We start from the raw sequence: 67575 nt of genomic DNA, 5'->3' as shown, positions 1-67575 counted from the left end.
GAGAGACTTTGACACGTGATGACTCAAATGATAATGAATGTATGTCACTTCCTGTATATTCAGAAACTACTCTGCAGTCATAAACCTGACCTATATTTCTGGTCTATCCACGTGTTTGTAAAACATGTCACAAAAGCATTCTGTTTACTAGTGGAATACTAATATATTCATAATGAAAGCTTATAAATGCTCACCATTCATCCTGCGCCTGTCCTCACGGATGCACTTGTGGATTTTCCTCTGTCAAACTGTTCTGATGAAAACTCTGGTCCATTAGGGACTTGGACAAGCATTTTGAATTATACTCAACAGCTGGACAAAACATATAGACTCTATGCAAACGTACACGTGGAATTCAAATTCTCAGTCTTTCTCAGTCAACTGAATGGGAATATAATTCTCTTTTTACATTTGTATAGTCTGTCTGTGTGTGCTTTAAGAAAAAGAGGTTGTTCAAACTATGAACTTTTCTCTTGTCTATGCCAGCATGGTACTCTGATGCTCTGTTGGTTTAAAAGGGCTTTGGCTTAACTCTGACTGACAGCCTGTTTTTATATCGTGCCCAGTTGCAGGGAAAAGCTGGAGTGGCAGATGCTTAATTGGACATAATGAAAGCTGGAGGGGATGGTCCATGACTAGGTTCAGTGGTCGCACACTATTTCCTCATCAGTTTTGCTTATTCAGTTTTATTTGAATCATTAAAAATGTACAGTGGGCCCAAAAAGATTATCTTCCTTTTGAACAGTACACTACCATTCAAAAGTTTGAAGTTGGTAAGAAATCTTTTATGCTCACAAATGCTGCATGAACTGTATGTGATCAAAAATATTTTTTATTATTATCAAAGTTGAAAATAGTTGTGCTGCTTAATATTTTTGTGTAAACCATGATACTTTTGTACAAGATTCTTTGATGAATATAAAGAACAGCATTTATTTGAAATATAATTATTTGATAACATTATAAAGGTTTTTACTGTCATTTTTGATAATGCATCCTTGCCAAATAAAAGTATTAATTTCTTTCCAAAGAAAAAAAAAGAAAAGAAATGTGTTGACCCCAAACCTTCAAATGGTAGTGTATATCTACTGTTCTGTCGTTTAAAGACAAACTTCTTGTTTTGAAATGTTTGAAAGGTGTGCTTGTGCTGTCTCTTTAAAATAAATACCTTTTGATTTGATATTTTATTATGTAATATAATGACTTTCATAATTTTTTCAGTGTGGCACATGTGTCCAAATTCCTCTAAAAAGCAATATGCATATATTCTTCAGTGTAATGTAGGCATGTTGACAGAGTGTTATACCACATTTCATGGTATTGAATTTGTGTCTAGCATTAATTAACCATTAAATAAAGGACTAACTGTAGGAACTGATTGACAAGTTAGTAAGTATAAGCATAGACAATGATTAGCGCAGCTTGAGATTATATATATATTTTTTTTTAAAGGCATAGTTCACCAAAAAAAAAAAAAAAAAAATGATCCCATGATTTACTTTAAGCCATCTTAGGTGTATATGACTATCTTCTTTCAGACAAACACAATCGGAGTTATATTGAAAAATATCCTGGCTCTTCCAAGCTTTATAATGGTAGTGAATGATGTGATTTTTTATGATTTTAAAGCCCAAAAAAGTACATCCATCCATCATAAAAGTAATCCATATGGCTCTAAGGGGTTACTAAAGGCCCCTCTGAAGCAAAGCGATGGGTTTTTGTAAGAAAAATATCCATATTTACAACTTTATAAACTATAATAACCAGCTTCCGACAAACATCCGTATGCAAGTCGACTTACAGCGGAAGCGTAACCTCTAACGTGACGTAGGAATAAGTGAGAGTAGACGCCTCTCGCGGTTCAAACAAATAGGGCAACAAACTCAAGCTCCTCTACTCCTATATCGAAATCCTTTGACATTTCTATTCAAAAACTCTCATTTTAGATTTGTTTCTTGACCTTTGTTTTGTTTTGCTTTATCATTTCATTCGTCAATACATTGTGCATCACATCAGAGGTTATGCTTCCGCCGTAAGTCGACTTGCGTACAGATGTTTGCAGGAAGCTGGTTATTATAGTTTATTAAGTTGTAAATATGGATATTTTTCTTACAAAAACCCATCAATTCGCTTCAGAAGGCCTTTATTAACCTTGTGGATATCTTTTATGATGGATGGATGTACTTTTTTGGGCTTTAAAATCGTGAAAAATCACACCATTCACTACCATTATAAAGCTTGGAAGAGCCAGGATATTTTTTAATATAACTCCAGTTGTGTTTGTCTGAGAGAAGATAGTCATATGCACCTAGGATGGCTTGAGGGTGAGTAAATCATTGGATAATTTAAAACAAAAATGTATTTAATTTTTTTATTATTTATTTTAACTTTTTTGCATGCTTTAGTTATTAGTTGGAATTTAGATTCATCCTTTTTTAAAGTTAATTTGTGTGTGACACTGTTAAGTGCCTATATATCCTCACCTGTCTGCAGTCAGACGCTATAAAAACTATTCACAATTGCATCAGCCAATAGAAAACGCTGTAACCAGGGCTACGTTTTCAGGAGGGCGGCATCTACCTACTTAATGTCAGGTAGGATGGATCTCTTTAGCGGCCCAGCCAAGAAAGAGTTACGACTTTCGGTATCCCACCCTTACCACTCATTATCTTTTTATTGTTTAACAGGAAATCCACAGAGAACCTGATGATGCTCCATGGAGATGAAGCTTGAACGATAAAGACTTGTATTACAGAATCCTTTGCTTTCAAGTTGGAGCCAAGAAAAATGGCACATTACCCAAACAAAATGGCTGCTTGTAGCACAGGAACCCTGGGAAGATCTATAAAAGGGTTGCATGTTTACAATAGGCCTCTATATTTCTGGCTGTCCCCTTTCCAACGGCCTTATTAATTACTGTGAGATTAACCTGTTGCCTGTAAACCCCTCTCAATCAATCAAAGTGGGCCCCCAGTTCTCAAGGGATTGAAAGTCACTGGATTACCAGACTGCACATGAATATTTGTGAATAAGAATCTATGAAATTGAGGGTTTACAAAGATCCCTGCTGAAGAAGCTCTTTGTGACACAACAACAGTAGCAATCCATGTGTGAATGTAAGTACACTTATCACAGCCGAGCTCCTTAGATAAAATTACCTTATTAATTAACATTATTAGACACAAAATCCAGTAGTGATACTCCAAGCAGTTGATATAGTAACCCATGGTCACCTTTCAAGCTTTTTTCTTCCAGTCACCCTGGATTATCATGAACAATTCAGGCCCTATTTGCTCCAGACATGTATCAATTGAGTAGTTCCTCCAAATGTTTTGTTGCTAGGCTGCTGTAAATTTTGTAATGTAAGAGCTAACAAGCATACATTCAAAGACACAATTTAATAATTTTTAATTCTTAAAAGATTGTTATATATAAGCGTAAGGCAACCAGCCACAGCTTTCTGTGACATTTTGGGAGTAAAATAGATGGTAGCACAGTAATGAAAGTGGTAGCTCATTTCAAAAATTGTACAACGTTCTCAATGAAAGGAAGATATGAATCACCAAGTGGCGATTATAATATCTTTGATATACTGTAATTCTCAGCCTGTGGACAAAATAAAACAATATATAGTTTGAGGATATCTTGTTTACATAACTCCTTTGACTGTCTTTCAAATATTTGATTAAATAAAAGTTGCAGACTTCATTGACTCTTCCTCAGAAGTGTTTACGGCAAACAGGTAACTTGTAAACAAAACTTTGCTCCACGGCAGACTGATAAAAACCTGTGCATCATTCTGGCGTACCATTTGAGGCTGACACTGGTCGTCCTATGACATTATCACACCAAAGTGGAATGAGTAAATAGGGGATGTAGTAACTTAAAGTTCAGAGGTCATAGCATTAGATTTCACAGCTGTAAAGCTACATAGACATGCTAATACTGGATCAGCCAGACATTCCCTGATAATACAGAAGGCGAGTCATTGTTACCTAAAGCCCGCTTCATGTGTTATCTTGCGCGTCTTTAATTTCATCAAGGAAATGCTTTGGCAGGAAAGCAGTCAGACAACTTTTTATTGATATCAAGCAATCCTGAGTCTATGTTGTGACTCAGAACAGACACGAATAAGACTTTATGTTGACCGGTAGTTATGTACGACCACGTCTAAAAGTACTCCACCTTGTTTGACTCAATTCAGAGAAGAGCTGCCAACTGTGTGAGAAGGATTTCACTAAACCAGTAAAATGCCTTTGAATGCAGAGCAAAGCACTTTTACTCTTATGTCATTGTTTAGTATTTGCACAATATTGACCTAATAAATAGAATTTGTGGTCAATTGTGTGTTTACAAAATGAAAAACTCGTGTCCTGTTTTTAAAGAAATAAACCCCAAAAATCCTAATACTAATAGGCTATACAGAAATTACTAGACAACATACTGATATGTTTATCAGATTAAAATCTCAGTGTTTATTTTGCAGTCAGTTTGTGATTGGTTGAAATTGGAGGCATGCTGGCATTAGGTAACTTAACAATGGATAATGGCAAAAATCCAGCAGAACCATTTCAGGAGTCTTATGCCGGTTCCCGTAATGGCTTAATGGATGTTGACAGCAATTGTCAATGTGAGCATGTAACAAATACCCTTTCAGATTTATATTCTGATTTTTTTAACTCTTCGTATTGAACTTTGCTGTTTAAAGGGGGGGTATCACACACAGTTTCTGCCAATCTCATGTTAATCTTGAGTACCTATAGAGTAGTAGTGCATCCTTCATATTGCCGAAAAGTCTTTAGTTTTAGTTTTTATAAAAGATATATACACTGTACCGAGTCTTTCCGAAAACAGCCGAGTGCCCGGAGGCGTGTCGTGTGAGCAGAGATAGAGTGACGAGCTGTCACGAGCAAGTGCAGCTTTTGTGTAGAGATTGGTTGCTAGCTATCAATGGTCAGCTAAACAAATGTATTTAAACACACACAATACACCATTATCCATGGATAGCTTTTGAATCACTATAATGAATATAGCGTATAGTGAATGATGAATAATGAATTTATAAATTCACTACGTTCGTGTTGTTTACATTATATGCACTTAGGCGCCTATTGCCAACAAAACAGACATTTGAAGCAGTTTTACTCACCACCTGCGGTTCCGACTCATGACCGGGATCATTACCGCTGTGACCGCTCCATCTTTCAGTTTCAAACGATCTGTAAATCCAGCGTAGAACTGGGCCTTGTTTATGAAACCATAAGCGCAGATCCTGAGGGCTCGAACAGCCATGGAAAAACACAAGATATTCTCCATTCATTTTAACCAATAAAAAAGTGATTGTAACTATCAGTTTCTATGGTTATTTTAATAACAAATATCGAGAGCGCATCAATGTAATGCGTGAGCACAAATCTCTCAGCTCCACTTAACACTGGGTTCTTTAGGAAGCAAGGTTATCTTTCCCTCACAACCAAAAACACACTTCTTTGGTGACATTGTTGATTTTGTGAAATCCTGTGACCTGTGCAGCACTGCCGACGACTTCCGTAAAGCCGAACGCGCGTTGATGGCCGTGCTCTTGCTCTCTCACTCTGGTCAACTTGTGCATGCGCGCTCTTCCGGGGGAAATGCCCGTACAAGGAATTCTGCCCCCGTTTACGTAACACAGGCCCATACTCAAAAAAAAGACCCCGAAGTTCATGAGGATTTGGAAGAGTATTTTTGGCACAGTCATACGTCCAACTCGTGTTTTTGAAACTTTGGCCATGTTCAGCATGAGAATCCAAAAAAAAATTTTGGTCAAAAAAAAAGAATGACCAAAATTAGACACAAATACCACTTTGTTAAAATGATTTCTCTTCAAATTCCACCAGGCTTATCTGATTATGTAATGTACCACTTTGCACATTTTAAGTACATACTTCTTAAATCCTCTATTCATCCTGTAAAACAAGTGCAATAGGCTTAGAGGTGTAACATCGACCTTTGTGACCCGATATGAAAATTAGATTCTGTAGCTCAGCTACAAAAAATCTTTAGGTATGCATGTTTTTTTATGTATTCATGATGCATTTAAAAATAATTTTTTCATGGCATGAAAATGATTGATGTCAATTTGTTTGGAGCTCAAAAACATTATAGTTATTATAGTTAACTAAAACTAATACCATAAAAAAAAAACATTTTCATTACCTGAAATAAATAAACATTAACTGAAATAAAATAAAATATAAACAACTTAAATTTATTTTGTTTCAGCTACTTGCCAAGGCAACATTTCTCATTTTCATTAAGCTTAACTTGATATATATAAAAAAAAAAAAAAAAAAAAAAAATTAAAAATGTTGAACAACAAAATTACTAAAAACTTAAACTACAATTAAAATTAAAAAAGAAAATATAAAAACTGATTCAAAACATTTATATAAAATATAATAGTATCTCAATGATACTAAAACAATGCTGACAGAAAGACTGGTGGGAACTATGTGAAAATTTAAATATTACAAAAATATGCTAATTCCTTTGACAGATGATGTCAGCAGTTAACCTTCTGATGCATAATGATGATGGAAAATTCATCTGTATGAACAAAATGAATAAATAAATTAGAAAATGTATTTATTACAACTTAAATAAACAGACATTAAGAATTTTTATGGTTTAATAACATGTACATTTAGAGGGTAAAATATTGCTACTACTTCACTTTTTGGTAAAACATTGCATGCATATATGTAGCATGCATATTGGTGTAGTCTAATATCTAATTTAGGGCCAGATTTACTAAATGGGGCGAATTAACTCGAGAGCGCAATTCCACAAATGCGCCGATGGCAGTGGCAAGTTCTGCGCGTGATCTACTGCTGACGCTCAAATTAAAGAACACAGACGCAGTCAAATCATTTACATAATGACCAACGCAATCTACCAAGAACAGTGCAAATTAACGTTGGGACGCAAATAAGCAGAGCTGATGCTCATCGGGTGTGGGTCGACACAGGCGCAGCTTGTTACATGTAGGCCTAATCTGACAAACACATACACAAATATATATATATATATATATATATATATATATATATAGGCCTATATATATGCAGATTTTACGCATATGCTTTTCTCAGGAAACTAAATAATAAGTAAAGTAAAAATAACATGGCTTGGCAAACAATATTTTCGGCTAACCTCTTCCTCTGGCATTCCAAAGAAATTAATAGGAGTGGAAAATATTTTCTCCCTTCTACCACGCGCTCTCTGTTCTCTGCAGTGTCTCCTCCAGCAGCAACAATTGCAGCCATGTCGCACAATGGGTTAAGACATGCTTTTTTGGGCATTAAATAATGGCGCAAATACCAGTAAATTGACTAGCGCAAACATCACGTTTGATCTTACATTGCGAGATTCATTTAAATACTCTCGTCCCATAAATTTTGTGTCTGAAAGGGAAACTCTTACAAATGCACATGGAATAAGGTCAGCCGCAAAAACAACTCAGTCCACGCCTTTTCAGCGCTAATTTTGCACTGCGTGTCCTTAGTAAATCCCGACAGTAGTTTTTTTAACGCCAAAAGAGGGTTTGCGCTGGCGCAAGCTGTTAGTAAATCTAGCCCTTAATGTAAAAAGAAAAAAAAAGCATTTGTTAGGTTTTTAGCTGTTCTTTCATTGTCTTTTTAAAAGTCTGTATAAATATGCTGAGTTAAATTAAACAATGCCCCGCAGTGGCCTTATTAACAAACCCATAAGACATGGCATGCCTTCTCCAATTGGCCTAAATAGGGGCAGTGACTCAGCGGGGTGAAACTGGCAGACAGGGCACTGGGTGTTTCAGTGCTGTTGTAGCAGGCTTGTCAGTTCTGTAACCAGTGTATCAGATTTCACTGCTATGAAAGCCCTTGCCTCAACTGCCCAGTGTTAAAATGTCATAGGTAGAGTGAAGTTTAGATTACCGGTAAGAACATGCATATGCAAGGCCAAAGCATGAGCTGGCCAGGGCTGTGGCTGGATTCACTCCCAGTGATTCAAATGACACACAGACTTACTGACCAGGCTATACATCTACTCTGTGCATAGCGGTCAAGGATGCCAGCTAACTGGGTATCAGTTTGGACAGCTCAGATACACTCTTAAAAACAAAGGTTCTTTTTTGGCATCAATGAAGAACTTTTAACATCCAACCTTTACATTCCACAAAAGGTTCTTTATAGTGGAAAAGGGTTCTTTAGATTATTAAAATGTTCTTCACACTATAAGAAAAAAGGTGCTTTAAAAACTATTTATTCAAAGGTTCTTTGGGGAGCCAAAAATGGTTCTATGGCATCCCTTTTGCAACCTTTATTTTTAAGAGTGTATATAGATGAAAGGTCAGTTTGTTGCCTTGAGTGCCCAGATTTTCTGGCATGATGCTATGCTAATTCAGCTATGCGACCTTTTGGCCTCGGCTATGCTTTGTTTTTGGTTCTAAATAAGGCTGCTTCTCAAATCAAAATGGATGTGTACTATATGCCCATATCAAATCCATCTCCACCTCTGAAGTGTTTTTTTTTTTTTTTTTTTGCAATGAAATCCTACTGCTAGAAGTGACTGAAAATGGGAGTAAAGGTTCCCAGACTTGCTAAACTTGGAAAATGCATTTAATCCACCTGTAATGATTATTCTTGAAAGAACTTGTCTTTAGGGAAGGGCATTCCTACTTATTTTCTGATCTCATACCAACTAATATCCTTCAACAATTATAAAACATCAGTCCATTTAGCAAATTCAAAATCAGACATTAAACATTAAATCAAACACCACATAAAAAAAAAAGTTCTATAAATACAATTGTTGCATTTATTTTAGTCACTATTTTAGGTTTACCAGTTAACAGCCCAATAGAGTTGTTTTTCCACACAAATCTTGTAGTTTCTAAAGACATGGAATACAGTGCGTAACTAGTATGAACTACTTTTTTATTTTTAACAGCCATGGTCTTTATTTACTTTGATTATATTAAAAAAAATGGGCAGTAATTTTTTTTTTTTTTTTAAGAAAGTTGACATTAGGGTGAGTAAATAATATAATCCTTTCTGATTTTAAAGTGACTTTAGCACTTTGTTTCTAACACTTACCAGAACCATTTCTTGGATGGTAACACCAGATTGCTAACTAAACTGCGTATTTGCTTTTCTGGGCCTCTTAACAATGATTGGGGTAAAAGGTCGGGCGAGGAGCACCCTTTCACACAGTTATACATGGATCATCCTGTTTTAACATTTGAGTTTCTGCATAGCAATTCTTGCATAGCCATGATAACGTTCATATAGGTTCAGCATTAAAATATTATATATTTTTTTCAAAAGTAATGACTCATACACAGATTAGCTATCGAATAAATATTACTTTGGCTGATGTGTGCACTTTTTCATCTTAATTCATCTAATTTTATCGTAAATTACTAAATGCCCTCTCATGGATAAGTGAATAAGGCCTTTTGACATTGTTTTATAATAAAACATCCTGAACTTAGGCCAGACTGAGGCAGTCCCAAGACTCGTGTTCTAGCACAGTTGAAGGAAAACCACCCGCTTAGATGCAAGGTGTGATTATTTGTCTGTTGTATCTCAATGTTGTTAGATACATACTGTACTATTGTCCAGTTTCCGTATTCAGAATTCAGTTTTCATAAGTCAGTCAATAAAACTCAGTTGTCAACTGCGACTTACTGAAAACATAACACTGTAGTCATCATTGTGATCCTACCAAGGTAATGGTTTGTCTGCTGCAAAAACATTTAACTTTTATTTTAAATTTATCCTTTGCAAATATGGACGAGTTAACAAAACATAAAAACAACTCCTAGCTTATTTATATTAAACACATGGCCTAGAGAAGTGTGTGTATCCATACTGAGCTTTCTCTTTCCTGGCCTGCATATCTGTAATGAAACATTTAGTTGTCAGCTGATCCACAGGTCATGTTTATTATCTAACATATGAAGTTATATCATCCTCACGAGCAGCTTATGTGTTTTGAAAACAGTCTTTGAGAACAGATTTCTGTGCCTGTTGTTTGACAAGGAGAATGAAATGTGAGGTGAGGACGAGGCTGACGTAGAATTAAATACTATTATTTACTGTAGAAGGTAAACATATAGTATTAAAATTCCCAGTAATTCACTGCTCACTCTAAACCTCCAGTTCCTCGTAGTGAATGAAGTAAAGCACATGGTTGCTGGTTAGTGCGGTTGATACGCACTATGGAATGAGTGGATAGCCGGATAAGTAGATTAGCGGAACAAAAGCGAACATTAGTTAGACCCTTACGTGCAGGAGTCCACAAAACCTGTCAAGAGAGTGTATGGCTACTTGTTTTACCTTTGACAGATTGATTAGGCTGTATGAATGAGGCCAACACACCACTGAATGCTGCCTATTAAGAGAATAACAAGCAGGAACAGATTTAAGAAGAAAAAAATATATATAAATATATATATTATATAAATTATATATTATATAAAATAAAATTTATATAATATCATATAATATTTATTTATTTATTTATATAATATTTATATATATATTTTCAATATTCTTCACACAGCCAAAGTGTCGTCATGTTATTCAAACTGCATTATTTATAATTAATTATGATAAATATTTTATAATATTTTTTAACATATTTCTTTTTACATAAAAGACAAGGGGTTCATCCTGGTGAATAACCTGGTTATTATATATATATATATATATATATAGTCAAACCAAAATTTATTCAGACACCTTGAACATTTCATTCATTAATACAGTTTCACTATAGTTTAAAAAAATGGTTATAAAATATGACAAGATCTCAGACTTAAACTGTGTCAGAAAATGTTTTATCTTAATTATGTCAGATAACAATTAAGCAAAACATGGTCAGGTCAAAGTGTCTGAATAATTTTTGGTTCCAAATTTTACTGGTAGTCCACTGTATGAAGAATTTTTGGGTATAATATTTCACAAATTATTTTATTTTGCTATCCTAACTTACATAAATGTACTATAGTGCCCTGCACCCACTAGTAAAAATATATCAAAAATATCAAAAATGTCTGAATAATTTTTGGTTTGACTGTATATATATATATATATATATATATATATATATATAATATATAATATATATATAATATATTCCACAACAGTGTACAGAATCTTATATAATACAGTTATAAATTCTCATTTGGACTGGAATTTTAGCATCTTCCTGCATTGTATTGTTTCAGTGCATGATTCACTTTTACGCTCTTATGAAGGCTTGAGGTGACGAACATCCTGGAACTGTCATGCTTATTTTATTATTTTCTTTTCTGTCTTCCAGGTTTAGAACATCCATGATTGATTGTTCAGAAATGTCTGTTTTTGTTTTCCTTAGAATATCAAACAAATTTAACAATGAGACAAAAGGTACACACTTTTAACTTATGTCAGTTTTTTCTTATTTGTGTGTAGTTTTGATTATTGTGCCAATGCAACGTTGTTTCCTGCTCTTGTAGGTTGATTATTTTGCTTTTGCGATAAGCAGATACTTCCCCACCAACTCAAACAAAACCTCTGTGTTGTAATGAATCGTTACGTATTACCCCCCTCTCATCTCTAGTTTTCCCACGAACCAAAGGGAATTGTCTGTAGGAGTGAGACACAATCGCTCTTTGAGCTTCTCTCCAAATACTTGTAAAGAGTCCTGAATGGGCATTGGTACATGCAGTTTGAGCTAACTCATGCAGCACAGTTACCTGGGCACCCGTTTCCGATCTTGGCACGATATGATGTCTTTGCATAAGTGATTCTGCCACACAAGCCTGATATTTCTGTAAGACTTTTTAAATATAATGGTTTTAAATGAAGGTGTCCAGCTCAGGAAAAACAAGTCCATATTTGTTCGTCTCCCAACGTCTTTAACTTATGATAGTGGAGTGAATCTGGTGATTAGTATTTATTTACTAACCTTTTTTTAGAATCTAATATGTAAATAAATTAAGTAAGTTTGAATAAGAGTTAAAGGGTTAGTTCATTCCAAAACGAAAATTCCTGTCATTAATTACTCACCCTCATGTCGTTCCAAACCCATAAGACTTTCGTTCATCTTCAGAACACAAATGAAGATCTTTTTGATGAATGCTGTCAGATTTCCTTCCATTGACTGCATTTGTAACTACCATTTTGATGCTTCAAAAACTTCATAAAGAGATCGGAAAAGTAAATCTGAAAGCATTCTGTCACCAAAAAGATCTTCATTTTTGTTCCGATGAGTCTTACCGGTGTGGAACAACATGAGGGTGAGTAATTAATGACAGGATTTTCATTTTGGGGTGAACTAACCCTTTAAGAAATAAAGTGTAAACTATTAAAAAAGTAATAATAGCATTTCACGAGTGTCTTTTTGCTCTCTGATTACCCAGACTTTTCTGTCGCCAGATACTTACTATTGTTTACATTAGATTTCAAAGGAATAAGACATGAAAGGTTTCTTTCTATTTTGATCATGCAAACAGTCTTTGGAAAGATTGTTTTCTCCTTACACACTTCCTTAAACACCCCTTCAAGAATTTTTTTTTTTTTTTTTTAAGGATCAGAAATTCACTGTCATGCACTTTCCAGTATATTTCTATGCACCTCTCACAAATAAACTGTTCAAGAACGTTTATTTTGCTGTGTATTTGCGAAATATTCTTATTATGCCACATAATTATTTTGTTATTAAGAAAAGAAACACAACCATAATGAAAGAATCTTTTGAAACTGTGCGCTTTAGTGAATATTGATGGAGTTTGTATTAAGAGTTTTGAAAATGTGATACTTGTTTGTAAAAATAGTATAAAAAATTTAATATTATTTTAGCAGAATCATTTGACTACATTTCTCCAAACACATGCTAACTCATCACCGTCTAGCCACAGAAGTGTACCATGGATAGTCTTATCAAATAATACTTTGACTCAGTCTTTCAAGATTGATTCATGTGATGTGAGGTTTTGCACGCTCTTTTGCGCTTTCATTACACTCTGTGTATCGTCATTCGGATTAGCCAATCAGAGAGCACATTCCCAGTCCAGCCCTGGTCCTGCCCATCTCACTCCCTACAGTGTTGCGTCATACATATTAACCCGGCGAACCCGGACAGCATCTCACACTTACCGGGTCGAGCCGATAACTTGAGAAGAAATAGACCAGATAAGAAAAAAGAGAAGAAACAAATTTATTGTCAGGAATTTGTCAGAATTCAGCAAGAAGTTCGTGAGAGGCATCTGAAGGCATTTACTCGGTCTCCATCTGAAGTTACATCATACTTGTAGAAGCTGTATTTATTTATTTATTTATACTTTTTATTGTTCAATTTATTTAACTTACAAATCGACTTCTTTGGAAAACCGAGGGAAAAGAGGCGAAGTTTCAGCTGAGTTAACTTACGTCGAAACGTCATCGAACATTTGACAAGACGTTATGGAGGGCGAAAAGGTAACTAAAAAACTCATTTTTTTCCCAGACAAATTACAAAAATAATCGAAAATAAGAGATAAAAATTAACTTAACAGTATGTGGAAAATGTTATTGGTCTGTATTGGTATTTCTGTATGCCTGGTTTGGCTAAATAGTTTTCTGAATGTCAGTCAGTTATTAGCCACATAGCCTCGCGAGCCTTCATCTCGAGCTCTAAAAAGTTGACAAACTAGTTTAGTGACATAAAACAACATAAACCCGTACCACATGTTGAGAGATGTCACATGGGTGGACGAGCTGTGATGATCTAACATCAGTGTGTTACAGTTTCCTAAAAACTGGTAGGTGTTGACCGTAGTCAAGTCAATGCCGGGAACTCGTTTGTTTAAAGAGAGGCTGTGTTTCAATACAAAAAACCGAGTATGCTGCCTACATAGACAAAATATTTGGATATCATTGGCGCGTTCGCTGGCCATGACTTTAGAGCACAGTAAGCTGCCTGTGTAGACAGCGTCTTTAATGGCGCCTGTGATGCCCAAAAATGCTGTCGTTGTAGGAAGCACACTAGGTTTTCAGACACAGCCAGAGAATCGTGGTGTACGTGCCCACTTTAATCCATCGGTGGCCACCTTTTCTTTTCTTTTCTTTTCTTTTCTTTTCTCTTTTCTTTTTTCTTTTCTTTTCTCTTTTCTTTTCTTTTCTTTTCTTTTCTGTTCTGTTCTGTTCTTTTTCTTTTCTTTTCTTTTCCAATTTAAAGTACTTTATTGGCGTGATGTGTTTAAATACAATATCGCCAAAGCATTATTACACAGAACAAATAATAACAAGAAAAGAAATATACAATATACTATTCTTTATGTATTCTTTCTTTCTTGATTGAAAAGAAAGATTTTGTTATAATGATTGTAATTATGAAAGTGTTTTGGTAATTATTAAGAGAAATTAATTACATGTCATTCATATATTTCATTCATACATTCATATATATGAACCATAACCTTGTAAATCTATAAATACAAAAGATAAAAGTGGTCATTGTGAAAATAGATAAGTACATATGACTGCGTCTTATTGACTGAATTTACCTTAAAATACCATTAAAAATCGTCAGTATGTTTTAATGGGAAAACTCCATCTCTAGGTTTTATATTTTTATTTATTTAATTTATTTTTGGCACTATTCAAATTAGTGACTAATACTTAGCTAGAGACTTGTACGTGACTAGTAGGCTGTTGTACATGGCTAACCTAACCACAGATGCATGATGCCCATGATAGATCAAGTGTCTCTGAGATTTCCTGAAATTAAGGACTTTACAAGATCTTGTTGGTTGATTTTCTTTTTTATCACAATAGACAGGTTTTTTTTTTTTAGAGCTTAAGATGAATGCTTAAGTGAAATCCAGCGGCTTTGTACTAGAAGTATTGTGGTTGATATAAGATTTGATGTCTGCAGGGGATATTTTTTTTTTATGACACTACAAGTTAAATGATCAAAATATGAGGAAAATGTTTGATATATTTTAAGGTATTTTTCTGACAAAATTATTGGGCAAAAAAGGCAAATTACAGCTACAGGTTTTATTTTACTATGCATAAAAAACAAAAATGAAAAAGCATACATTGAATACAGCATAGTCGGTTATTAATATTTCATTGGTTCTCTCTTGTTTTTGCATGTGTTCATAATTTCTTTGTATGACATTTCTTTGTATGACAACAAAACATACACACACAATTTAAACAAATAAAACAAGTGACTCCAAGCAAATCTATGTAATATGATTACAAATAATATTGAAATAAAGGGTGAAGATGCCAGTTTTCCTAGGCCGGACATCACTTTTAGCAACTACTGTATGTCTAATATTAAATACAGCTGTGTATTATGGTTTTGCTGCATTTAATCTAGTTTTTGGTTGACGTGCTGGGAACGATGGAGCTGTCCCTAGAGAGAGGAGAGCCGCAGCTGGCTTCTAGCTAGGGAACACTCGACATAACCCTGTGAGAGAGAGGTCGTGTTCTTGACCCGTTCCCAGCACACTGCCTAGTGTTTTGGCTGTGTTCTACAACACTCTTAATTCATTGCACACGGTCGTGTGCCTCTAATACCAGAGAAATGTGCACACTCATTATTGGTTGTTAAGAGGACCCTCGTGCTTGGGTTTTTCATACCAAACCAGCTTCTGATATCAAACAACATGTGTGTGAGTAGACGGTTAGTTAGACGGTCTTTTGTGGCTGTCCAAACGAGTTCGACCACATGAGCGTTTCCACTACAAAATCAATCCAAAAGCAAAGCAGTCGAAAGTGGACAAGCTCAAAATGTTTTAGACCCCATTTACACCTGTATTTAGCGCCGTCCGCTTGTGATCCTATCAACCAAGATGCACCTTAATACCAGGTGTAAAGTAAACAGGGCCTTAGGTATTATTCCTGACCATAAAACATGCTCAGTACATTTATCAGCGTGTATTGTATGAATAGACAGCAGTGCCACACCTGTCACTTACCTGTCAGGTTTTAGTATTTGCGTAGGAGGACAACCTTGTCATTGTCATTGTCTCTTTCTCACTTTTTTTCTTTTCTCCTGATCTTTCCAAATACCTTGGTTGTGCTTAAAACCGAAAGAAGCTACCCAGTTAGTGAGCATTTTTGTTTTTTATGAAGGTACCTACTAAAGGAAATTAGTTTCGTACAGACTTCCAAAGAACCATTATATCATGTCTAATGATCTACAATGAATTCTATTGCTTTAGGCATAACTAAGCAAATATTTATTGTCTACAAAGATTATTTCCAGGTAGAGATGGAAAAATAAAATGAAAAACTGAGAGTTATTAATTAATTTGGTTCTTTTAACTGTTCCTTCCAGCAACCGCCAAACCACACGCATAAGATTTTGGGATTATTATCGGCTGTTAAGGATAAAACAAACCAGATAAAGTTTTTTGAGTTAGATATTCATTTGAGAAATGTCTGAATGTCTTCTTACCATTGTATACTTGCTATGAAGGCTGCATTTTTTTAAATTCTGTCTAATCAGTTCAAACTGTTGAAAAATTACAACTGAGCACCAGGACGGCTGCAAAATCAGGTAATTGGGGGCAGGTATACAGTTGACCTGTACTTCATCAAGTGGAACTAACAAGCTATTAGTGAAAATCTCGATTTTCAAAGAGACATTTGGGGAATTTGATTAAGGATTAAACCTAAAGCAAACTGTCAGGGGACTTAATTCTATTTTGCTTTCTCAAGTCACGCTGCCTTTTTCTTTTACACCCTGCATGACTGCGTCTCGCGTATGTACTTCCCTGTTACTGTCATTTCAGCCTAATGGGCACTAATAAAGGGATTTCTAAGGGATTATGGAACGATAGAATTCCAAGTGCCATTGAGGTAATTTATTTCCATGAAAAATCAAGGGGCGAATCAGTGCTGAGCTGTAATTGTTAATGCGAGACGTTTGAAAGGGAGGGCAGAGTTTTTGCTTGAGATCATTTACTGAAGGTTACATAATATTGTTTGGAATACAGCAGTGTTAAATCCTAGCAGAGCTGTGTTCCAGTGAAGAAGGATCGTTTTTGTAGTGTGTTAAAAATTCAGTGGAATTGTGAGTGGCTTAAACCATGTCATTAAGGGGAGTGTCTCCCAGACTTTACAGAACTAGAAACTGGCAGATAGATGCTGCTTGAAAAGGAGGACATGCCAGTCAGAGCATCACGCTCCAAGAGAGAGAGTGAAAGAGGTAGAAAGAGGTCTTTGTTTTTGTTGGAGAGTAAGCTCTTCTCCTTGAGTATGAACCAGACAGCTTCTCTTCCTCATATTGCAGGCCTATATTCATCATTCATCGGCTCCAAAAAGTATTTAGACACTTAACCCAATTAAAATGTCTTAATGTCATTGTATTAGATAACAGAATGTCAAACCTAAGTGGGATCTACAAAGAAATGCTGCATCTATCAGATCTAACCTTCCTTTGAGACATTTTTGCAATTACTTTTAACCAGCTAGTGATTTTAGCGATAAGCCAGTTCCCCTTAAGTTAACACAAGTCATCAAGTTTGGCAACCAGAAAGTTTACTTTTATTTTGAACAGTATATTTCCTTGAAGTTGTGATAGGAATCATGGTATTGAGCTTGTTTCTTGCGAACTGAGATTGGAAGAACAAATAAAGCATTTTAGTTTCATTTACAAATTCTTGATGTTCGTTGAATTGGAGTGTATCAAATAAGTAATATTCTCACTGGCTATAAATGCATTTCTGGCAAAATGCCATGCTGTGCCCTGTTTAGTGTACTTTCTAAGAACAGGTTTGTTCAAAATCATTCTCACTGCAGTTTTCTGAGTACGTACGTCATTGTGTTCTCTTTCCGATGAGACAGTATTTCAGTATGTCACAGTGCTCTTTTTATCATATTGAATGAAATATGATTTTTTTGGTTGCACTTTATTTTAAGGTGACGTAGTTACATTGTACTTACTCAAATAAGTACTGAGTAATATTAATTAACTACATGTACTTACTATAGAGTTAGGGTTTGGTTTAGGGTTAGTTATTACTATAGTAAGTACATGTAGTAAAGTGTCATCACTAAAATAAAGTGTTACCTTGCACCTTTAGATTTAATCACCACTGAGTAAAAAGTACTACAAGATAAGTTTTTGTTTGTTTAACTAAGGATGCAGATCATCACACCATTGGTTTTTATTAAAGTTACTGAGGCTGTAATGTAAGTAAACTTTCAGTAGCATTGCTGTTGTTAAGGTGATAATCTTTAGTTTAATTGTTATTGCACCAAGTTTTATGATGTGTATTGCCCCTGAGTGACTGATGATACAGACATGCATATAGACACACAGACTGGGAATGGGTAGGAATGGGATTTTGTTGTGTTTTTCTAAGGTTTTTTTAATCAAGAGTTTCAATATATATAAAATACCTGCATACAAAAATAAGGAAGTTCCATTCTGTTTCTGTTGCTTCTCTCTCTCTCTCTCTTCTCTCTCTCTCTCTCTCTCTCATTCTGTCTCTCACTCACTCACACACAAACACTTAAAAATCACAATTTTTGAATTCAAACACATTAATGAATCAACATATATATATTTAGCAGAAAAATAAATTTGATGACCGATGAACAGAAGATGACACATTTCAAATTGTGTTCTTCTGAGGGGAACCAATCATTCCTGTTATGAAAGCTATGTTTAGAAAAATGATTGAATAAGTATTTTCTTATAAAATAAATATTTTTTCCCCATAAAATTACGTCATAGTCCAGAATCTAAGGCTTTCAATGTCTTAAGCAATGTAAAAATCAGCTCAAGTTTGTTACGTAACTTTGAGGGCTCCAAAATCGAGAAGAAGAAAAGAGCCTCTGAGCTTTGCCTTGAATAGTGAGGTTTATTTGCATGCTAGTTTGGTTGCTTCAACAGAGCTGGCCTCCAGTTGCCTGTATTACTGGGGCATTTGTGTTTGCATTTTTTTTTTTTTTTTTACATGAAGTCATCAAGTTGTTTTGCCTCTGCTGTGGATGTAATGATGACATTTAGAAAAGTCCTTTTTATTCTTATCATTCAAACTGCTAAAAAAAGTAATCCTAAATGTAAACCGGTACGCTGACACAATGAAATGAGCACTGAGCCAAAATATGTGTCCAAGTCAACTGTCAGTGTGTGATATCAGCTGAAGGGCGTGACTGTTTACGGTGTGAGCAGCGTGGATTCAGAATGACGAAGCTAAAAAAAAATTTATGTAACCATTAAGAAATTGTCCGAACCCCAACACACACACACACGAAATTTCATGGAGAGGGCCAGGCCAACTTTATATATCTGTTTGATCTGTGTTAATGTAGTTACGGGTATGCATTGTGTGTAACTAGGCATGTCTGTGTGGTAATATAGGGTAAAGACAGGAATCTGAAGAGGAATGTTTCATAGCCAAACCTACGCCCTCCCCTTGAGTAAGACTTGAGTCAAATCTTCCATATTAAGAAGGTTCAAATTTCTTAAAGAGATACAGGCCCACTGCCATGTCTGTTCTGAGCCGTGTTTGCTATCAGCATTAATGTTTCAGCAGCAGGAAGGATGTAGTTAACTTTTTCGGGAAGTCAGCTGAGCCAAGGCTTCGGTTTATTGCCTTTTCATCTTTGTTTTTGTGTGCGAGTTTGACTGCACAATATTAGGTTTTAAACTACCAAATGAATATTTAAGCGCCTCCTAGAGGTTTTGTGTTTGTGTTGTGTGTTTGGTTTCCTGTTTCAGGGCTGGTTAAACAACATAGTCTTGAACTCAATGAACTGCAGCTTCTACACCAACATGAAGCGAAGGTGTGTCTACTTCCCGCCCCTTTTAAGCTCTTGCGCAGAAGAGTGTACGCGTGTGTGTGCAAATGAAAGGAGTGCACATATCCAAAACTGGTATCTTTCTCATCGCTGACTGTATGTTTATAAAAGAGGAATGCAAGCTCTGAAAAATGTTCAGAATGGAGATCTGTTTACAGTTTCAGCAAGCATGCTAAATTCAAAACAGCTTGGCATTTAAAGCTACTTTTTAGAGTTAGCTTATAGAGTGAATCAACAAGACCTTTTTCAGAATGAAGACAACTCTTAATTCTTTTGTGTGTTGATTCCCCAAAAGGAATAAGCATAGAAATAAGCTGGAATAAGCTGTCCCTGACAAATTTTGAGTAAACTTTATTTTAACGAGTGCTTGCTGTTCTGTGTGATTTATGAATGTACCAGACAGTGATGCAATGGCACTATTTGGGCTTAAGTTCGTCATCAGATATTCATATTTGTGAAGCTGTCAAAAGCTTGACGTATGCGTCAAGTGGCTCTTTAAACAGTGAACTAAACAATGAGCTTCAGCTAAGCTAAACCGGTTTTAAAGCTGCCTGTCTTGTGGATGGGTAACCATGTGAAAGAAAATGTCCATCCCAGATCCTCTGTGTAAATAATAATCCATTCCAGTGAGTTCTGAAATAACAGGAACCCAAACAATGATGATGCTGCCTTCACTGGAGAAGAGGGTTTACACAAACCCGTTCTTTATAGGTGCTGATTAAATCACTAGAAATCTTCCCTAAGTCATCCATTAGACTTGCATCATAATCTTTCACAAGTTTAGGTTCAGCCACTAGATGAATGGTTTCTTTCAGGTCAAGAGGCACAGCCTCACTCTGATGTTGTTTCACCCAAAATTGGGTAGATAATGTTGTATACAAATACAGTAAGAATCTCATGAAGACTTTATTGAACATTTGGCCTCCAAAAACACAAGAAAAATGCTAGGTAATTATATTTTTATAAGAAAATAAAGGCTATTTTTTTGTACCTGAAGACATTTTGCATTGTGACATTTATTTTTGTGACAATTAATCCTCAATAATATTATTATTAATAATAATAATATCTTAAGCATTACGTTTTGTAATAAGTTTAGCAGTAACTTGTATGGTACATAAAATGTTTCATTCAATTAAATGTGAAATTCTTATTCTTCTTATTCTTATTTAACTTTTATTATTTATTATTTATACAATAAATTTATAATTCACACAATTTTATATAATATGATTTAGGAATGATTATGTAACATTGCATTACTGCAATATTAGCACAATATACTAATTGAATGAGTTTTCAGTTCCCTTTTCACCTTCAAGGCTTCATGTTTTGCAGACAGATTTCAACACATTTTGTCCAGTCAGTTTCAAACCAGACAGTCTGGAAACAAATATACTTCAGCTTTTTTTTTTTTTCTTTGGAATGAGGAAAATGCTTTATTCTCTGAGCACTTCCCTGAGAGGTATTGAAATATATCTTCCAAACCTGCAGAAAAATAAACTAAACCTTTCACGAAGTCATCTGTGTGAGTGAATACTTTCTATTGTATTGAAAGAGAAGGAAATGCTTGTCATTTTGCGCAACAATAAACTTTAATGCCCCACCAGGAAGGGGGGTGATGCTGAATATTTAAACAATAGAGTTCCTATGGGAATACTAAATACTGGAGATATAAATATGTTTGGGTTGCTCTTCTTTTTTAACAAAATATTAACTAAATGTGAAGCTGTGGTCTTTCATTTTTGAGGAAGGACAGAATTTACATGAGCTCTACAACTACCATGACAATTATCAGAATGTCAAACAATAGGTTACCACACCTCTGAGAATAGTTCTGTTTATTATAGTCAGGTCTGGCCAACCATCTGGTACCAGAGCTCTATTGGACAATGAGATGGAGTTTCAAAACAATTCATTGTGTAGCAAAAATGACTCACTATTTTTTTTTTATTCTTCCCTCAACAGCAACTGACCTGGCCGCTGATGCTGGCTGTAGGGACTGCTGTGATTGGCTCTCTTCAGTTCGGCTACAACACTGGTGTAATCAATGCCCCGCAAAATGTGAGTGGCGAGTACATACTCACACATACACAAAGACTGAGTGACAAATTCCTTACTGTTCACCCCAACATCCCAGGTGTGTCCTTGGACTTTGACTTTATCGGAATGCTGCCCCCTCACTTATTTATTATGTACTGCTGCAGCTGTCTCCAAATCCCTGTCTGTCAGTAGACGCACACACGTACACACTCAAACCAATGTCACCCAAATGCTGCCTGATCAACCTGGAGTTACTCTATACAGCTCCTCAGGGACATTTTGCCTTTTATCTACATATTATAAGTCAATTTGCATTTGTAAAATGATAAGTAACTAACTGCAGGTCAGATGTATATTAAATATATTCTCTGTTCTGGTACAGGGTGAAGGTCATCTCACACATAGCACAGCTTGTTCAGACATGCATGTTGAACTAGGGGCCAGGCTTTGCTTATGTGAATGGAGCTTTTCTAGCTTTTAGACACTATATGCAGTGTAGAGATTCTATATTCTCACTCCACTATACTCACTCCTCTTCCTGTCTAGAGAAACCAGAGCAGAATTTGATTTATTTGCAACTACCGTTCAAAAGTTTGGGATTGGTAAGATTTAATGTTTTTGAAAGATTGTTTCTCATGCTCAGCAAGCATGCATTGATTTGATTAAAAACACATTAAAAACAGCTATATTATGAATTATTATTTACAATTCAATTTAAAAGAACTGTTTTCTATTTTAAATTATTTAAAATGTTATTTATTACTGGGATGCAAAGCTGAATTTTCAGCATCATTACTCCAGTCTTCAGTGTCACATGACCTACAGAAATCATTCTAATATGCTGATTTGCTGCTCAAGAAACATTTCTTATATTTTTTACAGCTGAAAACAGTTGTGCTGCATAATATTCAATATCAATATCGTATTGGTTTTCAGCTAGTATTAGCATTTTTTTAGCATATGTGTCGGCTGATAGATATTTAATTATGCATGCTCATTTTCTCTATTTTTTGTGGAAGCTTGTTTCCATCACTGAATAAAAAATAAAAAAGGTAATTGCGACTTTTTATCTAACAATTCTGACTTTTTTTCTCGCAATTGAAAGTTTACATTTCACAATTCTGATTTTTTTCTCAGAATTGCATGATATAAAGTTGCAATTGCGCGTTATAAAGTCAGAATTGTGTGATATAAACTCGAGAGATTGCGAGATATGGACTCAATTGTGAGATATAACACAATTGCGACTTTATATTACAATTCTGACTTTATAACTCGTAATTGTGACTTTATATCTTGCAATTCTGAGAAAAAAGTCAGAATTGCGAGATGTAAACTTGCAATTGCGAGAAAAAAAGTCAGAATTGCGAGATGAAAAGTTGCAATTATCCTTTTTTTTATTCCGTGGAGGAAACAAGGTTCCATCATTTTTACATTTAGATTGCCGTCTTACGCTCACTTAAAGTTTATCTTTAAAACGCTAATAATTTAATAACGCTGAAAAACCTAGTCTTTAGCAAGTCTCATAGTGGACATATTTTTCATAATATTATTCATTATAATGTGGTGATGCATAAATTCACTTGTAGCATTTAATTTGACTTTTTAGTGTTTTGATTTTTTTATGAATTTAGACAAAATAGAATACAATTTTAACATTGGCCATTTATCTGCCTATTGTTATCGGCCACAATTTTATCATAGGTGCATCCAGAGTTTTAACTACTGAAATACCAATAGACTCTGTACACACTGGCCTCTGGCCTCTGGTGTGTTTGCTTTCAATGTTTGTGTTGCTGTTGGTTGTAACAATAGTTTTAATATGAGATAGGGCTGTGGTGAGGCCATAATAGGACTAACGTGTGTGGGTGTGGGTCTGACGCAGACCCTCTCTATAAATAATCACTTTGATAAGATTCCCTCAAGGGTTTCTTGTCAACAGACCTCCCTTACTGAGACTGCACAAATCACAAAAACTATATTGTTATAATGCACTATCTAGCCTGAAACTCCTCTATAAATGGACTGTATTATTTGTGGCCAGGTTGATCTTTGCTACACTGTACAATGCAGAAGTTTATTCAGATAATGAACCATTAAAGGAGTAGTCAACCTGATTAAATAAAAAAATGTCATCATTTACTCACCCTCATGTTTTTCCAAACCCATTTGACTTTCTTTTTTTCATACAATGTCAGTGGATGGAGACTGGGGACAGCTGTGGTTATCTTTTACTTTTACTAAACATATTTGGGGGGTTATTTTATAAGCAATTTAGCTCCTCAGATGCAAAAAAGATTACATTTAGCATACCAGTCAACTTGCACGGTGAATAAGTGAATATAACCAATAACTAGCAGCTCACAGTGGTTCTATTAAAACACCACAGCGTTGTGTAACAGGTTTGTATAATGAGGGTTCAAGCCCTGAGGCACATGACTTTAACCATGCCTGATATTTAGGTGATGCTGATGCACTGAGGTGCTTTCTGCATGCCTAAAGTGTCAGACAGCTGACGGTGAGAGACGAGAGACAGGAAGTGGTTGCAGGAGACTTGTTGACCTTAATACATCAACAGATCATACAGAACAAACTTTATTTTCTCCCTTTAATATGTAGCTTGCGTGTCATTGGGTGACATTCCTCTAAAAGCCACCGGTGCTTTATAAGGGTTAGCCACAGGCAGTCTGTGTTTATCAACAAACACGTGACGCAGAGATACCATAGAAACCTGACTCCCTCTGTGGGTCTTAGTTTCCATCACAAAATCATGTTACCTAATACCTAGCAAGGCAGTGTGACACCTACTGGACAGAATTGCTCATTAGAACATAAATCTCAAGCACACAAAGCAGATTGGTGATATTAGATAATGTTGATGTATTAGTCTTGGTGTCAAACAAATTTAAAAATATTTAAAGCATTATTGATTAAACATACAATTTTAATTTTGATGTTTTTATTTTTAGAAATAAACTGTGCTGAACTGCATTATCAGAATTATTACAATCAAATATAAAGGACAATGTCAGACTTTGTATGAAATATTTCTGTAAATTGCAGTGTGCTGTCTGTCACAGTTTTAATGATGATTGTCTGTATTTGCGTTTTAGATCATTGAGGCCTTCTACAATAAGACATGGAATGATCGATATGGAGAGGTCATCACTAAAACAACCATGACTACCCTGTGGTCTCTGTCTGTGGCCATCTTCTCTGTGGGCGGCATTGTTGGATCCTTCTCCGTTGGGCTGTTTGTCAACCGTTTTGGAAGGTGAAGTACTGTTGTACCCATTAATATAGTTTTAACATTAATTAAGACACTTTTACATTATTTAAGGCTTTGTTTAAAGCCTGAACTATTCAGTCCTGGTTTCTTGGTTATTGGATGATTAAATGTTTGATTTTAAAAATTTCTAATTTCAGGAGAAACTCCATGCTCATGGCTAATGTCCTGGCTTTCATCGCTGCAGCACTCATGGGCTTCTCTAAGATGGGTGCATCCTGGGAGATGCTTATTACTGGACGGTTCGTGGTGGGCCTTTACTCTGGTCTGTCCACAGGTTTTGTGCCCATGTACGTGGGTGAGGTGGCTCCCACAGCTCTCAGAGGAGCTCTTGGCACCCTTCATCAGCTGGGCATCGTTATTGGCATCCTCATGGCACAGGTACACATTTTGGACTTATCTTAATAAATCTGACATGGACATTTCTGCCGTTTCAGTTACCATTTTTATTGTTTTTCTATATTTATATTCTGTTTTGTGTATTGTAGATCTTTGGTATGGACGTTATTATGGGTAACGAAAACACGTGGCCGTTGCTCCTGGGCTTTACCTTCATCCCTGCCCTGCTGCAGTGCTGTTTACTGCCCTTCTGCCCCGAGAGCCCTCGATTTCTCCTCATCATCCGCAATGAGGAAAACAAAGCCAAATCAGGTAAGCATGGACCCACAGCACCTAAACATCCACATGTATCATTCATGTATCTTTTATTAGTGTAAACAAATGTTTTTATGTGCATTTAGTGCTTAAAAAGCTGCGCGGGACGACAGATGTGGCCGCAGACATGCAGGAGATGAAGGAGGAGAGCAGAAAGATGATGAGAGAGAAGAAAGTCACCATTCCTGAACTGTTCCGCTCTACGCTCTACCGACAGCCCATCGCTATAGCCATCATGCTGCAGCTGTCCCAGCAGCTGTCTGGTATCAATGCTGTGAGTACCTGTGTGCACATGCTTACTAGTTATATGAAGACAACCTAATCTTTATCGAAAATCAGAACTAATTGGTGTTAACGTTGTTGTGTAGGTATTCTACTACTCTACAAAGATCTTTGAGAAGGCAGGTGTGAAACAGCCGGTTTATGCCACTATCGGAGCTGGAGTCGTCAACACAGCTTTCACTGTAGTGTCGGTGAGTACCATTAGTATGCAGATGTGAGCATTATAAACACTCAGTCATAATGTTTGCCGCCATCTAATGGCGTATTAATGTAACTTTCACTCAATCCAACTTGCGCACTAATGGACCCTTTCTCAATACCAAATACAACATATTATTTATATAAAATAATATTTATTGAACAACAATATTTAACTTAACAATAGCCATTATAAATAACAATAGGAAATAAACACAATTGTACAATTCAGTCAAACCTACAAAAGCAGTGCTCTACAGGATGTCAGTTAAATATAGCCTTAATATTAAATTATTAAATTTAACATAGCCCAATTCGATTTGCTCAGAAACAAGTGACAGTTAACAGATTAATAAGACCAAATATTGCCCATTTTATGTGCCCAAAATGAATTAAATCTCATGTTTAACCACTATAAGAGACAGCGGCAAACCCCTGAAGGACTGGCCGAGATGAAGCTGTTCTCGGCGGGTACTCGAGCACTGAATGGCCTCTGACGGCCTGGAGCTCGCATCTCCGAAAACGTCGAAACAAATTGTAAAATAGGTGCTATAATTAAATATGAATCACATATTTCAGGTCTAAACAACTACATTCTCAGCTAAAAACTCTTAAAACTACATTCCGTTACAAAATAACAGTAGAATCTATAAAAATATGGTGGGTTTGCTCGTCCGCTATGACACTCGCTGTGAGAATGCTGAAAGCGGAGTGATTCAAACGGTGAAACGGTTCCCCTGATGATACTGGTAGAATATTGCATGGCTGGAAAGACCCCTCAGCCAATCAGATTTGAGAACTCGAACATATATATTCATGTATTGATTCTTTTATCTTACATAATCATATATAGTAATAATAATAAATGTTATATAAAAATATAGTAAATAAATGTTATATATAAATATAGTTTATATTATATGTATGTATATATTTTGTTGATTTAATTATATAAAATAAAATAATGAATACATGAATTATATATACTATATTTATAAAAAAAAATAAAAATAAATAAAATTTAAAAAATTTAACTAAAAACACTAACTAACTCTTGGTGCTAACTCTTTTAATTGTTATTTGAATAAATATAAAATATTATAATATAATATTACATAATATTAATATGATTTGTTAATCTTATGCAGCTGTTTGTGGTCGAGCGAGCGGGCCGCAGGTCCCTGCACCTCTTGGGACTCCTGGGAATGGCTGGATCTGCTGTATTGATGACCATTGCTCTTGCCTTGCTGGTATGCACATAATATATATTTACCTAAATGGCTAAGTGTCAGTTTTGGAGTTATTAATCATTCAGACAGTCATCCATGTGATCCGAAGGTTTACAATATATTTGATCTGACAGCTTTGTTTCCCATTTCTCTAACAGGAGAAATATGACTGGATGTCCTACATAAGCATCATAGCTATCTTTGGGTTTGTGGCCTTCTTTGAGATTGGACCCGGCCCCATCCCATGGTTCATTGTGGCTGAACTGTTCAGTCAAGGCCCAAGACCCTCGGCTTTTGCTGTAGCTGGATTCTCCAACTGGACCGCAAACTTTATTGTGGGCATGTGCTTTCAGTATGTCGAGGTAAGAGGCCGATGGGAATTATACGAAGGATACTGGCACATTTATTTCGGCTGGTTTGGCTCACTTTTTTCTCTCTTTCTTCTACTTTAACAGGAGCTCTGTGGGCCGTACGTGTTTATCATCTTCACCATATTTTTACTTGGCTTCTTCGTCTTCACCTACTTCAAAGTCCCAGAAACCAAGGGCCGGACATTCGATGAAATCTCCGCTGGTTTCCAACAGACAGCGTCAGCGGCTGAGAAGCACTCGCCCGAAGAGCTCAACAGCCTGGGGGCGGACTCTCAACTTTAAACCTCTCCTCTGACCCCGCTTTCTTCATCTGTTCACACTTCTGCACGTACCTACTGAGGAAAAGGGGTCACCAGGCTATCTATCAAACATTTCCCCTCTTCCTATGGCTGCACTCACCTCTTAGTCCCCCCGAAACTCCCAGATGAACACGAGACATGGGGTTTGAAAGGCAGGGTGTAGGAGTAGTTATCATATTCCTTTTATCAGAAAGATGATTGTTTTAAGACCTGTTCGAGTTGTCATATTTGCATTGGAGTCTTTTGGCTAGTTTGACCAGGTTTTATGTTTTTTAAATCTATTCTAACTGTTACTTCTGCTGTGCTATAAGAGAGTGAAAACTCGACTGAGGTCACCTGGTCATTCCTGACCTAACCTCTACACTGTTGACGTCAGAAATCGACAGGTCGAATGTGACTTCTGTACGGCAACTGACAATTCAATACTGTATTCCAGGTAACTGTATCTCTATTATGAAAGTTTTGTAGCTTTCGAGTTATCATCATTAGCTTAGCTGTGTTTAGAAGTTGAAACAATTTAACATGCATAAAAATGAAAAAAATTAAATAATAGGATTAAATAAAAAAATATGTATAAATGCTATATACATATATATATAGCAATTTTATATATAAAATGATATATAATTTTTTTATTTAATCCTGGAAATAAACATAACCAATATTTTAGGGTTCACTTTTAGTTAAATTTTATCTATGATTTTACCCATTGAAACACAACATGTGACATCATATATGTAAAGTTGATGTTAAAACTCTCCTGCATAGCAAGTTTTTTTTTTTTTTTTTTTTTTTACACATTACAGGGTATTTTTTCCCTATATTCATATAATTATTTCTTCTATTCTTGCTTTTAAGATGCATAACATCTTTTAAATGTATTTATATTTTTATAACAAATTCACTTGGTTTCTCCAGGAATGCAGATATAATCACACCAGGAGGAGAGAACTAGAACATTTCTTAAATTGTTTTATTATGTTACATGCCACCAAATATCACGCCTACCCAACTTTTTAATATAGGGTTGGTCACTTTGCACAATGAGATTTACTCTTTACTGAAAGTATTAGCATCAGTGCAAGCAAATGTTGATCATAAAATACAGCATATACTCCCATAAATACTGCCATATCTCACATTCATAATGTCCCAGTTCAGTCACACGGCGGTAAACGTTTAGATGGCAGTAGTTTAAAATGCGTTTTGCACAGTCGAGACACCCTCCAGCTAAGGGAGAATTGTCAAGTTGGGAAACACGGAGAGAGACCGAGACCAAAATGCACTGTGACTCGTGGCATGATTAGAGTGCACTGACAGCCTTCCTGTGCTCACTGAGCTGGGAATCACACCATTGATGATGCTGTGTAGTACAAACTGTGTCTGTTTAACATGTTTGAAAACACAGTATGCCTGGCTCCAATGTGCCTTGTCATTTTTTTAGACTTCTAGTTTTACTTTTTTTCTTTAAACCTAGGATGTTCACCCTTGATAATTCATCCATAAGTATTTGTGATTTTTACGCACATCAAATTAATGAATTTTTCACTTCGAATTTGCGTGACCATATATCTGCTGTTAAATATTGTTCCTGTTTTTAAACACTCCAGAATATGCCTGATTCTGCCTTTTACTATGTAAATTTAAATTTTAGTTTTTGCTTGTATGGGAAAAACCTACATGGGTAATAAATCATCTATATTTGTGTCTTCTTAGACATGTCAAATTCATGTAAATGAGGTTTTTTGGCTGAGTGGAGTTTGAGTGTATGCATGTGATATTTGGCCAGTTGGTCAAATGAATTTCTTTGTGTTTTAACACCAGCATCCAGAAAATATATTCACCCTCACAGCATTCCATATGGGAACATCTTGTGTGACTGTTTTTGACATTTTGCACACGAGTGTTTGTCTTTTGCATGTTCACATGAACTCTCAGAATGAGCGTCCCACTGAAATCATTGACGTGTGTTGTTTTGAATATTCAAGGAAACACATATATAGATATTAAGCCTATGGAATCTTTGGTGATTTCCAGCTGTAACTGTAAATAATGAATGTAAAATAGAGTTGGTTTATTTTATGTTTAAGACCTTGTAGTTTTAATAGCTGTACATGTAACATTTTCATTTGTCATTTTCTTCTGTTTTTATGAAGTAGAATATATTTCTTTTCTTTGATGCACTATCATGGTAGTCAGTACTGTAAGTCATTGTTAACATCTTCCCGTTTTTTTTTTTTTACCACACTGTATTTATTAGATCCACTTTATTTATTTAGTTTCGTTGCTTTCAGTTTTACTTCTGTTTTGGAAATAAAATTGTTATAAAAAAGCAGTATTGTGTTTGTGAATGAATTGAGAATCAGCGTGGGTAGTTCAGCTCAGCGGTTTCCAACGCGGCACAAAAACACACCTGATTTAACTCATCAGAAAAATCTCCAAGAACTGAAATGGTGTCTCATTTAGGAGACATATATAGTAACCACTGCTTTAGCTGATAGTATGATGTTGCTCTCCTTTTAGAGCTTCAGAAATCTAGTCCTTCAAGAAAAGCAAGCTGAACAAGTTCATTTATAAATCAGAAAAGAAAATGAATCCCGGCAGTGTAGTGGTGAAGTGTTGGCCTCTCAACAAAACATTTGTGAGGGTGTGGTGAAATTCTCTGGTCAGTCATGGATAAATGAAACTGAATTCCTCCCATTGTTTTGGATTTGTATAGATGTGTCCACACAAGGGAATGGACAGACAAAACAACTTATGTGAAATGTGGATGAAATTATTAGCATTATATACTGCTGTATGTGACTGAGGTATACTATATATATATAAATTTGTCAGATAAATACATTAACCAAGTTTAGTGTTTTGTTTTTCTTCATATTTAACATATTTAAACAATATAAAACATTTTCCTCATATTTTGATCATTTAATCAAACTTGGAGGGTCAAAAACAAAAAAACTGCCTCCATGGCAGGAAGAATTTGAAGTCAAATTAAAATAGGTCAACGTCTAAAATATGTTGCTGAATTGCCTGTGTAAAACCATGCAAATGATCTGGCTATTTAGCCATGAATTAATAAATGAAGTGCTGCACATGCAGATGTGCATGAAAATTTCTCTCGTGTGCAACTCTTGAACGCATGCATTGCATTCACACCATATTATGTACCATCTCAAATTTATTTTAAAAAAAAAAATCATTTTTCTTACAAAATAATATCAAATAATGTGACAGAAACTTCATGTAAACTTTGCCAAATTAACATCAGAGCTCTATTAAGCTTGATGAGAAATGTAGAAGGATGCCAAAATAAAATAAATCAAATAAAACAATGCACATATTTATACCTTTAAGGAATTTTAAGTATGTCTTCGAGAACGCACCGCAAAAACTGCATCATCAAGCACATATATACACAGAGGACAAGAAAGTGACGTTCAAGAGCACTTTGGTTTGAAAATCCGAAACCTGAGTTTGACTCCACACCTCCCCCGTCCCGCAGAGGAGACGTACACCATCTGACAGTTCTAGTACCCATGTGTACTCATCACCCAGGGCGGAAGAGTGCAATCAGAACTGCTGCTCAAAGGAAACAGCATTGTTACATAAAGACATAACTAAACAACTATTACAAGCTTCTTCAGAGGTATATGGTTCGACGATGATGTGAATAAACACATTTCAGAACCACCTATCATTACACAATACTGAGGATAAGCAAAACAACACAAATGCTGCTTTATAGTAATTCTAGCTAAGCATGACACTTTTTGTCCTTCATTCGGCTTCATAAACCATATTTACTGTTACACATAACTTAAAGGGATAGTTCACCCAAAAATGAAAAGTCTGTCATCATTTACTCACCCTCAAGTTGTTCCAAACCTGTATGAGTTTCTATCTTCTGCTGAACACAAAAGATGATATTTTGAAGAATGTGTGTAACCAAACAGTTGATGGTCCTCATAGTATTTTTTTCCATACTATGGAAGTCGACAGGGTCCATCAACTCTTTGGTTACCTACGTTTTTCAAAATCTCTTTTTTTTATACAGGTTTGGAACAACTTGAGGGCGAGTAAATGATGACAGAATTTTAATTTTTGGGTGAACTATCCCTTTAAGCCTGGCCTTCCTACATAAAAAAATAAATAAATCTCAACAGTTAATTCAAAACTGTATAAACAACTAAAATAAAATGTCCAATCAGCACTTGCCTGAAAAATAATGTTTGAGGAATGCAAACTGAGATTTTTTTCAAGAGGGCAAACAATCTACATTCTGATATCAGTCAAACGTTCATGTGCGCTTTTTGGTATTTGTACATTAGGAAGCTGTCTGATTCTGTCTTTACGAATCCAGTGCATTTGAGCTTTACATTTTTTTGCATAAAGTAATCCAAAACTGAAGAGAGCGAATGATTTCAGACCCTCTTCCACTCTCAGGCGAGTGAAGGTTCTCCATGAACTCTGAAGCGATACACACAGGTGTATTCCAGGTGACCCCAGTTGCTTAAGACTCTCAGCTCTGCCATGCTATAGATGTCTGAGGCTTCCTACAGACCACAAAACAGGAAGAATGTTAGGATGAATTTCACAAAAAAATATCTAGATCATACTCTAAGAGAAACTACTGCGTGCACATGAGAAACTTTTCATGTTTTGCATGCTCACGTTATAATTTCCAGTTTTTGTATACTATAACCTATTTCCTTTGTGCGTCACTGCCATTTTACTATGAAGAAAATGAGAGCATGGATGCGCATGAATTAATAAACATCTATTTGCTCATATTTTGGCTTTCTTTAAGGCAGTATACCCCTAATATTATTCAACAAATTCTCTGTGACGGCTGAGAAACCGTGCTGTGAAATGAGCTGATGGCGCAATATGGCTGTGTGCATTGTCCTATTTGTCAAGTTTAAGGGTCCATAAAAAAAAGACTGATACAGTAAAAAGTGCTCAAAATTGGGCTTTCATTAGTGCAGTACGTCATATTTCAAGGCCTTATGTCCACTTCAACGAATTCTCTGTGATTTCAGAGAAACCACGCCGTGAAATGGGCTGATGGCGCAATATGGCTGTGTGCATTGTCCTAATTGCCAAGTTTAAGGGTCCATAAAAAAAGACTGATACAGTAAAAAGTGCTCAAAATTTGGCTTTCGTTAGGGCAGTATGTCATTTTTCAAGGCCTTATGTCCTCTTTAACAAATTCTTTGTGACGGCTGAGAAACGGTGCTGTGAATTGGGCTGATGGCACAATATGGCTGTGTGCATTGTCCTATTTGTCAAGTTTAAGGGTCCATAAAAAAAAAGACTGATACAGTAAAAAGTGCTCAAAATTGGGCTTTCGTTAGTGCAGTATGTCATTTTTCAAGGCCTTATGTCCACTTCAACGAATTCTCTGTGATGACAGAGAAACCAGGTCGTGAAATGGGCTGATGGCGCAATATGGCTGTGCGCATTGTCCTAATTGCCAACTTTAAGGGTCCATAAAAAAAGACTGATACAGTAAAAAGTGCTCAAAATTTTGCTTTCATTTGGGCAGTATGTCTTATTTCAAGGCCTTATGTCCTCTTTAACGAATTCTCTGTGACGGCTGAGAAACTGCGCTGTGAAATGGGCTGATGGCGCAATAGGCGTCTCAGTGTTCATTGTCATATATGCTAAGTTTAATGGTTCATAAAAAAAACACTGGTGCAGTAAAAAGTGATTAAAATGTGGATTTCGCTAGGGTAGTATATTGTCCCACATACAGTCATGTGAAAAAGAAAGTACACACTTTTGTATTCTATGGTTACTTATCAGGACAATAAAAAATCATCTGGTCCTTGGCAGGTAAATTAATTAATTAATTAGTTATATACAACCTCAGATGAACAGCAACACATGACATATTACACCATGCCATTAATTTTTTAACAAAAATACAGCCAAAATGGAGAAGACTTGTGATGATGATAAATACTTTATTTTTGACTCACCGGAAGCATGAATGTCTGAATGGGCTCTCCATCCTGGTCGTACATGAATGTCCCAAGCAACTTTCCGTCTTCAGTCTCATTAGACATACCCTGAACACAGGACAGGCAAGGAATTTCAATGCTGTTGTTTTATCACTGTTATGAAGAAGAAGAAAAAAACATTGGAAAATCAACTCACATAGACAGCAAAATCCTTAGGAGCGCTGTCAATGCGTCCCGTTGGCGAGAGCTCTTTGGGAAGGTGTTCGAGTGTGACGTGGGTGATTTTTACTGGGTAAGACAGTGCGATCACCAGGAAACCCTGGGAGCCTCGGAATGCCCAACACTTCCCAGGATACAGCTCCGGCTACAACACACACAAAGAAGCTGAGACACTCAGATGTGTTAAACTGAAGGTGGACAGTGTTTGTGTGATTTGAGTGTTTGTGGGTTACCTGTATAACAGTACGAGGGCTTTCTGAATGATACCAGAGAGGAACGCCGAATAAACTCAGACACGCAGATCTGGTCTTATATGTCTCGGAGCAACGAGTGTTTAACACGCTGGCACCTACACAAACACACACACTGAGACTTGTACAGAACAGTGAAGATTTTTGAATGTTCTTGAAAGAAGTTTCTTCTGCTCACCAAGGCTGCATTCATTTGATCAAAAATACAGTAAAAACAATAATATTGGAATTATTACCATTTAAAATAACTTTTCATTTACTCCTGTGATAAAAAGCTGAATTTTCAGCATCATTACTCAAGTCTTCAGTGTCACATGATCCTTCAGAAATCATTCTAATATGTTGATTTGCTTCTCAAGAAACATTTCTTATTATTATCAATGTTGAAAACAGTTCTGCTACTTAATATTTAGGTGGAAACTGTGAAACACTCTTTTCAGGATTCTTTGATGAACAAAGTTTAAAAGAAAAACATTTATTTGAAATAGAAATATTTTATAACATCATATTATTTTTTTTTACTGTCACTTTTGATCGTTTTAATGCATCCTTGCTGAATTAAAGTATCTTTAGAAAAAAGTTTGTTTAAAAAAAAAATCTGTGAAACCAAGCTTTTGATTGGTAGTGTATATAAATATATATGAATAATAAAAAAATGAATAGAAATAAATTACATTTTGAAATATATTAAAATAGAAAAACATTATTTTAAGTTTTAATTTTTTTTCTCTTTTATTTTTATTAAATTCAGCCTTGGTGAGCTCTTTTAAAAACATTAGACATTAAACCCAACAGTAGTGTTTGGACAGTAGTGCATGTGTGTATATTTGTATATATATAAAAAATATATAATTTGAAAGTATAATATACTCAATAAACAAGTTCTCAAGCAGGAAATTTGTACCAGAAGATTCCAAGGCATAGTCCGCCAATCCGATCCCATCCGCCCTGTACATACTAATTGCCCTGTGGACGATTTCTTTCACATCCTGTTATGCATAAAAAAACACCCATTAAAAGGCATCATGATCCTTGTGTAAACTTCAGACTGCACTAAAAATGTCTGAATTTCTTCTCTCTTAGACACATACTTGGATAGTGGCGGCTCCAGCTCCTTCCTGTTCCAGCGTCTCTCCCACAGTCCTCCAGACATCCCTGCTGCTTGCTTTCTCATGCACTAGTTTCTCTAGTATCCGTTTCTCCAGATCCTCTAGCGCCCTCTGCAGCTCAGGACGGAGCACTATGGTTGATTCCAACGAGCTGGGATCTTTCAGGTGTTTTATTAGCCAATCGGATAGCTCTGCTCTCAGCTGCAGAAGAAATGACAGGAAAAATGTATTAATAACTAAATGCAATTTGCAATCAAGTCAAAGGTAAATCTTGCCGCTGAATTTAAACAAGTTAAAAACATGTGTCCTTACATTGGTATTGAGAGTGTCATGTGAATCAACTCTTTCCTTGAGGAGATCTTGAGCTGACTGAAGATTTGAGAGACTGGACTTCAGGTCAGAAATCTGCTGCCCATGCTCAGACTTAACACTAGGGAACATTCAACATAATGTCATCAATGGATCAAATAATGATGCAACATGCAAAAGAAGACGAAACAAAGACATCCACAAAATTGAAAAGCTTAAAAGGCACTAACTTCCTCATTTGATCATTCATAGACCTCAGATCGGTTTGCAACATCTAGGAGACAAGCATGCAAATACACAAATTAGGTGGATGACATCATTTCCTGTTTAGTGCTTTGTTGCTATGACAGAAGAAACAGGATGTAGAAAGGAAGATGGGTGACGTTTTAATGTCAATGGAAATTATATAATTGTTAAGAATGTTTTGTTTCGTCACCTCAGATTTGTCCTTCTGTCTTGCGCTCTCCTTCTTCAGCAGTTCGATGTCTTTCTGAGAAAATAGATAGTCAAAGAGAAAGAAATTGGGACATATCTTTTGTTTTTGCACCATTTCTGTCACCTGATGGAGTTTGGGTTCCTTGTCACTGTTGCCTTTGGCTTGCTTAGTTAATACACTTAATATTCGTCAATATTATTGATTTGATGCGCTGACACTATTGGATGAGAAGTAAACTTGAACTGAATTGAGCTGGAGGATGACATCACTGTTTTCTATAGGGCTTAATTTCATAATTGATGAACTTTACACAGTTATTGAACTGAACTGAATCAACACCCAACTGACTTCAACTGAATAATGGTTAGGGTTTCTTTTGTCTTTTTTAGAGCTGCTTTACTGCAGAATGTAATTCTGTTTGCATCACTAATCATTATTTTCCTGTTTACTACTGTAAGCTGCTTTGAAACAATCTGTTTAGTGTATATAAATATAGGTTACTTGACACTTCCTCTTTAACAGACACTGACAAAATGATTGTAAATATATTATAATTACCATCAGGTTCACCTCCCTTTCGTGCAAGCTGGCGATTTCATCCTTCAAGTTAGACAGGCTGGCATGTTGGAGTTGGTGCTAAAACAGCAAAAATTGCATTTACTAAAATAATAATACATTTAAGAGAAAGATGCAATAACTGAGCATTATGAAACAGAACCTTTTTGAGGACTAAATGAATTGGAGATGTTCTACTCACATCAAAAGCTGCTTTCACAGGTACATCTGTGTGTTTAACAGGTGGAGTCCTGGAAACAACATCACGAGGGGGAGAACGAGAAGCAAACGGGGACCAGTACCATATTCCTGCAACAGGTAATTGCTTATTAATGTTTCTTGATTACTCTACGAGAAATTATCAGGCATGAACACATGCATAAGTAGTTTTTATTACAGCTACATGTATGTAGTAGGGGTGTGACGAGAGCTTGTGCCATGAGATTAAAAGATTAAATGTGACGAGGTGAAAAGTTGTCTTGTGATATTGCCTTTAAAGAGTGTGAGTGTGAAATTAGGATAGAATGTGCCACCGTTACATTTACATTACGCCTCCACTGTCGTTTTGCTTTTTATAGAAATAAACATTTAATTCTGTTGGATAACGGTTACTTCAATCCCATCCAGCTCATCCAACACGAGATGCAGAGTCGTACGTAGTGCAGCAGGATTAGGAGTTCACTGATCACATGACGAGAGTAAGTGACGAGATGACTGACAAGACCATGGCGGAGGATTCGTTGCACAACAGAGCCTAAGCGTATGATAAATATCTTGTAATGAATGCGTGATCATCACCGCCGCTCCCTATTCACAGAGTACGCACGATTGCGAAATAGAAAGCGAAAGTAAAACGCGAGCGCGCATTCAGTTCTAAGGACTGAAGAGACTTATATGAAATCATACAGGACAGGAGAGAAGCCAGTCAGTTGAGTTTGTGGCAAAACCTTTTACAGTGCTTGAGTATTGTTGTCTTTTACTGCATATGATAATTCATACTCAGAAAGCAGAACTGAAATGACATTCATTACAAGATGATTAGTTAAAACATTTCAAATGCACCTGCAGACTATTTTTCTAGTCATGTATTTCGACATTGAGGATTTCTGCAAAAATACTGTTTAAAAATCTCGTGAACTCAATCTCGTGAGCTACCTGTCTCGTCACACCCCTAGTACGTAGTCTAAAGGTTCTCGTGTTATCTTGAAATACATAGGTTTTTTTTTCGATATTTTATGAGAGTGTCCATCAGCTGTCTCACCAAAAATGAGAAAGATGAGAAGGAGAACCAGTAGGATAGCCTTTCTCATATCTGCTGTGCATCTACAGAGAAAGACAGAGGATAGATAACCATGCGTTAAAATAAATGTTCCTTTTTTTATTATTATTAAGTTATTAAATAAGGTCACACATTTGTAATTACAACATTGTACCTGCTGAGCAGAAACACATTGATCAGAGACAGTCGCGAGGTGAGGCTATACCATGCAGTGCCCAGCCACCAGTACAACATAACCAGAGCTTGAGCTGAAACACACACAAGCACATGACCACTGCAGCAGAAAAAGACTGATTGTTCATGTTAGTGGGTGAAGGGAGGGTTTATACATGTAATACCTGGAGAGCGAAACACGTCCCACATGGCAAAGTCTGGTTCAGCTACAGACTGGGTAGAACCTGGAGAAAAGGAAAAATAAATAGTAGAATTTTTTACAGTGCTCTTTGCTTGACAAATGAAAAAAGGACCAGCTCACCCAACCAACCAGCCATTTTATAATTATAAAATTGTTCATGCACACTTACTAGGGTTTGATTTTATGGGTTGTTCATAATGCTCCTCAGCCGAGGAATATCCAGAGGAGAATCCTTGAGCAGCAACAGGCATGCCTGAAACCCAGAGACAATGCACATATAAAAATAATTACATTATGTAACTATAAAATAACAAACATATATTTATTATATACAAACCCGATTTCAAAAAAGTTGGGACACTGTACAAATTGTGAATAAAAAAGGAATGCAATGATGTGGAAGTTTCAAATTTCAATATTTTATTCAGAATACAACATAAATGACATATCAAATGTTTAAACTGAGAAAATGTATCATTTTAAGGGAAAAATAAGTTGATTTTAAATTTCATGGCATCAACACATCTCAAAAAAGTTGGGACAAGGCCATGTTTACCACTGTGTGGCATCCCCTCTTCTTTTTATAACAGTCTGCAAACGTCTGGGGACTGAGGAGACAAGTTGCTCAAGTTTAGGAATAGGAATGTTGTCCCATTCTTGTCTAATACAGGCTTCTAGTTGCTCAACTGTCTTAGGTCTTCTTTGTCGCATCTTCTTCTTTATGATGCGCCAAATGTTTTCTATGGGTGAAAGATCTGGACTGCAGGCTGGCCATTTCAGTACCCGGATCCTTCTTCTATGCAGCCATGATGTTGTAATTGATGCAGTATGTGGTCTGGCATTGTCATGTTGGAAAATGCAAGGTCTTCCCTGAAAGAGACGACGTCTGGATGGGAGCATATGTTGTTCTAGAACTTGGATATACCTTTCAGCATTGATGGTGCCTTTCCAGATGTGTAAGCTGCCCATGCCACACGCACTCATGCAACCCCATACCATCAGAGATGCAGGCTTCTGAACTGAGCGCTGATAACAACTTGGGTTGTCCTTGTCCTCTTTAGTCCGGATGACATGGCATCCCAGTTTTCCAAAAAGAACTTCAAATTTTGATTCGTCTGACCACAGAACAGTTTTCCACTTTGCCACAATCCATTTTAAATGAGCCTTGGCCCAGAGAAAACGCCTGCGCTTCTGAATCATGTTTAGATATGGCTTCTTTTTTGACCTATAGAGTTTTAGCCGGCAACGGCGAACGGCACGGTGGATTGTGTTCACCGACAATGTTTTCTGGAAGTATTCCTGAGCCCATGTTGTGATTTCCATTACAGTAGCATTCCTGTATGTGATGCAGTGCTGTCTAAGGGCTCGAAGATCACGGGCATCCAGTATGGTTTTCCGGCCTTGACCCTTACGCACAGAGATTGTTCCAGATTCTCTGAATCTTTGGATGATATTATGCACTGTAGATGATGATAACTTCAAACTCTTTGCAATTTTTCTCTGAGAAAATCCTTTCTGATATTGCTCCACTATTTTTCGCCGCAGCATTGGGGGAATTGGTGATCCTCTGCCCATCTTGACTTCTGAGAGACACTGCCACTCTGAGAGGCTCTTTTTATACCCAATCATGTTGCCAATCGACCTAATAAGTTGCAAATTGGTCCTCCAGCTGTTCCTTATATGTACATTTAACTTTTCCGGCCTCTTATTGCTACCTGTCCCAACTTTTTTGGAATGTGTAGCTCTCATGAAATCCAAAATGAGCCAATATTTGGCATGACATTTCAAAATTTCTCACTTTCAACATTTGATATGTTATCTACATTCTATTGTGAATAAAATATAAGTTTATGAGATTTGTAAATTATTGCATTCCTTTTTTATTCACAATTTGTACAGTGTCCCAACTTTTTTGGAATCGGTTTTGTATTTGTTATATATTCTCTCTCTCTCTCTCTCTCTCTCTCTATATATATATATATACATACATACATTTTTATTAATATATTATTTATAGTAAGTTAATAAACATGTTAGATTTTACATATATTTATTTACATGTATATATATATAAAAATTATATGTTATATGAAACATTTTATATATGAATAAGATATGATACTGTACATATATGTAGATTATATATACATTTATATAGAATAACTATGTATTATGTAGAATAAATAGATTTTTGAGATTATATATCTCAAAAATCTATTTATTTTAATATATCGTATATAATATCCATATCCATATTATAATACATATTCTATTAATATTAATACATGCATATATGTATATTTGTATATACAGTATATAAACATATTGCAGATTCTGTGTGTGCAGATACTAACCATTCTCATTCTCCGTGGCAGTGAGGTCACTGCGAGGCCCAGTCTGTATCTGACTCACGCTGCTCGCACGACTAGAATTGCGGGAAACACTGCCTGTGCTCTTGCGACCTGACCTCTTCTTGAAGATCCTGCAGGAAAGCATCGGTATCAGTTTCACTACCGTAAACGCACATGCAAACTATGTATCTGATGTACTGCGGTCTGCCTCCAGCACATACAAACACACCTGGTTGGGCTCTCTTTGTAAGAGACATGGCCAGTGGATCCAGTGGAACTAGTGCTGGCAGCGTCATCATCAGGAAAGGACGGCCCTTTCACTAACCTTGAGCTTCTCCTTGACATCTCTGTAGAAAACACAAATTTACAGATTGGGTAAAAAGTGTTTTAAATTGTTAATGGTGACTGAGAACTCAAACATCACTATGATTTGTAGTACAACTGCTCATATTTAGGTCCCTAGATGCATTAGGTCATCCCGTTTGCATTAAATGTTCCCTCTTTATTATTACATTTACTCATTAGCAAACACCTTACTGACTCACAAGAAAACAATAAAACACTGTGAATCAAATGACCAAAATGAAAAACATCACAATAAATGTGACATTTAATATTCCACAGGTTCTCACTGCAGTTTCAGTGCATTCTGATACTGATCTTTGTGTAATTCCTAATCTCAGGCTCATCCCGTGCATGGTGACGGAGCTTTTAGCAGCAGATTATCTGAAGGAGAGCACGTGGAGCAAATTCCCAAACCAAGGTCCTCCAGTTCCCCTTCAATCAGTTATATTAAGTCCCTATAGTTGGATAATTGTGGATAATCTCAACAGACTGCACTTAAACTTTAATTAGCTAGGAATCCACACTTCTGTGTGGATGAAGAAACACAAACACTCATTCGGTGCTACTTTTAATACAGCATTTATGATTTTTAATGAAAGCACCTATTCTTTTCCCCATACAAATCCTTAATCTTGATTGAGCTAATACTCTCAAGCAGCATTAAAAACATGCCTGCACACTAACAAACTACTCAGTGACCAATGTTGGAGGAAACACTAAGGTGAGACAGCATGTAAAGTACTACATAACCAAGTTTATAAGGCAATCCAAATACATCAGTATCTCTGCCAGAACTTATACATTTGAATGGAGAAATAGATGCTTTCAGTCATGCAAAATAGAAATTATTCATTAGAACTGAAGTAAATTCAGACATTTTCAAGCTGTTTGATGCAACACACCCAATGCTTTAAAACTAAATCCTTGTCTTTAGCTAATAATCCCTCAAACGGCTATTTTAAACTTGCAACAGTTCAGCTGTTCATTATTCTCTCATTTGTTTCTTGTTTTTTTATTTTTATTTTTTTATTATACATGATTAACACATGATTAACAAGGACAATAATATTTTTTTTTATGTTATAGCCAACAACAAATATTATATTAAATTATACATTTATGATTATGCACTAGTTTTTATATATATATATATATATATATATATATAACATTAACTAACACGAGTAACCATGCAAACACAAACATCCCGTTATATACTGTGGTAATGATCTGGTGTACACAGAAGAGGGCAAAGTGAGTTTCCATTCTTACTTTGCGAGACTTTGGCGGTTCTCTTGATATGTGCGCCAATTTCAACCACAAAGGAAGGTTTCTTGGTAAAACGGGGTCATTCCGTTTCTCTTCCTTGACGTGGATGCCAATTAAATGTTTTCTTGGACGGAATAGCACATAGTTCTTTGATGAATAATTATAAACAGAGTTCCCAAATGAGAATTCAACTACACATTATGTAGCTAAACAGCTTTGCATAGAAATACGTGTATTTACCAGCGCGTTTGTAGCACATTTCTCTGAAATGCTCCCTCAGCATCATTTCTACAGCACGTACAGCATGGCATGACTAGTCACATAAGCACGCAAACGATGCTTTTGAAAATGTAAGTTAGCGTTCATGCACACTCGTTGTAGTCTCACCTTCTCAGTGGGTCTCCAGGAAGACATGCAGCCTGTCAAAACCTGCCAAAGTGAGAACCGCTCGTCCGAAACGGCTCTACAATAACGGAACAGCGAAAGATACGTCGTATACTCAGAACAAACGGTATACTCGCTTCAGCTATGTGGCTTATAACGGATTCGAAAGCGATACGACAAGATGCTGTGAGGACGGAAGAGCTCGTCTTATCAGGAAGGGTCTTTTGACAGTTGTCAGCGCGGCGGCTCCACCTCTCGACGTCGTTTCGGGTTGTTTATAGAAAGATGAGGTAGACCGAGACGGCTACTGTCCAGCCACGGTGCGCCATCTTGTGGACGTACGTAGTTACGTACAAAATATAGCCCTTCAAACCGAGAGCTTTTTCACATTCTCAACATAATCCCTTTACATAACGTTACTTATTTGTTTGTTCAAATTGCTGTTTTAATAATCTTTATGTTGGAGTCAAACTTACCTTTTCTAGAGCAGGTGACTACGTAACCGCAGCAAATACGAACGGTTTATGTGCGCAAAATTCAGAAGTAAATAATAAACAACGTCACTTTAGGCTATATCTCGCTAGTTAGATAAACAGACAGACAAAAACTATTAACCCTTCTGTCGCCTTTGAGTAATTCTGACTTTTTAATAGTTTTATAGGCCTATTATTATAGGCTAGCCTATTGTTTCTGTAGGCCTATTGGTAACACTTTACAATAAGGCCTCGTTTGTTAACATTGATTAGATACTGCATTAACTGTGTGTAGAAGTATCGTTCAATGTTAGTTCGTGTTAACTCATGTAGTTAACTAATATAACTAGCAGAAATTTGAAATAGAATTTGTCTTATACTTATCACGGTTTCCACAAAAAAAGTATTAAAAAATACTATAGTAATTTATAGTAAATAAAGTGTTTTTGAACCATACTATAGTAAATTGTAGTATACTGTATATATTATAGTATTTACAACACTTTGTTAATGAATGCTACAGCATACTGTAGTATTAACTATAGTGAATGGATAAACTGTAATAAATACTGTAGTATACTTTAGTTTTTACTACAGTAAACTGTAGTGTATATTGTAGTATAATATACCCTATAGTTGTAGAAAGCTTAGTAGAGTATTGGGTAAAGTTTATAAAGTTATAAAGTTGGGTAAAGTTTGTTTATATTACTAAAGTTGTTATGTTACCACAGCAACTATAGAATTACCATAACAAATTAATTCAAGTACTTTTCTTTAGTATTGTTCAAAAACACTGTAGTATTTACTATAAATTACTATAGTATTTTTTCACTTGCAGCACAACTGTTTTCAATAGAAATGTTTCTTGAGCATCAAATTAATGATTTCTGAAAATTAATGACTGCTGAAAATTCAGCTTTGCCTCGCAGGAATAAATTGCATCTTGAAATTATGAAGTTATTTTAAATTATATTTTAATAACATTTCAAGGCATTTTGATCAAATTAATGCAGCCTTAACAAACAAACCTTAAACAAACCTTAACAACCCCAAATTTTATGGTAGGCCAATTTTTTCTTTATATACAGAAGATGGCGCCATTGAACTTTGTTAAACCTGAACTGAATATGGTGCACAAAACCTACAGAGACCAGGAGCAAGTGCTTTCAGATATAATCAAATTCATTCAAATCATAGGTTTGTTTGTCCATTTTAGCCTCTTTCAGCAGCTGTTTTTTTATCTTTCAAATCTCATTCTTCCTTAAAGCTCTTAATGAAGTTTTAACTCATCCAGAGTTTAAATTAATTTGCCTTATAGCAATTCATTTAAATGAAAAGGACATTTAACTAAACATTATATTAAACACACATAATAAACCTAATGCACAAGTTTGCTCTAGCTGAATACTGAACTTTTTTTTCAGCACAGAAGCAAATACTCACAAACACTGCTTCAAATTCAATACAGATTTACTTTGGCTGTGACCACAGATGCTTTGTGAAAGAGGTTTGTGCTACAGGCAGACAGATAGGGTTGATGTATTCAGAGCTCTGCTGTCATCAGGTACAATGTAATTTGTACCCTTCTCTGTGAGTCAATGGGGTTAACCAAGAGCTATCAACTCTGATGCGCTCTAGATGGATTGGATGAATGTTTAAAATGTCACACCCGCCTCAAACTGCGTTCACCTTGAAGGAAACATTCAAATCAATAGTACATCCTTTAGGCCAGCTCCTTATTTTTGCATTTAGAGCTATTTCTAATTTTTGACCATATCTGATTAATGACATTAACAGAGCTTGACAAAGACCTCCAACAATAATATGCTTTATTTACCTTATTTTGCTTCAACAAAATAGTTTTACTGTTAGAAATAAATCAATAAATATACCAGCTAAATAGACACAAGCTGTAAGGACAATAACACAAAATCATAATTATAACTTTCACATATTTTTATTCATTTATTATGAGTTACTTAAGCTATATATCTCATAAATAAATAAATAAATAAGATAATAATAGAAGGAATATTCATTTTTCACTATATGAAGGATTGTATACAATATATTTAGTGTAGTTAATATTTAAAATTTAATATTTAAATTTAATTTAATTTTTTAATTTAAATGTAATATTTAAATGACGGTTGGGCAGGACATATTGAAAGGCTCATCCATTATTTATGTAGCCGATATAGCTATATAGCCAACCCGATCTAACATTAAACTGATACCTAATACCTATTTTACGAAGAGACGATTTCATATGAATTCATACAATGTGAATCGTATAAAAACTTACCATTTTTAGAAAAAAGTAAGCATGAAGGTCCACCCATAACCCTACCCTACATTACTGTCACCGAATGAGATCATATGAATTTAGCCAATTTGTGTAAAATAGTTGCGGATTGCTGTAGGATTGTGTTGTTTTTGTTTACATTACTGCTGTTACATAAAATTTGCTACTTGCTATTGCTAGTCAGAGTAGGGGGAGGGGCATTCTTATTCTATAGAGCATTTGATTGGACAAAAATATTGAGTGCAAGATGAATCATCAGTACTTTTGGTCTGTTTCCCTGGAAGAGAAAGACTGAAAGTTTTGTGTATGAATAGCAGACACAGACTAAAAGCCACAAAGCCTGCAATTAGGCACCAGTGTTCATTTATTTTCTGTCTGCTAGATTACGCTGCTTTATCACACCTTGCTCAAGGTCAGAGAAACACACTAATCTGTAAATAATGCCAGGACCAATTGTAACTGAAAATATGATTATTCTATCACTTATGCACGATACAATCACTTTAAAGGTCATCTGGAATGAAAAGCAGATGAGGAATGCAAGGAAAACAGAAGCACTTCCCAAAATTTGATTTTTAGTGCCTTTCTGCTGTTGCCAAGGAAACTAGTTGCACTTGTGTGTTGTGTTGTGTTGTGTGTGTGTGTGTGTGTGTGTGTGTGTGTGTGTGTGTGTGTGTGTGTGGGTGTGTGTGTGTGTGTGTAAATATGTGTCAGTGTATAGAAGTTTGTGTATAGCAGCTGAGCTAAGGTCACGTAATCAAAGGAAAGACTAATCAACTTGTTCTTTTTGCCTCTCACACACAGATGCACATGAAAATAAAGATGAAAAAATCTGTTCTTGGACCCAAAAATGGCCCTTTATTTCAAAAGACATTAGGTTAAAGGTTAAAGCTTTTGTCCCATAGATGTTCTTTGTTTAAACTTCAAACTGCTGGGTGTTTTTTGTTTTGTTTTTTTTTTTTTTTCTTCATTATATGGAAGCTAGTCTTGATGAAGCAGTTTTTCAATTGTATGTGAAAGGCAATCAAGATCACTTGTGCATCTAACAATCTCAAAGGTCTTTAATAAGATGTGGAACACTGATTCACAGCCTTTTCCCATAATGATATATAGATTTGTCTGAACATGTGTCAGCTCTGAGAACAAAGAGAAAAAACACAGTTTGCCATCGGACAACACATCACACTGACCAGTGCATTTCACATTGAGATGAGATGAGAGAAGTAGTGCATATTTACATATCCTATGAATAATCATTTGAAGCATATTGCATTTTATAAACAGTGAAAATAGCCTGTATTTGACAGAAATTGCAGAATCGTCAGCAAGCTGACTATCTAAGCACGGTTAATGTTATTATAGTTGTCAATGAATGGGACGCTAAACATCATCTTGGTTTTAATAAGGTTTCCCTAATAAATAGGTAAGAATAAACTTGGTGTCCTTCATGATTCATGGTCTTTCCAACAACAAAGCACTTGAATATGACAAGCTCGTAATCACGAGTAGTAGAAAATTTCCGATAGCACATGAAGGCAGCATAAATATGGTGTGTTCAAGTCATGTTGGAAAGATATGAGTGGGAATGTAAATACAAGTGGGAAGCTCTGGCTTTTCTTTAAGTCCCAAGTTTACAAGTTCGGAAGGAAAAACATGCTGTTTTCATGCATGTATCTTTAAATGCAAATGAGCTGCTGCTCCCCACCCCGCTTTCCTTTACAGCTCGTGCCTCAGATAAGCTGAATCCCAAATGGCACCCTAAACCCTCACGGTCTTCCTCTGAGTCGGCACTTTCGTGACATAATGCCGCTTTGACTGCCGGGTAAAGTCCTCTGCGTAGCTTGCAAACTTGCGGGCTCAGCTGAAGTGCGCATCGAGGGCGCATAGTGGCCACAAAAGGGGCGCTCATGAGCACCCTTCTGTAACCTAAAATAATGAATGGGACACCCTACGGTCTCGTGGACTTAACGGACACGCGCACATGGCAGCCATTGTAAGTCCACAAGACCGAAAGTGCATATGAAGTGTGCCATTTGGGATTCAGCCATACTCTGTCAGAAACATCAAAACATCTGTTTGGTTTTGATTATCATCTCTATCATGGTCAGGCGCATGTGACATTGCAGTTCTTCATCCTCATGAAAGTTTATTATCTGCATGTGTTTTAAAGTCATATCAGTCTAAACTTCTGATATATGGTTTTGAGCGCACACAACCGAAGCACGTGTACAGAGCTGGAACTAAGTTCTCTTTCCCATCTTATTGCACTTGAACTGTCAAATACACACAAGGTTATGTCAAAAACACACAAAGTTCACATACAGTCGGTTATGTCTGTGAATGTGAACACACGTAAATCGCATGTGTATGTTAGATCTGTGTGTTAAAGTGACAGCAGCATTATATACAGTACCTACTGCTATATATGCTGTTAATATGAATCAAACAACAGAAAAACATAAAATCACTCACTGCTCTTGACTTTAGTAGCTTTAATAAGAATACATTTCTTACTTGGATGCTGCTGTTAAATGCTCTGGTGAGGAGATAATCATGGCAGACTGTGTACAACTCACTCAGGGGGGGCGGGGTCTATGCTAATAGGGCTGAGTCCATCAGCAGTCGTGGGTGGGGCCTGTGCAGTGTGACATCACATTGCACAGAAACTGCAAACGGATTATTTTGAAACACTGCTTATGATTTTTGGGGATTAATAAAAAGGAGTGGGTGGATTTTTACCATTATAGGGTGGTTGTGTACACACACTGCCGACACACATTTATGTTCAAAATGTAAAAGTGAATTTTGAATAATAGGTCCCCTTTAAAGTTTGGCTTTAACATGTTTATATTTGTTATGTATTTTAAGCAACACTCCAGAAGGCATAAAATACACAACAAATATAAATACCATTTAAAAATAGTCCAGTTTTAATTTTTTTTAAACAATTTTGAACTTTTTTGCAGAGCCTTCGGGGACTTTCCTTTGCAGTGATAATGCACCTTCGAATCATAGGATGCCTTAAAATGTTAGGCAGCTAACTATAGGTTTTGGAAAACAGATATGTGTAAAGTGCAAGACAAATTCTCATTATAACATCAACTCTACTCTAGTGGACATCAGAACCACTAACAACTTCAAAAGCTACTTCAAAACTTTCTTCGAGCACTCAGTCCACTTCCTAGCCTTGGGTCTCTTTCGTTACATTTCATCTCCCTTATGTTATTCTATTAGCATATTCTGAGTTTTTGATCTTGCATCAGCTTCTTCGATTTTTTACATAACGTAGGCCATAATGAAATATACAGTACCTGCTGAATAATCATTTGAGAGGATTTTGAAGTTGTGGGGGCTGGTTTAAGCTGGTTTAGAGCCCTGTGGAAAGAGACATCAGTATTTGTGAAGTGTCTGAAGTGGGCAGCACTTCGACGGAGATAAAAAAAAATTGCACTCCTGCAGGGGAATAAAGCATAGAGATAAATTTTACACACATACACAGACAGCCTGACAGTGTGGGAGAGAGCTGCTTTCTCTGGACCGTTACCCTTCTGATCGATACAATCTGATCTACTGAACCGTGGCGTTTTAAGGGGAGGGCAGGATGTATGCGTGTGCAGGTCTTTGTGCATGAAGAAAAGTGGGATGAAGCAAATGCATAAGAATGCAATAATAAGTCTTGAATCTTTATTAAACAGATTACAAGAACTATCATTATGGGCTGATTTAAACTATCATAAAACGGTGGAAAGGCTTGAGTGTTTGTACATGTTGAATGACAGCAGGATAAACAAATGGACAGATGAATCAGGAAGACAGACTGCGTTTATCACACTCTCATCTCCATGGAAACGAATTGGATACCCTGTTAACATTACGAGAAAGCTGTTAACAAGATGTGGTGTTTCATCCAAACATTCTATAACTTTTCCAGACTGGGATAAAAATTTCCACTTAGTTATCATCAAACAAATAAATTTGAACAAATACAAATACTTTTAAATAAAATAATAAAAAAATAATCATTTAAATAATTTTTAAATATAATTTAAATTTTAAAAACATATATAAAAATTAAAAAATATATATTTCAAACAAAAATTATTAATGAAATAGTTCTGTACTTCCAAGTCATGGCAAGATATGTTTTTCCGTTACTTTTCCTGACTTTTTAATAATTTCAATAAATTCAACTAGGCAAGATTTAAAAAAAAAAAAAAATGAGTTGAAATGATACAGCCAATTTCATATATAAGTATAACTGAACTTAAGTTTTTAAGTTGAACTGTGTTTTTTTTACAAGCAGATGCTATTACATTGCAACAAATCTTTGTAAGTATTTATAAATTTAACTAAATCAGAAAATTAGCTCAAAGAATGAATAAAACAGCTTCATGATTTAAGTAGACTGCTGCAGGTTTAGTATTTTCATAATATCAAAGTAAAGCAGTGTTGAAGTCAGAAAGCTTTTACATTCAATATTCAAGGACATGAGTCGTTTCAGCATTATCATCTTTACAAGACAACAAAAATGAAAGTGTTCCTTCTGTGCTGGTTTTATCTGAGTGTTTGAAAATAAATTTTCAAGTCAATTAATTTCCAGCTAATTCTTTGGAGCAGAAGCTGATCCCACGTATTACTTCTCTGTATCATAATATTTGGGTACATACATTTAAGCCAGGTATTCATTTCCTGAAGTGGAAGAACAGAAATTGAAGATAGCTTCACTTTGCATGGATGTAGTGGTCCTTTGAGAGCTCAACTACTACTAATCTCAGCACACTTTGGGTCAAGGGTTGAGGATGATGGGGAATTCAGGCTGAAAGAAACATATGACAGCATGCCACAACATTTCCATACTACAACCCCCCACAGGGACTGCACCAGGTTTGGAGTACTGATGAATAATTAATCTGTTTTCTGTCTTTCCCATTTGGCCTGCTTGTTTCTCTCTGCCTGGCATTCTGCATATTCCCTCATAATTTTCCCTCCCTCTCTTTCTCTCTCCCTAGAGCCCTTTTCATCAGAGTCTGTACTGTCATTCTGGTGATCAGCCTAATGACAGTCAATCTTTCTAGTTTGCCAAGCAATGAGGAGCAGTCTATGACAGCTATATTGCATAATTTGTTTCTCAGGAAGTCAACAGTCTATATACAATTTTCTGTTTCGGAGATAAAAATATTTCTGTCACACAATCACTCTACCATGAAAAGATGCAATCTAGTCTGGAAACCATAATGTATTTGCATTTCTCTTGTCACGGACACAAATAAGCACATAGACAAGTCCCTTGTCAAATAGAGCACATATAGGCCAACAGATTAACCCTACACAGATGACCAATGTTCAAGTAAAGGGCATTTGTTTCCCTAAAATACACTTTAGTACAATAAAATAATACTTTTAATGCTTTAGGTATTTTAATAATTTTTCATTGTGGTAGTCTTAAACCCTACTACAATAAATATTGATGTAGAAAGCTAAAAAAATAGCTTAGTGAATTAAGAAGCTTAAAAGATTGGTACTTTACCTACAGCATAGTTCTGAATTTAAATATCAGAGTATTCAGGTTCAGAATTTCAATATTAAGGGAAGGAGCAGAAATAATTCATATGTCATGAAGCCATAAAGTGATTAGAGTCATATTTTAATAATAGTTCCAAATAAAGCCAAGGCAGATTCATTGCAATACGTGATGCTGGTAGATCGATGATAGAATGTTTCATTCCCTGAATGATTTAGTGTTTTTGAACAAAATCGGTTCAGTGAAGGATTCAATGACTCACTCATAAAGACACAACTTGTTTCTTTCCTGAATGAATCAGTGTTTTGAATAAATCGGCTGAATGAATGAAAAGGTCCTAATGGCACACTTCATGTGCACTTGCAGTCTTACAATGACCACCGAGCGGCATTACATCACAAAAGTATGGACTAGGAGGAAGATCGCAAGGGCTTACGGTTCCATTTGGGACAGGGCTAATGACTCACTCAAAATCACTTGATGCATGTTACCTACAGAAAGAATCACTAAAAATCTGTATCACTCCTGCACTACTTTTGAATCTACAGCACGATAAGTGTAGTCCAATTCCCAAATGAAGGACTAATATAAGCCAGTTCTTTTTGCTGAATCAAAAACGTACCTTGAAGCTTGTTTCCGCCACGGAATTTAAAAAAAAAAAAGTTAATTGCGACTTTTTATCTCACAATTCTTACTTTTTCCTCACAATTGTGAGTTTATATCTCACAATTCTGTCTTTAAAACTTGCAATTGTGAGATATAAACTCGCAATTAGCTACCTTTAAAAAAAGATTAAAATCACTTTACAGACTAGTTGTTCATATGACAATATTGCTAATATCTAGGCTAGATGAAGCCAATTATTGGATTGCATTTATGCTGTCTCTAAACAAATTCTTTTACAAGTATTGTTTTAAATGTATTTATTGTTTAAATTATCTCATCATTTACGCATATGTAATTACCCCCCCCCCCCCCCCCCCCCATTTATATTCCCTATAAAAACTCTTAATGAAGCTGTCAAAAGGTTAAGAAAACATCCTAGTGTGACTCCCAGAGACATCATCATGTGCCTCACTCTCACTCACTCTGTCTGTCTGTTTAGTAACAGCTCCACTAACAAGCAGGCTGTGTGTAGATTCAGGTCACAAAGTCTATAGTGCATCTCACTGATTATTGCACTCTGATGTGACCATGCTCTGGGACTGAAGGTCATTACCTCTACTGGAGCTTTTCTCATTGGCCCAATTATCTCATTTTGAAACTAAAGTGGGCTCTTATGTCCCTGCAGTGCATTCTGGGTCACTGTATAGAGTGTGTGCTCTCCATTGCTTGTGGGCAATTTAACCACCCTCCAGGTTGTATGAAATAAAATGTGAAAGTAAGGGCAGCTCATGGATTTTACACAGTGTCAAATCATTTGTGTTGTAACACAGTTCCCATATGTTGCACATGCACATGCTTATGCACAGACAAGGAATAGAGTAATTATAATTGCCCATGTATTGAATCAATCAAAGTTACACCTTTTGTGCTACAGACATGAATGAGGCATTAAATTATATGGTTTGTTAAGGAAAGGTGCATGTATTATTACTTCATTTTTGCCTTTCCGACAAAAAAACGAGTGAAAAAGACCACCAGACTATGAGGCATATCAATCACAGAGCCTTGGGGAAGGGCTCTTTAGACTAGAAGAGTAACAACCATCCTAGCAACCACCCAGAACACCTTAGCTAAAAACAATGCAAACACGTTAGCAACTGCATAGCAATTTCCTAACAACCATCACATTGTGTCTGCGAGTTTTGTATGGGCATGCACCAATGGAATTTTTTTTAAGGTACTTACTTTTTTTGTAAGGTACAAATGATTGCTGATTGAATCTGCTGGAGATAAGGCCCATACTGGTGCTTCAAGGGAGTTGTTCACTTGCTATTTATAGTGAGGTGGGAAATCAGTCAGGCTGAATCCAAGGTGAAACCTCGCTGGCATCCCTTATGTGTCATATCAGTCCTCACTGGTGCATTCTGCCACAGTAAAAAGATGCACAAATACCTAAGGGCAAAATATATCCAGAATTTTCTGAAGGATTGGCAGGTAAGGTCAAGTGTACACTAAAGCAGAATGGTTTTAATCAGCTGCGTCTAAAAACTGTATTGTACTTCCCTACTATATTGTAGGCGTAAAACAGTATGTGACAAAAGTATGTCCGAATTCACAGTATTCATAAAAGAGTAGGCAAAAAGTACCCGGATGACCTACTACTTCCGGCGAGATTCTGAAGTGTGCATACAGTGGACACTTTACTATCCCATGAGGCCACGGGAAAGGATTTATGAATGGCAGTGAAGCGATGCAACTGACACTGGTAGGTCACATGACATTGACAATCTGGCGAATGTAGTACGTCTCAATTACATTCATTCTATGCACCTTCATATACATACATACTTATTTTAGCACTCGCAAAGTAAGTACTTATTCAAAATAAGTGGCTACTCAAGAGAGTATGCAATTTCGGATGCAGCCATTGTGTGCACATTTAAAGACTCACAGTTTGTTGTTTTAAGTCATACACACACTTTACACTAATCATGTGCAACAATTAAAAGATCATATCATACAAGATCAATTACAAGATCATATGAATTGTCTTAGCTTGTGGGCAGCGCTACAACAAAAAGCACAACAGTGCTTCGGGCAACCAGAGTTCGAGTCCCGGCTCGAGTTCTTTCCCGATCCTTTGCCCCTCTCTCCTATCGCTCCTTGGCTGTCTATCCAATAAAGGCAAATATATATATATATATATAAAAAAGATCTTGGATCAATGCATGCATTTCCTGTGAATCAAACACTGGCGTTGCAAGCACCATGTGCTACAGTTTGAGCTGCAGGAATGTATAGGATTTACTTTGAAACTATTTTCAATCAGAAATTGCTAGTAAATTTCACAAATAATTACAAAGAAATGGCAATGAGTTATATGTGACATTTTGAAGTAGAAAGAAAAAAAAATGCTTCAATAATCTGTTTTATTACATACTTACAAACTTACATATTATTATATATAATAATACACATTGCAGAGTTGTGATTTGACTGTTGACAGTTGGGTCTGAATTGATCATTTTGAGAGTTTCTCTCCTCAACTTGCATAAGCAATCATTTAAAGGGTTAGTTCACCCAAAAATGAAAATTCTGTCACCCTCATATTGTTCCAATCCCGTAAGATCTTCGTTCATCTTCTAAACACAAATTAACATATTTTTGATGAAATCTGACTCCTCCATAGATAGCAATTTAACACAACTTTCAAGGCCCAGAAAGGTAGTAAAGATATTGTTAAAATTGGCCATGTGACTGCAGTGGTTTAACCTTAATTTTAAGGTTGTTTAGTTAAAACTAAACAAAAATAACGACTTTATTCAACAATTTCTTTTCTTCCCTGTCATTCTCCTATGCCAACCACAGTGGAGCGCTTCCAGGTTCTACGTCAGAACGGCGACTCATTATTGGCCAGCTCCTGCGTCAGCATCACACGCATATGTCATGCTGCTCACGTGATCAGCGTTGGCCAATACTGAGTCGGCGTTCTGACATAGAACCTGGAAGCGCTGCACTGTGTTTGCAACATAAACAGAAAAAATTGTTGAATAAAGTTGTTATTTTTGTTTGGACTGTTTTAACAATGTCTTTAATACCTTTCTGGGCCTTGAAAGTGGTAATTAAGTTGCTGTCTATAGAGGGGTCAGAGAGCTCTTGGATTTCATTAAAAATATCTTAATCTGTGTTTCGAAGATGAACGAAGGTCTTACAGGTTTGGAACGACACAAGGGTGAGTAATTAATGACATAATTTTCATTTTTGTATGAACTAACCCTTTAATACTAAGCTCTTGAATGACTCAATTTCCCCACACATCCTTCTATTTATTTCTCTAGTCTCCTCTCCACAGCATGTATTCATTGCTTTGTTTTCCTAGAGCTGCTCTCGGCTGCAAACTCCATCTTACAGGCACCTATTGATCTGGATCTTACTATGATTAGAAATCTGGACCAGGCTGCCTACACACAGCTCCAAAATTACCTGTGTGTGTGGGAGCACAGAGGAGGTGGCAGACTGCCAAAGAGATACACAAAATCTCACAGATTGTGAAAGAATATTATGTGTTTATTGTTGGTTGGATGGTCGGTTTATCTGTCAGTTCTCTGATGGATCCTCAACACACCTATATCTACATAATGTCACAAGCAAACACTAAAAATACACATGCTTGAAAATGAACAAATGCGGATGCGGAGGATGCTGTAGGGCAGATATCTCTGTGGGATTCAGTTGAGAATAAAATCCTGGATTTGTTCTCTCTCTTGGCAAAACTGAAACCCGGGGTGCTATTTTTCCTGAGCCAGCAGCACAACTGGACAATGGTGCACACATTTGAGTAGACTTTGCAAATGTTAATTGTGGCATACATTACCTTTGTTCTTTTTCTGGTGTGTTGGTTTTAAATTTACCCAGAACTGAACAAACCTAGTAATTATGCTTCAATTAGGCTGGCAGTAAAGCTTGCTAATTGGTGCCACAACATGAGCAGAGATTTCATTGCCGGAGGCTCTTTTGCATGTATTTAACAGACAAAGAGACAGTCAGCAGCAAATTCTTTCTCACACAGGGTCTCCAATTTTAATGGAAAAAAGTGTGTTGCACATGCAGCGACTGATGGTTGTGGCAGAGATGACAACTGCAATGCCATTAATAATGGGTTTCTGTGTGCGGTAGTTAAGAGCCTCTTAGCTGTTGCTCGATGGACCAAGAGTAGTTGGTGAGAACATAATTATACATCAGAGTGAGTTGTTTCCTCATGGGTTAAAAAATGTGTTAGTGACTATGAGAGTGAACTATAAATGGTTCTTGTGTTTGAAAACATTCACATTGTAATGAGAGAATTGTGAGCACCAATTATTTCTAGCATCTGGGATTTATGTAAATACATTTGAAGGGATTCAGGAACAAAAAAAAAAATTTTAATAGATAATTTCATTATAATGGTTGTCCACACCCTTGAAAATCTTTGTATCTTTGCATTCATGCTGGTTTCATACTTTAAAAGCAAAAGTGTGTACAATTTTCTACATCTTGATTTAACAACTTTTAACGAAAAGGTCAAATGATGTAACTGTCAAGAAAACACTACTCAAAAACTTTCCTTGAATATAAATTTACTCAGATACTGCACCTTGAATGCAGAATATACACTTAACTAAATCATTGTTTTCAAAAAAAAAAAAAAAAAAAAAAAAGTTTTCTGATGTTTTTTAATGCATTTGACCTAACATGTTAGTTCATAAAATAGGTCAAAATATGTTTTATTAATTTATTTATTTTCATAAAACTTCATCTTAACCTTGAAACAGAGTTTTCCTGTCAAATGACAACAAAATGGCTTCCTGCATGTTGGCCAGACTGACTTTGAATAGCCTACTTCAAAACAAAATTGCTTAAATTTTTTGAGTTTTAGTGAGACTTTTTTTCTTTTTTTACAATCTGTAGTCATTTACAGCAAGACAATTTTGACTTTAAGCCCCACAAACAATATATGATAAATAGCCTATATGAAATTGTTATGAACATTTTATGAACATCATTTTTAAACGTATTAAGAACTTAATATAAAGTTCCCTAACTGACCCATATATAGGGACAGTGTATTTTCAGCTGTGACTGGTCACCAAGTTAATTTTTATTCAGATTTTAATCATCTGTAAGCTTTTTAACTTAAAAAATAATGCAATGTGACAAATACATTTTCAAAAGTACAAATATTCCACGTAATTAATGTAAGATGTACAAACATAAAAATACAAACAGTTTAGTATTTTTTAATAAAAATAATCAATATATCCCCAGAACATATATCAAAATCGTCAGCAGATAGGAAAATGTGTTCATTGTGTTGCCCGCGCGCGGTGAGACAGTGAGGAGTGATGATCACGTGACTCGGTCGTTCTGTACTGTAGCCTCGGTTTGTTTCTTTGAAAGAGGAAACGCACCGCGTTCATTTCTCACTGGCATCTCTGAGAGGACAGAGCTCAAACATATTTTGTTTATTTGCACTGCAGTTCACTAACAAACCTAGGCATCCGTTCATTTTTTTCTCAAACCTTACAATTTCGCTATTTTAGCACTATTTCGAACAACAGCCATTAGGTACACCAACCAACCTTGCCTCGAAGACTACACCTGTCCCAGCATCATCTGAGTGGGATTCCACACAACTGCTTGTAAGCCATATCACTTTATGATGCTTTATGCTTATTTTCTGCAATGATGTTAAAGTTGCATGTCTTTTCCTTAATGCCACGCTGGAGCAGTTGAATTTATATTAGGTATGTGTTTTATGTTATGTGAATGAACTGTTGTGCAAGTCATTAACATGTCCGGTTAGACTAAATGTTTAAATGCTTCCCCAAATTTTCCATGACAAGTTTTTATTCGGAGCTTTATTTTGTCTTTCCTTATAATTTAACTCGGACACTCGGTTGGTGCTGAAAGAAAAGCTTCCTTCTTTTAGGTGTGTGAAGTAGAATATTTGAGAAGCTAGCTTGCCATTAAAAATGAACCATGCTGCTTTTTGTGGACAGAGATGAGAGGAATTTTGAGAGAAACGCTCAAAGGAAACTTGCTGTTTTGAGCCTGCCATTGTGATTCAGTCAAGTGTTCAGCATCTCTGCTTTATTATAAGGGCTCAAACTGTGATGATGATGCTTTTCCCATTGTGTTAAAGGAATAGTATTGATCATTTTCTCACCCTCATGTTGTTCCAAACCTATCTTTATTTCGTGGACCACACAATTAGATGTTTTGCAAAATGTCTGAACCGCTTTTTCCCCCATTTAATTTGTGCTGTTAAGCTCTGAAAAGGACACAAAAAGCTCTAAAAGCCCCACAGTATGATTGGCGGTACATGATTTGACATCAGTGTCATTGTTTTGAATTGAACTCGAGCACAAATGAGGAAGAAAAAATGAGAACAATGAGGAAGAAGATTTTCAGCCAATATCCTAAATTTTATGTTTCATTCTCAGACAAAGCAATGGAACTTCAGAAAGCTTGAAATATAGTGCAGTATAGACTACTTTTCTGGTTCTTTTTGTCCTTTTTTGGAGCCTGTTCCTTTCACTTTGGTTGTTTGGATAAGAGCAGCTGGAAGCTTGCTTTGTGTTTAACAGAAGATAAATTCATTTGGGTTTGGAATCAGAGATATTTAAAATTTGTGATTAGAAATCATTCCTTTAAAAATTATTTTGAAGCATAAACCAGTTTATATTCATTGCATTTTTGGGCATATTCAGTATTAACTGCTGTTAACATCCTTAATACCTGTTCACATAACATTTCAAAAATCCCATCTCAAAATATGTCAATGAACTGTCATTAGCTTTTCTCTAACTGTCTTTAACATTTTATAATGTGTAACTATAAGAAGTTACCGAATCTTACTTGAGCCTGTAGTGAGATATATATTTGGTGTTTGTCCAATGCCCTGGGTCTTCCACCCCTTTATCGCCTGTGTTCACCCTCCCTTCTGTCCCCTCAGCGTCTCTTATCTGCTTCCCCCATTCCTCTCTCTCTCTCTCTCTCTCTCCCTCACTCTCTCACCTTCTCCATCTCCTTTATCACACTCTTTCATCCTCTATTCCTCCTCATCTCTCCCTCCTGTTTCTTTCCTTGTGCTCTTTCTCTAACACTCCGCCTGTGGCTAGCATTATTCTGCGGTCCGTCTGGTTAAAGTGGTGGACAGCTGTTGAGATGCCACAGAGGGCAAGAGTTCCTAAAGCTATTTGCTGATTGTTGGCTTTTTCCCCATCTCACAAGTCTAATGACCCCGCAGCGCTTTCCACTACAGAAAAATAACACTATTAGATTAGTCAGAGCGAGTGGAGGAGGATTGACTGTTCAGTGTAGCTGCTGGCCAAGGCTAAAAGTTCAATTCTGTTGTAGGTTTTAGGCCCGGTTATAGGCGAGAAATAAATGGGTGAAAGGGCAAAGCTGAACGGTAATTGAGCAGAATCTATGAGGAAGGGATAATGTGTGTCCTTTTAAAAACATGGAGTTTCTGTGAACCTGAATGCTGTCTACTCAAAATCAGCCTCATGCAATTAAAAATACTGTCCATAATACTGTGTCCATTTTTTTTTTTGCAATGTGATGTCAGTTTGAATTCATCAATCAATTTACATCAATCTAATTTGATGTACTTTATTCATTTTGCATAAAGCGAAATAATCAATGGTTTACAGAAGTATTACACAAAGTGCACAAATATATTTGATTTAACTAATGTGTGTGTATGTATGTTTATATACTGTGTGTGTATATATATATATATATATATATATATATATATATATAATGTGCGTGTATATATAACTTTGAACAATGTAAAAAACTGTATGTAAAAAAACAAACAAAAATAATGCAACAGTTTGCATCGGTTATTTTTAGTCATGACAATTTCAAATGAAATTGTGTTCAACCAACAAACTATACTGAGTTAGAAGAATTTAATTTGTAATAGAAAAATGTAAAAGTTGATTACTCAAAAAAAAAAAAAAAAAAAAAAGTAGCTATGGAGACATTTAAAAAAAAATCTTTTTTTATGGATTTTTATATTCTAATATTGAATCCTTATGAAATGTAAGTATACAAGGCATTGTATTATTAGCAAAAATAAATTATGAAGACATGAGAAAAAGTTCCCAAGATGGATTTCATACAAATGAAAGGTTGAAATTGGTTAGTTTTGGGGGAAAAAAACACTCAAACATCTAATGCTGAGGTGCGCTGGATTGAATATGCTTGCAAAATAAATAAATAAATAAATAAAAATGCTAATAGTTTGGGACAAGGACACGTTTATGTGTTGAGGGCACCAGGCAGCAAGTATTTTCAGCAAGGGCAATCAAGGCCAAGGATGTAGAGTGTACTCTCTGTGGAGAGAGTGATTGGAAGTAGGAGAGTGAATGTTTCCTGCAGGCCCAAGACACAACATCTATGCCTCTTGTGATCAGAACCACTTCTGTAGGACTGAGATGTTCTTTCAATTCTGTGTTGTTGTAAAATCCCACACAATTTACTTCTTATAGCACCATCTTATTAGAGTTTTCACAGAACATTGCTGTTGGACTTTGTGAAATGACTCTGTGGGATACATTTATTACAGCAACAACAACAACAGCTACTATAGATTTGCATTTCCTGAAGGAAATACCAGTGCAGTACAAGGCAGAAAAACAATAGTGTTAAAGTGATGAAAATCATGTTGTTTATATGTCTGTGGTGTTTTTAATATGCTTTAAGACAAACCATGTGACATCACAAACTACCTTGTAGCCAATCACATCAACGTGCTGGCGGGCTTTAGCATATCATTAACCATGACCGCTCTGAAGCGGGGGAGTCTCAAGAGAATATACCCCGGTATATTTTTCTGTTGATATGAGAAATCGTGTAGATTTAGCAATATAGTGGGTGTATGATGTATATTATGATGTTATGATGAACTATATGCCTTTTAAGTTGTTCAGAGCTTTTCTAAGGATACTGATTGTTAAAAGGCAGCTGTCTGAATTAGGACCAATCACAATTCAGTATGCAAATAAATACAAGAAAGAAGACTTTGGCTGCATCTGAAACATACTGTTTTTTGCCTACTATATTGTAGGAAAGTATGCAGTTTTGTATGCACCCAAATTGTAATTCAGTATGCAAATATTTCAGTGAAACTGTTAATTAATCATAACTAAAATGTATTTTTCTTGCAGGATTAACCTTTGTATTCTTTTTAACTAAATGTCCCCAACACAAGCCAAAGTGTGTCTGAATATGAGTTTGAATATAACAAAAAGAGGAAACAAAACTAGATGCTGTCTGAATATAACAAGTAAGCTAGACAGTTATCTGATTATATATATATATATATATATATATATATATATATATACATACATACATACATATATTTTTAACTTCATGACCCTAGCAACAAACTCAATACAAATTTGCTTTTACCTAGTAACAGAGAATTTTACATAAGAAGAACCAATCATATCAGAGAAAATAATGTAATGAATCATGCCACCTTTGCTATACACTTATTCTATAAAAACTGTTGTACACTTTTGGTCAGGGGGATTCTCTCTGAAATTGGTCTTAGATCCTCCCAGCTGTGATTAAATCATATTCAAAGCCGTTGTCTGGAGTTTACAGCTGCACAGCAGGTTAGTGGAACACTAGAGACCTTATTCCCAAGTGTTTGTAAGGGGATTATTTTTCTGCCCAATAATCAATAAGCAGAAGCAGTTTTTAATATTTGTCAAATTGTGGCACAATGACTAAAAAGACCTTAGACTACAACAATAAAAATGTGCATTTTTAATATTTTTGCATTTGCATTTTAATAATCTTAATAACTTAGCTTATGGTATAACATTTCAAGAATTTCTAGCACAAATGTAATGAATTATAAAAATCGTTTTTATTTACCTTTTTTTTTTTTTTGGTTAACAGTTTTTGGATGTTTTTCTTTAGAGAACCACCAGAATTTATCATCATAAATTAAAAAAAAAAAGACTGATATATAAAAAATATTATTTTCAAACTTTAATTGTGAATATAAAAATTTGATGATAAAAATCTGACTAGGATTATAAATAAAACACCATGTTTGAATGAAATGTGTTTGAGTGCGCTCCAGTTGATTTTTCTTTCGTACAGATAGAACAGGTGCTTTTATCTAGAGCAGTTGTGTCAGACGTTCTCTTCTGATTTCCAGGATCCTGGCCTGCCTTTCCAGCAGGGATTGCTTTGAATTCATTGCTTTGGGATTCCCAGTGCCTCTGGAAATGAATCAAAGGAGTTTAAGTCTTGAGCCAGTAGGTCATGTTGTAATATTTTGTTGAATCACCTTAGACAAGTCAATTTGTTGGCCTTCAGGATGCAGTTGGTTTAATAAACATAATAATACCATTTTTTTTTTTAGACCGACAGATTCATCTCCTCCAAAAGATTGACTTGGAATTGCTTGGAATTCCTTTTCATTCCCATAGAAGTGGTTTAGATTGAGATTGATACTCTTGCAGCTGTTTGAATTTGTCCATTTGATTAGATAATGATGTTTTGTTATTAAGAGTGAGTTTTACTTTAAACGGGTGCAAACTTAAATTGAGATCCTAAGTGAAAGTGAAGTAACGTGAAGGCCAAGTATGACAACCCATACCATCCAAGTTGGTGCACACACATTAGGAGCAGTGGGCAGCCATTCACTGTGGCATTTGGGGAGTAATTGGGCATTAGGTCCCTTGCTCAATGGCACCTCAGGTATTTGAGAGTCAAACCTACGGCCTTCGGGTTTGGAGAATCAAACCCCTGACCTTCAGGTTACAAGTCTAACTCACTAACCATTAGCCAGTCAATGCCACAACGCCCCACTAAGAAAAGTAAGATGACTGTGTTCACACAATCCTGCCCATTGTAAAGCTACCATAATATTATATATAATAACATGACATATGGATACTTATTTGGATTAGTTTTATCAAAAGTACTGACTTTGATACCAAGTCGATACTGAAATTTTAAAATATGATGTTTTGAGCACTGTTGAGTGGATTCATAAACACCTCTGATTGGCCGTTGTGTTCACTTTGTAGTTTGTGGCTTAAATTGTCTATATAATTGGTGCAAATTTCTGATTTCTGAAGTAAAAATCAATGAATTACTTGCACTAAATTGTTTACGTGAAACATATTGAACCTTGCAGTCTTTAGGTGACACTATATGGTTTGAAGATGAGATGTGTGATCGTGCTCTTGACGAGAGCTGATGATGTCTGTCGACCTTGAAGAAATGAGGTGATGTGGGTGGTAAAGATGATAGATTGGATAAGGCAGAGGTTATAAAAATAGTTTATGTCACTGTAGACATATAGTTGGATAGCACCACTACAACTCAAGGTATTACACAAAGCAAACTTGTACTTTCTTGTCCATTAAAGGTAATGTGCTTTTGTAAGATTCTTAATGTCAGATGTCTTTGGAGCGTACAGATAGTAATCTTTAGTAAATGCCGTCACTGTTATCCAGGAGGTTATCTGAAATCAAATTTCTCAAGACAATATGGAAAGCATTAATGTGTAAAAACAAATAGACATTCATTACAAAACAGTATAGATGAATGGCACATTTATAGCAGAGCAGCTTGTGCAGTTGCTTCAAGGTATATTTTGCTAGTTTGTGTTTTCCCTAGAGATTGAAGCCATGACCTCTGCATTGTTAGTGCCATGGGGTGTTTAAAAAGCAATTGGAAGTGTTCTTATTATCTCCCAAAAAGTAACACAATTTTGTGAACATTATCTATCTATCTATCTATCTATCTATCTGTCTGTCTGTCTGTGTCTCTATCTAATAATAATTAGTAATTAGTAATGTTAATAGATTAAGAATGAAGGATCTTATCATCAAGAAAATAACATATGAATATTAATATCAAATATTTCAAATTCATTGGTCTGCTGCATGTGTGTGTGTGAAAGAGACTTCAGAAGGAGGGCGTTGAATATATAATTGTCATTGGGACTAATCTACTGAGATATTACATGGTTATTTATTTCCTCTCTTTCTCTTGTTCTCTGCTGCTCCTCTGGGGTAAAAAGACAGGCTCAGTAAAACAGTCTATTAGTCATTGTGCTGGGGTCAGTAGGGACACCCCAAGCACAATGTGAGTAATGATTTCTCAGTGTGAAAGATTTAAATAGAGGTCCTCAAGGGGACACACCGGGCCCCTGCAGACATCTGGGGCGCTGGGCTTAAAGTACAGAGCTGCTCAGAGAAGAAGACCAGGGTTGGGCCAAAGACTCATGTCACAATAATGTGTTGCTTTCGATTTATAATTCTGTCTCTCAGTTTCTGTACTCCTTTCTATCATTCTCTAACTTATTTTTTTATGAAAATAAAATGGGTTGTGAATGCCAGTTTATGTTGACTGACTAAAAAATTTTAGCATCTGAATCCGTATGAGTGAAATTAAGCAGTTATGAAGATAACTGTAATAATGCTTACTGGTCTTCTGATCCCTGCACTGCTGCTCCTGTCTCTGTTTTCGTGTCTCACAGCGTGTGCAGAATGTCAGTAGCAGCTGTGTCTGTGGACGATATCATCCCATGTTGCTACTGTTTGTGGAAAGATTTTGAAGACAACAGATGCTTTGCATGTGGGGTGTTTTGCATTTGCATTAGAGAGAGAGAGAGAGAGACAATAATTTTAATTTAATAAAAATTAAATTAAAACTTAAAACTAAAACTTGATTTTAAAATTATAATCAGTAGAAGATAGAATCACGATTCATATGTGAATAGATTACCCCCCCCACCCCTACTACGAATTGGATAATATTTTAACATTAAAAAAAAAACATCATATGGTCTGGTCTTTAGGATAAATCAATGTGGAGCACTTTTGATGATGCTTTTTGTTGTGTCCTGATTTTGTCAACAGGAAATCTTTTTGATTGGCATTTGGCTATGATTTTGTCTCTCCAGGCATTTTAATAGCTTAACTGCAAACTCTAGTGCTGGTATGTGTGTGTGTTTGGCTGTGCTTATTTCACTGTCTGTTGGTCCAGAGCAAACAATTGCATGCAAATGAGGTAGGAGAAGCATTGGTTGTAGGGTATGATTTGATTTTTTTTTCTGTGATTGAATTCTTCAGAAACTGAAGCTTGCAGACAGTTCACAGTGATTCACATTTGAAAAACATAATGCTTGATATATTCATGCTCTTGTGAACATTTGTAAACCAAAAGAGGAAACCTTTTAACCTCTGCAGAATCTTTTGCAAACCACTTTTTAGTTGTAGAATTGAAAGGGCTAGTTTGAACGAGCACCTGATGCTAAAAGAGTGATTATGCTGAAGGATGTTCCTGTGGTTGGCCTTGTTCTGTAATTGCTTTTCCCATGTAATGTCAGGCAGCTTATGTATTTATTCTTTTTCAAATTTTACATTAAATTTTAATGACATAGTATTCTGAAGTAACACAAGCCAAATATTTTCAAGTAATAACTGTAAAGAGAAAGGTTTAAGGCTGTGTGTGTGTGTGTGTGTGTGTGTGTGTGTGTGTGTGTGTGTGTGTGTGTGTGTGTGTGTGTGTGTTTAGTCCAATCGCCACTAAACTAAATATTCAGTTAAATATCACAGCCTTGACATCAGCCATCTTATTAGGTCAGGAAACAATTATGCTTATTACTTTTATATGGAAGATATATTTGTGTTTTATTAATTTCCCTTTCATGTTATTTGTACTGTAGATATTTGATATAATTGGTTTCAGAGATGGTTTCATCTTGACAAAATCTCTGACAATTTCGGAATAGCATTCTGCCATACTGTTTTATTAACATACTTCTCTACTTTCTGTTTCGGCAGCATGCGTGTTTTATATGCAAAATGTATATAAAATGTTCTTAAAAAACAAAAATGTTTTTATTTCTGAGATAACAGCACAGCACATGCTAAATAATTGTCACATATTTGTGTTGCATTAATGTAGCATACTACAGTTTAAAACATCCAGTATTGCATTATTCATGCTGTTTTACATATTATTTAAAAAATACTTGGCAGTATACTGTGCAGTATGAGTTCCCATTTGTTTCTTTTCACATTTCCTTCTATTAGCATGTGAGTCACTGTGGACAGTTTTTGTACACTAACCTGTGTCCATGCTGAAAGGGCAAAATAAGCTACATTTTAACAGCTCTAGATGCCTTTTTAGAAGGCACAAGAAATGCTTAAAAAGAGGCGACCTTTTAAATGTCAGGTTAGGTCACTGACATTGACTAAGCTTTTATTGACGTATACAACTGATATTGACTTTTGCTTCGAATCAAATTTTGTGACAAACACATACTGGAAAAAGTAGAGTCACTGTTGCAGTTTAGGATCAGTAGTTAGTCAGTAGAGCTTCACAAATCTGGATTTGTCACAATTGTTGTTTCAAACAGATTGTGATTCTCCCACGATTCTGAACAGACAACTAAACAAATAAATGTATCACGATATAATGTTTCATATTGTTCGGTATCGATAATTATTGGAAACATTTTAATAACCTTTAAAAACAAAAAGACCAGTAGAAAAAAAATGTTTGAATTTAACCAATGCATTTTTTATTAAGGCAAACAACAAATAACTTTAAAACAAAACAAAATAAATAAAATGTTAACAAATCTTTCTTATATTTTATATGAAGATTAAATAAATAAGTGTTAAAGAAACTTAGAGCTGCACAATTCTGGATAAATTGAGAAACTTTTTCAAACAGAGATCACGATTCTGAATAACAACTAAACAACAAAATATTCTGACAAAATATTAATTGCTGCAGTCTATTTTAAAATTTAAAATTGATTTTAATGAATTATTTTTAAAAAAATCAGTTTGGATGTATGATTCAATGACTCGCTCATAAATACTCTTGTTTCATTACTGGATGAATCAGTGTATTTGAAAGAATCTGTTGAATGAAGATTCAACGTCAAATACATTTTTTTTAACAGTCACTTGTCGCCACCTGGTGGTTAAACAATGTAATCGATAAATGCGTCATTTTCGGCGCCAAGTTTCTTTCAAAAGCTGATTTGCTCAATTTTGATCAATAACATCGACATTAGTGTTTATATCTGAACTATAAACTTTTATTTCAGTACTTCTGTGATATTTATTCTGTGAATTTGAATATTTGTAACAGAAATAAAGAACTGACATGTCATTTTTTATTCACAATCTCCTTGTCGTCGGCAGGTACAGCATTCATTTTCATGTGATTGTGTAATCTGATCTCACGTGCCGATTGCACAACTGCACTTCACAGCAACTTGTTTGCGTGTCACTCGTAGCGCGTCTGTTTGTGATCCAGGGATGGAGCGAGCTTGAGAGTTGTTCATGCAACGAACTTCATGTCTGTTTACATTTTATTGCATTTAATTGAAACTATTTCGAGAGTTATATCAAACATTTTTTCTATTGTTATCGATTAAGACGTACCGTCGATAAATACCTATACCGTTTTATCGCCCAGGTCTAGTTCTGACAAAATGTTTATTGCTGCAGTGTATTTAAAATTTGAATAAATGAATGATTCAATGACTCATTCATAAATACTTCACTTGTTTCATTACTGGATGAATCAGCATTTTATTTGATCGAATCT

At 35.7% G+C, this 67575-nt stretch overlaps 3 protein-coding genes across 6 annotated transcripts in view; 2 read left to right on the top strand and 1 right to left on the bottom strand.

Annotated features, from left to right (window-relative positions):
- Positions 1 to 13123: 13123 nt before the first annotated feature.
- slc2a1b (solute carrier family 2 member 1b) lies at positions 13124 to 30514 on the top strand. Its single transcript, XM_051896698.1, has 10 exons — positions 13124 to 13484; positions 21786 to 21881; positions 24974 to 25134; positions 25287 to 25527; positions 25635 to 25797; positions 25887 to 26074; positions 26169 to 26273; positions 27429 to 27530; positions 27668 to 27871; positions 27965 to 30514. The coding sequence occupies exons 1-10, from the start codon at positions 13470 to 13472 to the stop codon at positions 28160 to 28162; spliced, it is 1473 nt and encodes a 490-aa protein (XP_051752658.1). The 5' UTR covers positions 13124 to 13469; the 3' UTR covers positions 28163 to 30514.
- Positions 30515 to 31342: 828 nt separating this feature from the next.
- sun2 (Sad1 and UNC84 domain containing 2) lies at positions 31343 to 43278 on the bottom strand. 2 transcript variants are annotated; one of them, XM_051896697.1, is made up of 18 exons: positions 43011 to 43278; positions 41239 to 41356; positions 41013 to 41140; positions 38828 to 38911; positions 38642 to 38701; positions 38458 to 38551; positions 38286 to 38347; positions 37227 to 37333; positions 37028 to 37105; positions 36470 to 36523; positions 36264 to 36307; positions 36037 to 36154; positions 35707 to 35925; positions 35520 to 35604; positions 34598 to 34713; positions 34342 to 34509; positions 34164 to 34253; positions 31343 to 32731 (listed from the first exon to the last, which is right to left on the bottom strand). In XM_051896697.1, the coding sequence occupies exons 2-18, from the start codon at positions 41352 to 41354 to the stop codon at positions 32702 to 32704; spliced, it is 1653 nt and encodes a 550-aa protein (XP_051752657.1). In that variant the 5' UTR covers positions 41355 to 41356; positions 43011 to 43278; the 3' UTR covers positions 31343 to 32701. The 2 variants fall into 2 exon arrangements, with proteins under 2 accessions (XP_051752657.1, XP_051752656.1); XM_051896696.1 differs by having other exon boundaries at positions 31343 to 32735; positions 43011 to 43276.
- Positions 43279 to 57299: 14021 nt separating this feature from the next.
- Positions 57300 to 67575, top strand: part of rap1gapb (RAP1 GTPase activating protein b) — an 87229-nt gene continuing 76953 nt past the window's right edge. For 2 of the 3 annotated variants that reach the window (XM_051896945.1, XM_051896939.1), the window contains exon 1: positions 57300 to 57590. The gene's annotated coding sequence lies outside the window, so the exon portion shown is untranslated. The remainder of the gene's footprint in view (positions 57591 to 67575) is intronic. The other variant, XM_051896946.1, reaches the window with a different exon arrangement.

The sequence above is a fragment of the Ctenopharyngodon idella genome, chromosome 6 (assembly GCF_019924925.1).
Source record: "Ctenopharyngodon idella isolate HZGC_01 chromosome 6, HZGC01, whole genome shotgun sequence".
Classification (NCBI taxonomy): Eukaryota; Metazoa; Chordata; class Actinopteri; order Cypriniformes; family Xenocyprididae; genus Ctenopharyngodon; species Ctenopharyngodon idella.
This window is presented reverse-complemented; position numbering and strand designations above follow the sequence as displayed.

Excerpts from the sequence above, each read along its gene's own strand:
- slc2a1b (XM_051896698.1), top strand. Across the intron at positions 21,882-24,973 it reads TAATCAATGCCCCGCAAAAT|ATCATTGAGGCCTTCTACAA; the intron begins GTGAGTGGCGAG and ends TTTGCGTTTTAG. Across the intron at positions 25,798-25,886 it reads GGAAAACAAAGCCAAATCAG|TGCTTAAAAAGCTGCGCGGG; the intron begins GTAAGCATGGAC and ends ATGTGCATTTAG.
- sun2 (XM_051896696.1), bottom strand. The coding sequence starts at position 41,354 with ATGTCAAGGAGAAGCTCAAGGTTAGTGAAAGGGCCGTCCTTTCCTGAT. Across the intron at positions 36,308-36,469 it reads GACAGAAGGACAAATCTGAG|ATGTTGCAAACCGATCTGAG; the intron begins GTGACGAAACAA and ends CTTGTCTCCTAG. Across the intron at positions 35,926-36,036 it reads ATGACACTCTCAATACCAAT|CTGAGAGCAGAGCTATCCGA; the intron begins GTAAGGACACAT and ends TTTCTTCTGCAG.